The sequence below is a fragment of the Corvus moneduloides genome, unplaced genomic scaffold, assembly GCF_009650955.1.
Source record: "Corvus moneduloides isolate bCorMon1 unplaced genomic scaffold, bCorMon1.pri scaffold_116_arrow_ctg1, whole genome shotgun sequence".
Lineage (NCBI taxonomy): Eukaryota > Metazoa > Chordata > Aves > Passeriformes > Corvidae > Corvus > Corvus moneduloides.
Window position 1 is genome coordinate 57,092 of NW_022436881.1, and position 71,103 is coordinate 128,194.

The window sequence follows — 71,103 nt, forward strand, 5'->3', positions numbered from 1 at the left end:
GGGCCCCTCTATTCCTGGTCATGTTGCATGTTGCTCCCTTCTGGTGAATACGTTCCTGAGGTCCCTTCAAGAGGATCGGTCATATTATCATTCCGGTACCGTCTGGAGTTCTGTGTGCGAGAGACCGGAGCAGCATTGACTCTAGATGCGCTTCTTGTGGTAGTTGTCCCACTTTTTAGTTCACGTACCCTGGCCGCTAAGGAGGAGGTGGGTTTTCCATGCCACTTGCTCATGTCTTCTCCATGTTCCTGAAGGAAAAACCAGAGATTACCTCGTGGGGTGTATCCTCTCTCCCTGGTTGGGGGACGCCGGCTCCTAATGGCAGAGACTCTTGTTGGTTCTGGTGGGATGTGGTAAATCTCTTCCTTAAGTTCGTTTTTCAGTTTCTGATGGCCCTCTTCAATCAAGCTCCGGACTTGCTCAGCCAAAAGACTTGTTTCCACGGATGAGACATGGGTGCGAAACGGGGCTGTGACGGTGTCCTCGTAAATCCTCAGTTTGTTGACCAAGACGCCCACCCTGTCCTCGCCTTCCCTCCATTGCAGCGTTGCCAGGTAACGGGAGTATATCTCTGCTCCAAGGCGTGCAAACCTCAACCACATCTGTGACATGCACTGGACACCATCTGGGCTCTTAGGAAATCTCTCGTCTTCTGAGAAAATGATCTCCAGCACAGCCAATTCCCTCAGGCACCGGATACCTTGTTCCACTGTGCTCCATTTTCCTTGGTGCACCTGGAGGTCTTCTTTACAAAGGTACCTGTCCCTTACACTTGTAAGCAGTCGCCGCCAGAGGCTGAGGGTTTCTTGGGTTCTTCCGATCCCCTGGTCAATGACCACATCCCGGGACAGAGATCCCAGCTGCCTGGCCTCACTTCCGTCCAGAATGGTGTCATTGGCTGCAGCGTCCCAGATGCGGAGCAGCCAGGTCAGGATGGACTCATTTGTCTGGTGGGTGAATTCCCTCCGCAGGTCTCGCAGCTCACCCAGGGATAGTGACCGAGTGATGATCTCTGGCTCTGCCTCTTCTGCTGGGTGCAAAGGTCCTGCTGCATCCTTGTCAGTCACTATGCGGACTGATTTGCTTTTTGATTTCTTCTTCTGAACGGGGGTAACTGCAATCGGTTTAGGCTCTTCTGGTTCAGTAACAGTTTGTGTGGAGATGCTGACAGCGCCTTTGGTTTTTTCCTCCTCTGCGTCAGTCTGCGTGGACATGGGCGCTGCAGTCTTGCGTCTGGGTTCTTTCTCCTCTGTGTCAGTCTGTGTGGACATGGATGCTGCGGTCTTGCGTCTGGGTTCTTTCTCCTCTGCGTCAGTCTGCGTGGACATGGATGCTGTCACTATGCTTTTGGTTCCTTTCTTCTTTGCGACAATCTGTGTAGACATTGTGCTTGTTGCTCGGCTCTTTTTTTTCCTCTCATTCTGAGGATGCTGTGCCATAGCTCTGATCCTAAGCATGCTGTACACAGTGCAGGTCATAGAGAAAAAAGAGAAGAGAACTGACAAGAAGATTATGCCATCCTTAACATCCACAGGGAACTCGATATTTTCAAAAACTGCTGTGTCCGGTCTGAAAGGCTGGAAAAAAGCATTCTTTAATCCTCCCCCCAGGGGCTGGGTATGATTGTTGAAGCCCCAGATGTAGCAGCCTAAAGTAGGACAAGCAGACAAAGTTGAGTATATATTCCTAATTATGTTCATTGTCTCGGAGGTTATCATGCAGTAGGCATAATAGACTAATAAAGCAAATTTTATACCATACCCTGGTCTACACAGGAGCATTACAATCGGCAGATAGCTCCCCATGTGCGGAAAAATATAGAGAGCTAGGTACAAGACCCACGTAAGCATGTTGAACATCATAGTGAGTAGGTGGCTTCTACAATACAAAATTGTAATTCTGACTTTTCTCAGAAGCCAGCCCCACCTTGGGCGCCAAATTATGTGCTAGTTTGAAAACAAACTAGTGGGAGACACCAAGTCAGAATAACAATTTAATAGGGAAATAAAAAGAGGGGGAAAGAAAAAAAAAAACCAATAAAAGCGGATAACACTGGGTTAAACTGACAGAGTTAGGATACAACCTGGCACCCTGTTAGGCAGGGTGGTGGTGGCAGTCTGGTAGAATGGTGGCTGCAGTCCTCCCAAAGTGGTGATCCTGTAGAAACAAAGGGTCTGCTCCTCCTCAGAAGGTCCAGTGGTGGCTGTGTAGCTCCTGTCCTCTGGAAATCCAGTGGAAAGGCATTGTCTCTGGTGTTCAGTCTCAGCTTATATCCACGATGGGATGCTTGGTTCCTCCCTCTGGGTGGAGCATCTCACAATGGGGTAATGAGTCATGAGGCCAAGTGTTGATTAGGCTCATTAACAGAAGATAGTCCGGAGGGAGTTATCTCTGAGTCAGGTGGCAGGACAATGATGGGCCATTAACAGAAAGATAGTCTGGGGGGAGGAGGCAAGGAAACACTGCCCCACCTGGTTTCAACGGCTCCTGAGGATGGTAATAGAATACACTGCAACCCAGGACAGAAGTGTATCTCAATAACCCATGTTCCCGGGCCCACGTAATGAGGGCATTAAGATCTCGGTCTTTCACAATTTCGCCTCTCTTAGAGAGGATACTAGCTAGGAGTCAAGCCCCTGCCTCATAATCCATAGCTTCCCACGTGCAGGTGCTCACTCGGCCGCATGAACTACGGTCTCTGGCCACTCGGCTTTGAGGCTTAGCCCCCAGCTTTACTTGGCTTTGGGGCTTATCCTCCAGCCTTTTAATCAGCTTTGAGACTGGGACCCTGGCTTTACTCGGCTTTGAGTCCACCCGCTCTGATCCCCCAGGCTCCAGCACTGATACGATTAATCGGAGTCTATTACCGCAGGCCTGGTTCCTACGGTATATCACCGTGTCCCGCAGCTATAGGGAGGAGGAGGAGGAGAAGATCCAGCAGGCAGGAATTGTGCAGCAAGATTGATTTATTTAATTATTTTACAAACTCTTTTATAGACTTTTTTCTTCATAGTCTAATTGGACAAAGGACCAGCCACCCCTTGGGGGTGATTGGCCAAAATCCTAAAACATCCATTATCAAAATATTTTCTACTATACCATAAACAAGACTTTCCAAGGTTGCAGGTGGCTTGGTTGTTTACATTCCCTGCTACCTCTTCTGTGAGAGAGAAAAGTTTCTCACGGACTTAGAAAAATAACAAGAAGATCCTCACTAACAGCATTTTTGTACCTACAATTCCCCCTTTTTGTTTTATAAGATAACAACTCTACTATTAATCCTAAATAGAAATCTACATCAGTTATTAATTCTAAAAATGTCCTTAAGGCTTTAACTATCTGACTCCATAACAAGAAATTTAAAGTTAAGTCTCTGCTTGTGGAAGGACCATCCCAGTCTCTGCTTGTAGAAGGACCATCTGCCTGATGGTTGACATCCTGGTCATCATCAGAAGAGTCATTAGGCTGATGATCTACATTCTGGTCGCCATTTGGATGGTTGGCGTTCTGGTCATCATTTGGAGGTTGCCTGTTCTGCCTCTGGTGCCGCAGGTCAGGGCGAACGCATTTTGAAGGTAGCCACTGTACTCCAGTATCTGCGGAAACGCAAGCATACCCACGACCCCAAACGATAAGCTCATGTGGGCCTTCCCACTGGTCAGTGAGGAAATTCCGTACCCAGACTTTTGCCCAGGGCAGCTGTCTGTCGCCTGCAGACTGCAATGAGAGAAAATGATTCAGAATAACAGGCTTATTTGAATTTTGTGGTACTGTAAGGTGATGACTTGTATACAAAGCTTTTGCTAGTCGGCTCTGTGGGGTTTCTCCATGCATTCCCCTTTTCTGTTTGTCCAAAACACGCTTCAAGGTACCATGAGCGCGTTCGACAATGGCTTGGCCAGTAGGAGAATGTGGGATACCAAAGGTATGGTCTACACCCCATAGGTGTAAAAACTGCCGCGTCTTCTCCGAGGCGTAGGCAGGACCATTATCGGTTTTCATAGAAGCTGGCACGCCCAGGACTGAGAAAGCCAATTTCCAATGGGCAATGACATCACGGCCCTTCTCTCCAGTGTGAGCAGTAGCCCACATAGCCGAGGAGAAAGTGTCAATAGACACGTGCACATATTTCAGCCGACCAAATTCTGGGATGTGAGTTACATCCGTTTGCCAAATCTGCAAGGCTTTTAGCCCTCTGGGGTTTACCCCTGCTGGCAAAGGCGCAGCGAGTCCGTGACAGTCAGCACAAGCGCTGACAATGTCGCGCGCCTCGGTTGGCGTTAAATGGAACTGCTTCTGCAGGGTATGTGCACTTTGATGGAAGAAACCGTGCGATGCCTTGGCTTGTGCAATTTTGTCAGGCTGAGGCCCTACCCCCGCAGGGTTGGCCAGCATGTCAGCCCTGGCATTGCCTTCTGTTAGAAACCCTGGTAAACTGGTGTGGCTTCGAATGTGCAGAATGTAATACGGATGCACTCGAGCCTGAATCGCAGACCACAAGGTTTGCAACAGTGAAAACAGAGCAGCATTGTTCACCTCCTTCAGAAGTGAACAATCTAAGCGTTGAGTTATATCTGCTACATAAGCAGAGTCAGTAACCAAATTCAAAGGTTCCTGTGAGAATCGCTGAAAAGCCATGGTAACAGCCCTTAATTCAACTAACTGAGCAGAGCCTGACTCATGTTCCTTCAGCACCTGCCATTCCGATCCCTCCTTCCAGGTAACAATGGCTTTCCCAGTTTTCCCTGAACCATCCGTAAAGACGGTGGGTCCTTGCACCGGCACTCGGCTATTTCTCGGCCGCAAGGAAAGTACGGTCGATTTTGCCAGCTGCAGTAATTTATGGCTGGGCAGATGGTAAGTGATCTGCCCTGAAAAGTTTTGCAGCGCGCTTTGCAAAGGAGCACTATGGATGAGGCTCCACTCAAAGTATTCCTTTGAGATCAGAATGACAATTACTGCAGGATCCGCAGCCATCAGTTGCAAACACCGTTGACAGCATTTGATTATCAGAGAAGCGACCAATTCAAACACTGTGGTCACCGTCCTTTTTGGCTGGTGAGGCAAAAAGACCCATTCTAGGATATGCAAAGGATCAGGCCATTGTGCATTCCACTGGCCAATGATACCTGTAGGATGGAGGTCTGGAATAGTAATGTAAACAGTGATAGCAATGGAGGGATCCACTCGATAAACCTGACGAGCAGAAACAGCCCGTTGGACCTCCTGCAGCGCTTGCCGCGCTTCCGGAGTCAACTCCCGAGGTGAATTCAGACCAGGGTCCCCTTTTAATAAATTAAAAAGAGGGGAAAGCTGCTCTGCAGTTAGACCTAAATAAGGTCGTAACCAATTGATGACACCCAACAGCTTTTGAGCATCATTCAAGGTTTTAATTGAATCCGGGAATTGCACCTCTTGGCGTTGGATAATTTGGTCCAAAATTTTCACTCCTAAATATTTCCAAGGAGGATGCTGTTGAACTTTCTCCGGAGCTACCTCTAATCCATAGGCATGCAGAGCAGCGAGCAGCTGAGGCTGTATTCTCAGCAGCTCGTCCCGGGTGGACGCTGCCACCAGGATATCATCCATGTAGTGGTAGCAGCGTGCATCAGGAAACTGCTTGCGAACTCCGGCTAACGCTTGGGTGACATACCACTGACAGATAATTGGGCTGTTCCTCATCCCTTGAGGGAGGACCTTCCATTGGTATCTCTTAGCAGGTTCAGCATTGTTAATGGCAGGCACAGTAAAGGCAAATTTTGGTTTGTCGTCAGGATGCAAAGGAATTGTGAAAAAACAATCCTTTAAATCAATGATCAGGATGTCCCACCCCGTAGGAATCATGGTGGGAGAGGGCATGCCAGGTTGCAATGCCCCGATACCTTCCATTACTGCATTAACTTTCCGGAGGTCCTGCAATAACCTCCATTTCCCTGATTTCTTCTTAGTTACGAAAACAGGAGTGTTCCAAGGGCTAGTAGAAGGTTCAAGGTGCCCCTGTTGCAACTGTTCCTGAACCAGCTGATGAAGGGCGTCTAACTTCTCTTTTGGTAGGGGCCACTGCGGCTCAAAGACTGGTGTGTTAGTCAACCACCGCAAAGGCAGTGTAGGATACTGTGCGCCCTTACACACAGTGACCCCTGCTAAAAATTTGTCCCAATCCGTACACCCCAAGCTGCCAACACATCCCACCCCCAAAGGTTAAGGGAAGTGGTAGCAACATAAGGCCTGATTGTAGCTGTGTGCCCCTCTGAGTCCTTCACCACCACAGGCCGTTCGCTTAGATAGCTCTGTGTGGATCCTCCTAATCCTGCGATGGCCGATCCCACCGGGGCTAAAGGCCATGAGGGAGGCCACGCAGAGAAGGAGATGATAGTTACATCAGCACCCGTATCAATCAAACCTCGAAGCTGAATCCGGGGCAGACGGGCGTTCGGCAGGATCAGGGTACATGTCATCTGTGGCCTTTGGTCAGAGATGTCTGCAGTCCAGAAGGCCTGCGGAAGTCCCGTAGATCCACTGCCGTTATCTTCGTGAGTTTGTTGCTCTATCCTGGGGACACAAGACTTAAAAGGCACCAATTTAGCAAGGCAGGTCTTTTCAGGAATAGTTACAGGGGGTTTTTGCGTGGAGACCATAGCGCAAATCTGACCTTTAAAGTCAGCATCAATAACTCCTGAGTGCACTAAGATTCCTTGATGGGCAACATCAGGTTTTCCCACCAGCATCGCACTGGATCCCTGGGCTAAGGGTCCATATGCATCCAAGGGAACCTTATAAATACCGCTAGAGTCTAAGACGACTGCGGCTGCGGTGTGGACGTCAAACCCGTCTGATCCGTGGGTGCCGTCTGATCCCTGGGTGCCGTCTGATCCCTGGGTGCCGTCTCTAGGGTGGCTGGGTAGGCCTGTGCCTGTACCTGTGCCACTCTCTGGGGGAGCGACTGCATCGGAGAGCAATTCCCCCTCCTTGCACCCCGGCGGAAGTTTCCCGACAAAGGCTGACCATTGGCATGAGTCCGGGATCTACAGTAGCCCGTGCAATGCCCTGGCCTGCCACACCTCTTGCACTGGGAGATTGCTGTGTTCTCTTTTTGGCTAGGCTTAGGCCGCTTCCGTTTCTTCACCTGTTTTGGTTGCTTTGGTTCACGACCAGAAGATGCGCGAACAGGCTGCAGGAACGCAGCCAAAGCAGACCTTCTCTGGTTCCCAGATCCCACCTTAGCGCAGGCTTCGACCATGTCTGTTACCTCAGGCATCTATGATTTTTCTGCACTCCTCGTTTGCGTTATCTCTCACTAACTGCCTTAACAAGAACTGTCTTAACCCATCATCTTCAACCAGCTTCTCGAGAGAAGCAGCAACTTTCTCTACAAAAGAAAGGAATGACTCTGATTTCCCTTGAACTATTTCAGTATATCGCTTTCTGGGTGCTGACAACTCTATGGTTTTCAACAGGGCAGCCATGCTGACCTGTTGTGCTTGCTGCAGGATGCTAGAGGGCAAGTTACCCTGTAGGCTGGGATCAGAGAAGGGACCAGTCCCCATCAAAGCATCCACTCCTGCTGTCTGTCTAGGATCAGCAGCAGGGAGCTGCAAATTTGCTAATGCAGTCTTCTTGGCCAGCTTTCTCCAGGTAGTCTCAAAAACTGTAAATTGTACAGGTTGAAATAGAATTTGACCTAAGTGTCTGATATCAAATGGAGAAAGCAAATCTGTATTTATCACCCTTATTATCTGCATAACCTCAGCAGAACCTAGCCCGTGTTGTGCCACCTTGGATTGCAGATCCTGGGCAACCTTCCAAACAATCACCTCATGCTTGTCATGCTCGCCTGAATTTGGGAGAGCCTTATACACTGGGAAAGCTTGGATCTCCCCTTTTGGGGAGTCACTACCATCCTGAACTTCTGGCACAGCCTGTGGATGGAGTGTAACAGCTTCTCGATTACCCCCAGAATCCTCAAATCTATTTGGCATTCCAAGTGTTTCCAATAACCTCCAGTCACCCTCCCCCAATGCTTGCACCTTAAGAGACTCTAGGAAGCAATTATGATGTGTCGGACGCACTGTTACCGTGCAGTCCGGAAAGGTCCAGGGGCGAGACCGGCGCAGCCTTTTTCTTCGCCGCGCGGCTACAGCCGCCTGACGACCTGGGGCCAGAACTTCATCTGCCTCACTGCCTGACAAGGAATCATCAGGCAAAGGCAACTTTGGGGTGCTGGGAGGGAACAGAAATGTACGGGGAGGGGAGGCACTTTGGCTAAGTTCGCCAGAGCCAGAACAGACAGGATAGACTGCAGCTGGCTGCGCGGCAGTTTTTACAGCAGTCTCTTTACGGGAGGCTGTCTCGGCCAGTTCCGACCGAGCCGGTACTGAAGCCGCAGCCGACTCTGGAACTACGGCTGCGCCCGGCGCTGCGGTCGGCGCCGCGCTCGTCTCCTGCACAGCAGCCACGTTCGGCGCGGTTGCCGCTTCCGCCGCTGTTTCGCGCTCCCCGGGCGCGCTCGGCGCCGCCGTCTCTGGCCGGTGCTCTGCGGACGCGCCCGGCGCCGCTGCCGGTCCGTTCTCTGCGGGCACTCCCGGCGCCGCCGCTTCTGCCCGCCGCTCAGCAGCCGCCGCCGCTTCCGCGTTTTCCTGCGGCAGCGCTGTTCCCGGTTTCGCTGCCGGCCGCGCCGTTTCTCGGCTCGGAGCTGCGTCTCCCGCTTCTGGCGGGGGGGGCGCGGGCGGCGCGGGCGGCACGGCTGGCTCTGGCGCCGCTTGCGGCGCGGGCTCGGGCATTTTCCGCTCTAACAGGCTGAGCAAGTCCCCCATCCTTCGGGATAGGTTTCGCAGCTCTGCCAGAAAGGGCAAATGCTGCATAAAAGGGTCCATGGTTCGGTTCTGCGACTGCGCAGAACAGTCCAGCGCCAGGGAGGGCAGCGGAGTACAGCCAGGCAGTTCCGGGGGGGGCACGCCCGGCGCTACGCCCGCTAAGTTAGATCCAGGTGCATACGGAACCGAACTAGGACGCTCTCTGGGCGTCCAGTTGGCTAAGCCACTGATCTGCGGCCCTGGATAAGCCGTGGCTGCCGTCCAGCCGAACGGCAAGGCAGGCTGTGCGCCCTGCCTCTGCCCTGACCCCCCCGCCTCTGGCGGCGCGGGGTCCCTGGGGGCTGCGGAGTCCTGCGACTGTGCAGGGTGAGCCGGCGCAGGCTCTGCCTGTGGAGCCGGGGGGGTTATTCCGAATCCACCATCACTTGCCCCAGAAGCCCAGTCAGCGGGGCCCCCCTCGGACATTCCTCCGTCACTTATCACCGAGACAGGCGATCCAGCCCTGCTATCACAGTCAAGGGCTGTCAGCAGAAAAAATAATGAACGCCAGGTTTTGTATAATCCTAACGCTGCCGGCTCCCCAGTCGGGAGCTCGTGTCGGACAGCAGAGCCGAGTTCCTGCCATAAGGCAAAGTCCAGGGCAGTATCTCTGTCCATGGAAATCCCTTTTAAAGTAGCCCAGTCTAATAATTCCCGAACTGAGTTTTCAGGAATGGAGGTTTGCAATATGCTAAACACACCTTTCCAGACCAGTACGACAGCGTCATTCTGTGAGCCGCTGTTCGCCATTTCTCAGTTCTGTCCGACCTCCCGGTCCCGGGGGGGGGGTAAAAGGAACAGCGTACCTCTACAGGAATTCGGCTTGGCTCGCAGCAGCAGGACATGTCAGAGAGTGCAAATCACGTCGGGCAGCACCAAATATTACTGCAGGCCTGGTTCCTATGGTGTATCACCGTGTCCCGCAGCTATAGGGAGGAGGAGGAGGAGAAGATCCAGCAGGCAGGAATTGTGCAGCAAGATTGATTTATTTAATTATTTTACAGGAGTCTTACCGCATTTAACGAACCTGCATGTAGCAAAACTCACTCAGGTCCCTGCCGTTCGGGCGCCAGGTTTAGTGGGGGGGGGGGTCCCGGGCACAGGAGAACCAGCGAGAGTCACGACATGAACACCGATACGATTTGAGCATCGTGCTCCCGTTTTATTGTTTACTTACACCAACTTATACTTTGCAAAGTTCACGCCCCTTCCCATGAGAAAGCCTCTAAGCAGCGGGGGAGCTGACCAGTGTATACCTTTTCCCAAGGCTGTTCAAGGCTGCCGGCTAGCAGGTGCCTTGCAAGCCTATCTTCAGCCTGAGGCCCCGTCAGGGGTACTTCTGCAACAACCAAGCTCTCCTGGGGTATCATATGCCCCTTTCCACAAGGAATTCCTCTACAATCGCACTTGTTCTGCGCTCTGTTAACAGCCAGGACATTCAAAGACCAGCTGTAGCAGTTCAAGTCATGACTTCTTTGGGTAAAGATCTGGTAAGAGCTTTTGCATCTCCCTCCTCATTTTGTTGAGGAGGCTGAACTCAGAGAGGAAGCACTGGCTGCCAATACTTTGGCAAACTGGAGGTAATCCAACAGTGACTGCTCTACCTTATCCACAGCAGCATGAATTTCATTGATGTGTTTCTCCATATATCCACAGGACCACCAGTCTGGTGTAATGAAGGCTGTGATTGACAGCTGTCTCCACCATCTGCTCAAGGCAATAAAGCCTCTCTGTAGCAGTGTCTGGACCAAGGATTAGTCTTTTGTCCTGTGCAGTTGATGCTGAATAAGAACAGAAAGTTTTTCGATGTCGTTGAAGATGTGGACATGTTACTCCTTGTGCTTCCTGTGCTGGAGAAAGACAACCTATTCATCCCAGCAGTCATATCCTGTAAGCCTTTATTGTCTTGGAGGACTGGTAGTGGCACATCATCACCACCTTCTGCGATTTGCTGAGTCCTGTCTGCTGTCCTGGGAATGCAATTCTCCTTGGGCTATCATAAACATCTTTTTCAGGTGCAATTTGCTGTCCAAGCAAATGGTTTTGATGGTTCATAAGGATGTCATAAACACTGTGTTGGTGGCATTCCACCTGGCAATAACAGGCTCACAAGAGAAAATCTTTTAAGTTCTTTTCCAGTTGCTTTGGTGGTGGGAGGAGGAGTAGCATATACTTCTTCTGGTCTTACACTGTGGAGATGAAAAATCCTGCAAGTTTTCCCTCAGGGCTGTATCATCTTGGCATGCAGATGGAGGTGCAGCATTGTCCTAGGATACAATAGAAAGTGTAACCAATAGTATGTATTCTACTATCATCTTCACAAGCTGTTAAAGCAATGGTTGTTATCTCCTACCATGACTCATCCCTGATCACTCCCTCAGGGGACTATTTCTGTTTAATGGGCAACCAAGGACCAACCGCATGACTCATAGAATTACATCATCCCATTGTGAGATGCTCTGCCCTGGGGGAGGAGCCAAGCATTCCCACCTGGATATAATCTGGGGTTTGGAAGAGCACGAGCAGCCCTTACCTATGGGACTCCCAGAGGACAAGAGCTACACCACTGGACCTTCAGGTGAAGACCAGACCCTTCTACAGGATCAGCGCTTCAACAGGACCACTTCATCTGGACTGCCAGCACCACCCTGACTAAGAGGGTGTCAGGTTGTATCCTGACTCTGTCAGTGTTCTTGTACTATTGCATTATTTTAATTTTCCTATTAAATTATAATTCCGACTTGTGATCTCCCACTGGTTTGTTTTCACACTAGTACAGGGAGAAAAAAAGAAAACCTGGCCTGTTGTTCTGGGAGCTGTCAGAGTCAGTGCAGGGGCGTGGCTTGTGCACAGCCTGACCCCAGCAGCTCCTGACAAACCTGAGTGACATCCCATGGCAGGGCAGGCGTGGTGGCTGGGCAGCACAGTTAGGGGACTGGCACTGCAGGTACCACCAGGACTTCGGATGTGCTGACACAGTATCCTCAGTTCCAGGCTGGAGAGAAGTGTGGAGGTGAAATGGGGTCCGGTTCTGGTGGATGCAGCCCTGGGATATCCCCTGCCTCCCAACTCTCTTGGAAACTGTGATGCTGCAGCAAGGTATGCCACATAAAGGGGTTTAGGTGTGAGACAATTTTATATGTAAGGCATAAAAAAATCCATCTCCTGATAAAGTAATTTCTGCTTTTTATTCTTTGATCCTTTCCAAGATCTTGGCTTTTGTCCAAGAAAGGGCTGTATTTTACAACTGTAGGTTGTAGCCAGCAGAAAGCTATAGCATTACAGAAACTCCAACGTAGTGTTTACATCCAGCACTTGAGATTAAACTGGCTTTTGGAAACTACCATGAAAATTGGCCAATAGAGACAAAGTTTTACTCACTTACCTTTTACACATTGATTGAAAATTTTAAAAGAGGAAAACAAAACTAAATGCTACTCTGACATGGATTTAAAAGTTGAAGAAAAACCTGGAAGCTCAGCTTTTCAAATTTCCCAGTTTTTTTCTTTCAGTGCTGAACTGAACTGTCTTTCATCTGTCTGTAGTTAAGGACTACTCCCTTGTGCCATCTCATCAGAGCTGCAGTCTTGGACATTGTGGTGCTCAGGCCATGGGGTGCCGGAGCGGGACCAGACCCCACTGGCAGAGGAGTGACACCTGTCAGTCCGTGCCCACCCTTGCTGTGAGTGTCCTCAGCCATCTCCTGAGGGGAGGTGCCTGAGCCTAGGTGTGGGTTTACTCAGGCACGGAGGGGTGGCAGTCAAGGGGAAGGGTGTGCAACCCCCAGTTCTGCGCTCCCATCCCCGAAACAATCCTGATCCTCCTGCTTTCCTCCTTTAATCAGAGGCATCCTGCCATGGGGACCTCCCATCCCAAGCCCAGACTGCCTTGTCTCCCATGTCAGGGTGTGACAAGATGCTCAGACTGTCACCTCTGTCACCTCTCAGTGTCAAGCTGCCCAGGGTTGTTGTAATGCCCCCATCACAGGCAGCTGGGACCCTCATAGGAAAATCCCCAAGCAGCTGAAGCAGAGAGCAGGCAGGTGTGTGTAGGCACAGTGGCTTGGTGGTGGCTGGCATTCTGTGTGTGATAAAGGGCAGGAAAATGAAAAAACTGAACATTTTTGGGTGATAGTCTAAGTGCTGGGAGAGGGGTGATGGAGGGTTCAATCACCCATTGCTTTCCTCCTGTGACAGTGGGGTGTTGCAGCACTGCCAGAGTAGCACTGGATCAGGGCTGCTGTGCCATGGATGGCTCTGAGAAGCTGGAAAAGCACCTTTGCCAAGGCAGCAAGCCTCCACCCTTTCAACTATCCCCTCTTCCCTCCCAAGAAAAATCAGTGTGGGTTTATCAAGCCTGCTGTGTTTGGTAATTCTCTGCATTTATTTTATTTGTCTGTAGTTTCAGGGCTCAGAAAGTGAAGGAGTGCTTTCATTAACGAGCTAGTGATTTCTCATCCATCACTGATACTCTCCCTCTTTGGTCTTTGGGAGGACAAAAACCAGTAAGGAACCCAGAAATCAAAATAGGTGTGGGTGCCCCTCAACGGCAGAGGCAGATCAGTCCTCTCTGGTCTCTCCTTATGAACCACCCCAGACACAAAGTCTGTTTGGGGGGGTCAAGCAAAGGAGGTGACTCAGGGGACACGAGAAGGACTGGCAGCGCTGTGTGAGTCAGCATTCATTTGTCTGCACAGCAGTGCTGCTGCCTGGCTGAGCTCTAAATGCAGAGGGGAGATTTTCTCCTTGGCATCCAATTGTGCCCCTCAGCACCACATCCTGCTTGGCACCTGCCAGTTCCATGTTGTGGCTGGTGCTCCTCCTGCAGCCCCATCCACCACAGGAATAGACACTCCTCAGAATGTCCCAGAATGTGATTTTCAGAGGGATGTGACTGACCCTACAGCTCAGGGCAGTGTTGGTGGAGTGGCTGGAGGGACTGAGCAGCCTAGCCATCATCAGCCTCCCTCTGGTTTGGCAGAGGCTGTCTGGAGCAGAGAGCCTTCTCTCCAATTACTCACATCAGGCTTTTGCCCAAGATCCGAGCTCTGTAAGAGGACTCTCAGAAGGGATTTGCATCCAAGAAGGAGTGCTTCTCTCCACTGGGAACCTAAGCACCATTTACTACAAATAATAATAATAAATCAAGGTAGGAGGAAGCTTATTTATCTGGATGCTGTTAGAAATGTGCCTCCCTTTCAGTGGAATTGGGTGATGCAAGGCCAACAAACATCCTATCAGCATAATATTCTTTTCCTAATCTCATTGAAAACAATTAGCAGATCTCCAGCAATCAAATCAGATGCTGAATTGAAAAACCCTGATGGGATTCTCTTGAAAAATGACAGTGATAATGAATAAAGGATAAGGGACTTTTCACCTTACATCTGCAGCATATTAATAAAGTGGGTCAGCCCCGAGGTGCAGGACTTTTTATACGAAGTAAAATATGTATTGTTACTTTTTCTGCCTTAATCTACTGTTTCTGGAGGGAGGTCTTGGGATGAATATTAATAATATTTGTTTCTTTAGACAGGGCTTTTTATCCACCATCCTTGTACAAGGGAGATCTGATTTATTATCCTCATTCTACAGCTGGAAAGAGAAGGAAAGGAAAACAGCTCACGTGGTGAGTGGGGCTTGAGGAGGAAAGAGCAGATAGTGTCCCCAAATGTGACTCTGTGCCTTAGGCACCATGATCTTGGAGAAAGGTCATAATTCCTGGGCTAAACATGGTGTGTTTTACACGTTTAATAACTTACACAGTAGAAATTAAAGCAGCAAAAGAGCAAAGGGTTTGCTTTAGGTAAAAAAGGGTTTACCTAAGTCCCAACGAGTGTTATGAAAGATGAAGACAGCTAGTTAATTAATATCTGGAATCCAGGTAGCCTTTGTCTCTGTACTGTAGAGGATTACATCCAGACACAGTCTCTTCTATAAATTAAAAATTGCCTGAAATTTGTCTTTTCTAATCCCATGCTCATACTGTGTGTACCTCTGTGCTGTCTCCTTTACAAATCTGTTTTCTTTGAAGTCCGACAATCATGCGGTATTACATGTAAGTTAATTCATTTAGGTTAGTCAATAAGGTTTTTCTTTGCCCAAAGAGTTAAGGGATAGCAAAGGCGAAGATATGAATGATTTTTGCTCATTTGGCTGTGATGTGTTTTGCCTGATTCACCCACTCATTCCCACCATCTCTAGGATGAGCTACCCAAGCACTTCAGAGGAACTGTTAGTGAGATTTCTGCTTATTCTCACGAGTCTGTTTTTGCACTATCCTAGATTTAACCCTGACTAGTTTTGTCCTGGCCTGAAGGTGGTGCCTACTTTGGGCTGCCTGTCTCTTGAGGGCATGGGATGTATGTGAATATTTGTGAAAGCAAAAGCTCCCAACCTCAGCAAGGAAGTCGTTCCTCCTCTCCTTTTCTGATCTATGGTGTCTCCCAGCACTCAAATCGCTACTCGGGAAGAGCTTGAGTGGTGTGACATTTCCTTCTGACACCTGTAATTACTAACTGAAGTTTAGTCAGGTCATCACTGCCTGTTGGTGACAGCAATGCTGCCACAGCTGTATTATGCAGGAGGGAAAATGAGGTGATCATAATTGTTGCTTCAGCTTTTAAAAACCCAGGAATATTTCATGAACACTTTGGCTGGTGTGCTGGTGCACAAAAAATAAAGTATCTGTTATTACTGGGGTAGAGCTGGCCAGAAGTTATCCATCAGAATTGGCTTTTGTAGATAATTATTCAGTCAACAGTACATTTTCTTGGAAAGTGTGTATATTTTTGTCAATATTGTCAACGAAAGATTATGTAAATATACTCCTTTAGAAGCCAAGGTGCCTTGTTGCATCTTTGTCTTTTCATCTCCTCTATTAAATCAACAATATTAGGAATTCTTTTTCAAAGTTGGGTTATACAGGAAACACTGACTTTTCTTCCATTCCAGCTCAGCCCAAAACTGCAAAAGGTCTGAAGGCCTCACTGAGATGCTGATGCACAGGCACCTACAGAGCCAGTCCTTGTGGTTCTTGGAGATCTTTCATGCTACTGATCCATCCTCTTTTCTGCCCTCTTTATTTCACAGTTTTCACATTCCCAAAAGAGTCCCACCTGGGCCACAACACTGTCCGAGACCTGAAGGTCTGGAGTGACGTCATCCCACTGAATTTCCACGAAGTGGCAGGAAACAATGCTGACATCCAGACAGACTTCTCCAAGGCAGATCACAATGATGGCTGTCCCTTTGACAGGCCTGGTGGGACAGTGGCACATGCTTTCTTCCCTGGAGACCATCACACAGCAGGGGACACTCATTTTGATGATGATGAATATTGGACCTTCCAATTATCAGGTACGTCAGGGTGGGAGAGCTGCAGCCAAACACAAGGGCTCACAATTTCCCTCTTCTTCGCTGGTGGCTGGAGTAGTTTAGCTTCTGCCACACCTTCAGCCTAGGCTTCAGGATCCCGTCTTCTTCTGATTCCTCTCTCAGCCTTGCTAGCAAAATCAACCCAGGCAGTGTTGAGGACACTTAACACTTTCAGTTCCTGGAAGCCTCAGTGGCGTCTCCACGTTTCTCCTTATCCTGCCAGCAATTGCAGAACTCACCATCACCCAACCCCAGTCCCCATCTCTTCTGGGACCTGGAAGGTTGCAGGTTGGGTATGTGGCTGCTGGAGCTCCTGGATGGGGACTGCATTCTCTGACTTTGGCAGCTTTTGGGTGGCTTCACTGCCACAGGTCCCAGTTTCCTATTTTTTAAGTATATTATTATCTGACCTACCTGTAAAGGGCTCTGTGTTCTGCTGGGAAGAAGGCCTAGTTTTTTCCTGCCATCTCCTGTCTTCTACCTGAAATCAGGATGGTGCACTGGTTTTGCTCGGCCTGGTTTTTGGTAGCAGGGAGGCCACAGAGGTGGCTCCTGTGAGAAGCTCCTGGAAGTTCCCACCATGTCGAGCAGCGCCAATCCCTGGTGGCTCTGAAAGATGGACATGCTGCTGGCCAAAACTGGGCCAATGAGAGAGGTTGGCAACACCTCTGTGATGACATATTTAAGAAGAAAATCAAAACAAAGTCACAAGAGATTTTGGATTCTAGTCAGATGTCTTGGTTTGAAAGACAGGTGTCTGCTAAGGAAGGCAGAAGCCTCCCTTGGAATGACAGATGTAACCCCTTTCCCTCCGAGTTACTATAATTTTGAAATCAAGAGCTTTTAGGCAAAGATGTGGGAAATAGGAATAACAGTTCTTTACTATTATATATATAACCAGTCAAACAAACAACAATAACTATGGCAGTAACAGCATACACAAACCCAGTGCCAGCCTTCTCGGCTGCCGGGCCCTTTCCCCTCGGGTGCAGTTCCGCTCGCAGCCGGCAGGGACGCTGGTGTCCAGACGGGCTCTCGGGAACAGCGGGCTGGAACGGCAGGCTGGAGCAGCAGGGACGAGCACAAATCCCGGGTGGCAGATGCAATGTATCCAAACGGGGAACCCCCTGGAGGTCTGGGCAGGCAGCTACAACGGCTACAACGCAGCGAAAAGCTCGAAGCCATGGCAGGGCAGGGCGGCCACAGCCCGGCCTCCAGCGAGGCAGGGAAGGCGGCTTTGGGATCCCGGGGCTTTCCAGCACAAGGAAAAGCAGCCGAAGCAAGCAGACTCCTTTCTGTCTGAATGCCCCAACTGCCCACACGCCCAAGTGAAACAAAAGGAGCAGCCAGGTCTTTTGTCTTTCTTAAACTATTTGTTCCCCTAGCAACATGCATAGGGAAAAATTCCTTTAACAGAAAAAAAACTAGGACTAAACTAAAACCCCAATATTATCCACCCCAAATTTTTCCCATACTAACATGTTACATGAAACTTAACCCTTTGAACCATATACATACATGCATCACCCGAAATACATATATGTATACATGCTGATACTGATACAAGCACAGAGCCATGGGTAGTTCACCCTAAAACAAGGTCCCCTTGAGGTATGCATTGCGTCTCTCCATCCTTTTGCATCACCCACCAGGTGCAACCTGGTCCCTGAGCAAAAACAACCCCATGGATGGGTTTGTCTTTGCTCGAGGCAGAATTAACCCAAACAGTTTTTCCAAGCATACCTCTCATGTGTACCACTGGAAAATTATCCCTGTCTGTTGTTTGTAGGGGTTCGGATTGGGCAGGGCCTGCTCGGCTGGTGGAGCCTCGAGTGTTAACTAACCAGGTGGCTCTTGCTAAATGCACCTCCCAGTTTTTGAAAGTCCCCCCACCCAATGCCTTCAAGGTTGTTTTAAGCAATCCATTACACCGCTCAACCTTCCCAGCTGCTGGTGCATGGTAAGGGATGTGGTACACCCATTCAATGCCATGTTCTCTAGCCCAGGTGTTTATAAGGCTGTTCTTAAAATGAGTCCCACTGTCAGATTCAATTCTCTCAGGGGTACCATGCCTCCAAAGGACTTGCTTTCCAAGGCCCAGGATGGTGTTCTGGGCAGTAGTGTGAGGCACAGGATAGGTCTCCAGCCATCCAGTGGTGGCTTCTACCATTGTGAGCACATAGCGCTTGCCTTGGCGGGTTTGAGGCAGTGTGATGTAATCAATCTGCCGGGCCTCCCCATACTTGTATTTGGACCATCACCCACCATACCACAGAGGCCTAACCCGCTTGGCCTGACTGATCGCAGCGCATGTCTCACAATCATGGATCACCTGGGAGATACTGTCCATGGTTAGATCCACCCCTCGGTCTCGTGCCCACTTAGAGGTGGCATCTCTGCCCTGATGACCTGAGGCATCACGGGCCCATCGAGCTAGGAACAACTCTCCTTTCTGTTGCCAATCCAAGTCTATCTGGGACACCTCTATTTTCGCAGCCTGATCTACCTGTTTGTTGTTACGATGTTCTTCATTAGCCCGGCTCTTGGGGACGTGAGCATCTACATGATGGACCTTCACGGATAGCTTCTCTACCCAAGTGGCAATGTCTTTCCACTCCTCAGCAGCCCAGATTGGTTTTCCTCTGTGCTGCCAGTTTGCCTTCTTCCACCTTTCCAGCCACCCCCACAGAGCATTGGCTACCATCCATGAATCAGTGTAGAGGTAGAGCTTTGGCCACTTCTCTCTTTCAGCTATGTCCAGAGCTAAGTGAACAGCTTTGAGTTCAGCAAATTGGCTCGATCCACCTTCTCCTTCAGTAGCCTGTGCAGCTTGTCGTGTGGGGCTCCATACAGCGGCTTTCCATTTCCGGCTAGCGCCTACAATTCGGCAGGAACCATCAGTGAAGAGGGTGTATTGTCTTTCACTCTCCGGTAGCTCATTATATGGTGGGGCTTCTTCGGCACGCGTCACCTGCTCCTCCTCTTCTTCAGAAGATAACCCAAAAGTCTCACCTTCTGGCCAGTTCGTAATTATTTCCAAGATCCCAGGGCGACTTGGGTTTCCAATTCGGGCATGCTGCGTGATGAGGGCGATCTATTTGCTCCAAGTAGCGTCAGTGGCGTGATGCGTGGAGGGAACCTTTCCTCTGAACATCTACCCCAGCACTGGTAGTCGGGGTGCCAGGAGGAGTTGTGCCTCTGTGCCGATTACTTCTGATGCAGCTTGGACTCCTTCATAGGCTGCCAAGATTTCTTTCTCTGTGCGAGTGTAGTTGGCTTCAGACCCTCTGTAGCTTCGGCTCCAGAATCCCAGTGGTCAGCCCTGAGTCTCACCAGGCACCTTCTGCCAAAGGCTCCAGGACAGACCATTGCTCCTGGCTGCAGAATAGAGCACATTTTTCACCTCTGGTCCTGTCCTGACTGGGCCAAGGGCTACGGCATGAGCGATTTCCTGCTTGATCTGGGCGAAGGCTTGCTGCTGTTCAGGGCCCCAGTGGAAATCGTTCTTCTTGTGGGTAACCAGGTAGAGAGGGTTCACGATCTGGCTGTACTCGGGAATGCGCATTCTCCAGAAACCTATGGCACCTAGGAAAGCTTGTGTTTCCTTCTTATTGGTCGGTGGAGACATTGCTGTGATCTTATTGATGACCTCGGTGGGAATCTGACGTAGTCCATCTTGCCACTTTACTCCCAGGAACTGGATCTCTCAGGCAGGTCCCTTGACTTTGTTCTTCTTGATGGCAAAACCAGCTTCCAGGAGAATTTGAATTGTTCTCTCTCCTTTCTCAAACACTTCCGTTGCGGTGTTCCCCCACACAATGATGTCATCAATGTACTGCAGATGTTCTGGAACCTCACCCTTTTCTAGTGCAGTCTGGATCAGTCCATGGCAGATGGTGGGACTGTGCTTCCACCCCTGGGTCAGTCGGTTCCAGGTGTACTGCACACCCCTCCAGGTGAAAGCAAACTGAGACCTGCACTCTGCTGCCAGAGGGATGGAGAAAAAGGCGTTAGCAATGTCAATATGGCGTACCACTTTGCTGCTTTGGACTCCAGCTTGTACTGGAGTTCCAACATGTCCGGCACAGCAGCGCTCAATGGTGGAGTCACTTCATTCAAGGCACAATAGTCCACAGTCAATCTCCATTCCCCGTCAGACTTTTGCACAGGCCAAATGGGGCTGTTGAAGGGTGAGTGGGTCTTGCTGACCACCCCTCGGCTCTCCAGCTCGCGGATCATCTTGTGGATGGGGATCACAGCATCTCGATTTGTCCGATACTGCTAGCGGTGCACTGTCGAGGTGGCAATTGGCACTCGTTGCTCTTCCACTTTCTGGCGCCCAACTGCAGAAGGATTCTCAGATAGTCCAGGCAGGGTGTTCAATTGCCTAATGCCCTCTGCCTCCACAACAGCAATCCCAAATGCCCACCTGAGTCCTTTTGGGTCTTTGTAATAGCCATTCCGGAGGAAGTCTATGCCCAGAATACACGGGGCCTCTGGGCCGGTCACAATCGGATGCTTTTGCCACTCCTTCCCAGTCAGGCTCACCTCAGCTTCCAAAAGGGTCAACTGCTGCGATCCCCCGGTCACCCCAGCGATGGATACAGGTTCTGCCCCCACATGTCCCGATGGCATTAAAGTACATTGTGCCCCAGTATCAACCAATGCATGATATTGTTGTGGCTCTGATGTGCCAGGCCATCGGATCCACACTGTCCAGAAAACTCGGTTTTCTCCGTGCTTCTCCCTGGCTAGAGGCAGGGCCCCTCTAGCCCTGGTTATCGTTCTTTCCCTGGGTGTACATGCTCGAGGTACCTTCAAGGGGATCCGACATATCATCCTCCCTTCTGTAATACCTGGCAGCTTGGTCACTGGAGGCTGAGGCTACCTTCACCTTAGCGGAACCCCCTCGGTTAGTGCCTCCCTCCTTGAGTTCACGCACCCGCGCTGCCAGGGCAGAGGTGGGTTTCCCATCCCACCTTCTCATGTCTTCCCCATGCTCACACAGAAAAAACACAGCTCAGCTCGTGGGGTGTACCCTCTCTCTCTAAGTGGGGGGCGATGGGCTCTGACTTGGGGGCCTGTGACTTGCACTGGTGCCACACTGATCTCCCTCATCTCCTCCCTCATTTCCTTCCTCATCCCCTTCATCTTCTCTTTGAGGTCCTGGACCACAGCAGAGACATGAGCTTTCAGCAGGCCATTGACCATACTGTCATAATTCCTGAGCTTGTTGGCAACAGAGCCCACTGTTTCTCTGTTGTTGTCAGCATCAATTGTTGCAATGAAGGTGGTATATTTCTGTGGCCCTAGCTTTGCCAGGTTCCACATCATGCGTCCTGTGCACCTGACCTTATCAGGGTCATTATCATGCTGTCCATCCCTGCCAAAGAGTACTGCCTCCTCTAATACTGCCACCTCTCTTAGCTGCTGGATCCCTTCCTCGAGTGTCTTCTACTGCATTCTATGATGGTACTCCTGCATTCTGTCTTTGTGAACAAACCTTTCTCTCACACTCGTTAAGAGCCACTCCCAGAGAGAAAGGGGCCCTGGCTCCCTCACAAATATCTGGCCCACACCCGGGTCCTGGGTCAACGATCCCAGATACCTTGCCTCACCACTATCCAGTTGCACACCTGTGCCCATAAGGTCCCAAACCTGAAGCAGCCAGGTGGTATAAGGCTCACGCCCCCTTCGCACAATGTCTTTTCGCATACCACGGAGACTGCCGTACGACAGGGACTCAGTGATGATTTCTGGCTCTGGCTCTCCTCCTGGTTGTGAGGGCCCTGGTTCCCCATCATCATTAACTGGTCGTACTGATTTGGTCTTACACTTCCTCCTTTGCACAGGGGCGACTGCTGCTGGCTGTGGTTGTCCTTGTGGTTCATCTGGAGCCTGGACAGTTGTAACATCCATGGGTTCCACTGCTGCACCATCAGACTCACCCTCTTTGGGGCAGGGAGAGGGTTTTTCACTAGCTGAGGAGGTGATATGCCAAGGAGCACTTGGCATATCTCCTGGCGCACCTGGCCCATCTCCTGGCATATCTTCTGGCACATCTCCTGCATCCCCTTCACCAGTACCCCCACCCAGTTCGGGTAGTCCATTTCTGAGGTGGGCTGTTGGGCAGTATCAGGCTGTGGGGCAGGGTCAGGCTGTGGAGCAGGTTCAGGCTGTGGGGCAGGATCTCTAGTGTCTGAGGCTGTGTCAGGCTCTGGGGCTGGATCAGGCTCTGGGGTAGGATCTCTAGTGTCTGGGGCGGTGTCAGGTTCTGGGGCAGTATCAGGCTCTGGGGTAGGATCTCTAGTCTCTGGGGCCGGTGTCTGGGTAGCTATCCAAGCCAATCTCAACTTATCCTTGAATGCTAAATAGAGTAGGCCTATCAGCACCAGTTGGTTAGTACCCAGAGGGAATCTAAACCCTTCAAAAATCGGTGGGGTGGGCCCAAAGAACTGGTTGAGGGGTTGGGAGAAAACTTCCCCTGGTGTCATTTCCTCACAGAAGGTACCATTCTTAACATAACCCCAAAAACATGCACTTAGTGTGTGATAGCCCTTTATCCATGTACCCACATTCCAGAGGAAGTTTAAAACCCATTAATTCCTCACCTTATCGACCCATAGTGCAAACTGGGTAACAGCAACAGTAGCTTTAGTCAGAGGACCCATGTTTAGGTAAGGAGCTGCAAAGGGGAAGAATATAGCCACGGCCACATGCCACCCGAACCAGGGTAAACTAGACCACATCGTGCTGCCTAACAAGGTTCCCATATCCAGCACACAAAATTAAGTAATCCACGAACTGTTATTCCTTTTTCACCTCTGTCTCTTAATGCCCTCAGGCCCCACACTGGGTGCCAAGATCTGCCTTGGTTTGAGAGACAGGTGTCTGCTAAGGAAGGCAGAAGCCTCCCTTGGAATGACAGATGTAACCCCTTTCCCTCCGAGATACTATAATTTTGAAATCAAGGGCTTTTAGGCAAAGACGTGGGAAATAGGAATAACAGTTCTTTACTATTATATATATAACCAGTCAAACAAACAGCAATACCTATGGCAGTAACAGCAGACAATCACAAACCCAGTGCCAGCCTTCTCGGCTGCCGGGCCCTTTCCCCTCGGGTGCAGTTCCGCTTGCAGCCGGCAGGGGAGCTGGCGGCTCCCAGGGAGCAGGGCAGGTGCAATGGTTCCCCCGCGGCTGCAGGGGGCGCTCCGGAGCGAGCTCGGGGAGCACGCGGCACCGGTGGTCTGGGGTCCCGGGGAAGGATGGAGCAAAGGCTCCACAAACCACTGGGCAGCTGGCCCTGGTGTCCAGACCGACCCTTGGGAACGGCAGGCTGGAACGGCAGGCTGGAACGGCAGGGACGAGCACAAATCCCGGGTGGCAGACACGATGTGTCCAAGCCGGGAACCCCCCAGAGGTCTGGGCAGGCAGCTACAACGGCTACAACGCAGCGAAAAGCTCGAAGCCATGGCAGGGCAGGGCGGCCACAGCCCGGCCTCCAGCGAGGCAGGGAAGGCGGCTTTGGGATCCCGGGGCTTTCCAGCACAAGGAAAAGCAGCCGAAGCAAGCAGACTCCTTTCTGTCTGAATGCCCCAACTGCCCACACCCCCAGGTGGAACAAAAGGAGCAGCCAGGTCTTTTGTCTTTCTTAAGCACCTAGCTATTTGTTCCCCTAGCAACATGCATAGGGAAAAATTCCTTTAACAGAAAAAAAACTAGGACTAAACTAAAACCCCAACATCAGAGAAGAGGAGGAGGTGAGAACATGTGAGGGAAAACAACATGGTGAGACCAAGGTCAGTGAAGAAGGAGGGGGAGGAGGTGCTCCAGGTGCCAAAGGCGAGGTTCCTCTGCAGGCCATGGTGAAGACCATGGGGAAGCAGCTGTGCCCCTGCAGCCCATGGGTCCACAGGGGATGCAGAGATCCACCCACAGCCCATGGGAGAGGTGCTCACACTGGGCTGGGTGGGTGCCTGGAGGAGGCTCTGATGCAGTGGAAGACCCGGTGCAGAGAGAGGGCCCTTGATTCCAGGCTGGAGCAGCCTGTCCTTGGAGGGCTGCACCCCGTGGAAAGAGACCCATGGTGCAGCAGTCTTGGGAGGACTGTGTGCCCGTGGGAGAGACTCACACTGCAGTGGGTGTGGTAGGACTGCTGCTCGTGAGAGTGGACCCACGTCGGAGAGGTTCATGGAGAACTGTCTCCCGTGGGAGGGAGCCCACGGTACCACAGGGAAAGGACTCCTCTCCTGGAGCAGTAGAAGAAAATTGCGGTGATGGACTGACCACAAATCCCCATGCCCAGTCTCCCTGCGCTGTCGGTGGGAAGGAGGGAGGGGCTGGGGGGGAAAAGGTGTTTTTAAGAGCGTATTTTATTTCTCATTATCCTCCTCTGATTCTGTTAGCAATAAATTCACTTTGTAACTTTCAAGTTAAGACTGTTTTGCCCTTGAAGTGTTTTCTCCTGGTGCTTATCTCAACTCATGAAGCCTTTGTGGTTTTTTCTTTCTTTCTCTCCTCTGCCCAGCTGTGGCAGGGGAGGGTGAGCAAGTGGCTCTCGTGGGTGCCTGGCATTGGGCCAGTGTCAAACCACGACAGATGGTTCTAAGTTGCAGTTCTGTTCTTTTTTATCTTAATCTCATCTGGATAAAGCAGAGTTTTAATAAGCAGAGGGAGTATCAGAAGTGAGTGTTCCTCAGCTGCAAAACCATCAGTGGGCATCAGGTCCTCAGCCTTTGTGTCAGGCATGTTTTGACAGAATGTCTTCTCTGCAGCTACCAGCTGCTAATTTACCTGTCGTGCCATCTCCTCCACCAGCCTCCTAGGGGGATCCTGCTACCTCAGCTTAATGACTTTGTTTAAACCTAATTGTCTTCTCTGAAACAAGCTAATACCTTCTTCCTGCCCACCGGTTGACCTCCATCCATCCCCCTGAGTGTTTATGGGCAGGAGTGTTCACCAGGGGTGCTGAAGGAGGTCTTGAGGTGAAGGTTAAAGGTCTGGACAGGCTGATCCTTCAGGATTATACCTGCTCCTTGTTTCATGCTGCTGTGCAGCCCCAACTGATGTCTCTTATCAGGAAGGAAAAAAAAAAGCAGCAGTTTTGATCTGCAGACATACAGGGCAGAGGCAAGTGCTGTGGTCCGTAGCTTGCCATAGCGGATGTGTTAGTGATGGAGTCAGTTTTGCAGCTGGTGGTTGGAAATGCTCATTGTGAAACAAACTCGTGTGAAGGAGTGAGCTCAGGGCTGGCATTCCCACAGGGAGTGTCCCTCCAAGCACCACTGAAGGATGAGGGGATGAGCCTGACAGCGAAAAGCTGCCCTCTGTTTTGAAGATCTTGAAGCTATCTGATCTTCATCTTTTATTTATTTTGTTCTCCCTACCAATTCAAAAACAACAACTTGGTAGGTGATATAAAAATATCCCCAAGATTGTCAGACCGGCATTAAAATGTCAGCGAGTATGCGCCTTGTTCTCTCTCGCCGGGGAAAAAAGCACAGGTTATAAAAATCTTGGCTGGTTACAGACACTGTAAATAATAGTCATGAAGGAAAAGGCAAAATTCAGCAAAGGATATCTCCCTGCTTCAACACTCCAAGCCTGGTGAGAAGCACTAAGGACTGTGCAGGATCTCACTTTTTTTTGTGCAAAAATGTAGCCATCTCAGATGGCAGAGAAGCCATCTCCTTCATCTCCAACCATTCCCAGGGAATGTGACAGTCCCCTGAGCTCCACAGGGACCTTTGCAACCTCACTGCCTCTTTATTACAATACTTCACATCATGATCTTTATAACAACCACACTTAAAATCATTGCTGCCCTCTGGTACTGCTCTGCAGGACATTGCTGTGCAAAGAGGGGCAGAAATTGCACAGACATGTGGCCCAGCCTGTCTGGAGCTGGGTGGTGGGAATGCACCAAGCAGGCTCAGTCCCATACAGCTCCTGGGAGCAGCTCCTCCTTTGCTTTGGTAGCAGTGGTGTATGTTTGGAAGTGAACATTAACCCCTTACATGAGTGTCTCAGGCTCTGGAGAGGATAGGACGGGTCTGTGTGTGGGTGTGGTGTGAGGCACTGGGAGTTGGATTTCAAATAAGGAAATCTGGGGAAAGAGAATATGGTAGAGAGAGCCCAGACTGAAGGAAAAAAGTCATCAAAGGAAGTACTGACGTTCAACAACGTCTCCCTGATGCCCATTGTGGTGTGTGAGGATCAAAGTGTTTATCCAAGGGAGCAGACACCAGAGCTGCAGCCCTGCCAGCACAAGGTGTGTAACAGGAGAAGATGGTAAATCCTCTAAAAACAAGCTGGACACAGTCACCTACCCATGTCAGGGCAGCAGTGAGATGAGCAGGTTGGTGGTCGATGAGCAGATGAACATTCCTGCGTTCGTGTGCATACAGGAAGGCTGACAGATGAATTTGGCCAGGGCAGCAGCGTGCGAGGCCAGGCAAGGAAAGCCCCGCAGAGCGCCATGGCCAGGTGGGCACTGCCGGCGCTCCCTGGCTCCTTGGCACATGGCTTGGGTCATTGTCACAATGTGACGAGCTCCTGGCTGGTGGCTGCAAAAAGCTGGTATTCTGGGCAATGCAAAGGCTGTGTCAGTGTACTAGTTTGAAAACAAACCAGTGGGAGGCACCAAGTCAGAATAACAATTTAATGGAAATTAAAGAAAAGGGGGAAAAAAAAAAAGGTAAAAGAAAACACTGTCAAACTGACAGAGTCAAGGTACAATCTGACACCCTGTTAGGCAGGGTGGTGGTAGCAGTCTGGTAGAATGGTGGCTGCAGTCCTCTGAAGCAGTGATCCTGTAGTAAAACAGTCTGCTCTTCCTCAGGAAGTCCAATGGTGGCTGTGTAGCTCCTGTCCTCTGGAAATCCAGTGGGAAGCCGGTGTCTCTGGTGTTCAGCCTCAGCTTATATCCACGATGGGATGCTTGGTTCCTCCCTCTGGGTGGAGCATCTCACAATGGGGTAACGAGTCATGAGGCAAAGTGTTGATTAGGCTCATTAACAGAAGATAGTCCGGAGGGAGTTATCTATGAGTCATGCGGCAGGACAATGATGGGCCATTAACAGCAAGATAGTCTGGGGGGAGGAGGCAAGGAAACACTGCCCCACCTGATTTCAACAGCTGATGGGGATGGTAATAGAATACACTGCAACCCAGGACAGTCAGCAGCTGCAGCAGACGTGAGATGCAGAGTGACTGCTCTGGCCCAGCTTCTGCAGTGCCTGTCAGCAGATGGTTGTGATGTGGTTGCTGTTTCAGCCTTTTGTCCAGCTTTTTCTCAGGTGCCAACAGTGATCTGGAAATGAGAAGGGTGATACCCAGGCTGGTGTGGGCTGAAGTCTGGCTTGCTTTCCATTTTCATATGATACACTCCAGTCTCCAACTGGAAAAAAATGTCTTTTTCATACTTTATCTATTCCAAAGCTCTTCTTTTGTGTTTATCCAACATAAACCTACACTTCCACTTACAGCCCTTGCAGCCCACCCAAATCCCCCAATTACTATCAGCACTTAGTGACTTTTATTTTAGTTTTGTCCCTATCTCCAGATGCTCATGGGATGGACCTATTTGCTGTAGCTGTCCATGAGTTTGGCCATGCCATTGGCTTGACCCACATCTCTGCCACAGAGTCTATCATGAGACCCTACTACCAAGGTCCAGTGAGGGATCCTCTGAAGTACAACCTGCCGTACGAAGACAAAGTCTGGATCTGGCAACTCTGTGGTCAGTTTGTGTCCCTCATATGGCTACAGCCTGTTCCTGCCATGGCAGGACACACTGGAACAGCTGTTTTCTGGGGTGAGTGGAGCTGGTGGGGGTGATGGTGTTCCCCATTACTGCTTCTTTTCTACACAGGAGTCAGGGAATCTGTGTCCCCCACAGCCAAGCCTGAAGTAAGTGAAACTGATGACCATCCAATCCTGCCAGAGCTACCAGAGAACCACTCCACTGTCCTGTAAGTCAAATTTCTTCCTTTCCGGCAAAGGACGTGTAGTAGTGAAGCTCTACTTCATCAGTATCTTGCCTGCTCACTCTGGCTTTGATATTTCTCTCTGGACCTCTGGATATTTTGCTAAGACTCAAATTTTTTACTCATATTAGTTGAAATTTGTCACCATCACTCTTAGGTAAATTCATCCTTGCTGGAATTTTAATCAAACTTCCTCACTAGTATCCTGAATTGCACAGGCATAACTTACTTAAATCATTCCCCAGTGAGCAACTCCCTAATGTACCTGAGGGGGTGAATATTGGAACAAGTGGACTGATAGCCTGACTCCAACGCAGGTTAGCATTGGCAAAGGGCTGCTTACGCTGAGTGTCATCAAGCAACCAGCATGGCCTCATTAAGAGAAGTGCTGGATATCGCTCATTAATGAATGTTGACCAGGACAGCAGGACAGTTGAGAGAAGAAGGGACACTGAACAAAAAGGCAGGAGGTGATGGTCACACACATTTTTGCCAGACACCAGGAGCGCCCCAAGTAAGAGCGGCAGAGATGGAGCAGGTCACCTTCACCTCATGCTCCTTTTGTTTGAACATGCTGAATGCCATTAGTTACATTTCTCCGTGTGTAGCTTCTAGTGGCACTTGTCCACCAGGCTCCTTATGGCCATGTTTGGATGTAGAAATATGAGAGCCTTTCTCCCTTCTGTTGTGAGAGGCCACCATCTCACAACAGCAGCAGGAGCAGCAGGAAACTTGCTCCTCCTCAGTCATCATTTTTCATGTGGGCTTTGTGGCTCTCTCAGTCCTTCATATTCTGTGCCTTCCCCATCACCTTGTTAAAGCAGCCTAGTATCTCAGCTACCACTTGCCAGATGGCTTTCACCGGGTATCTTTCACCAGGTATCTGTAAGAGACAGTCCGAAGATCCCTCATCTGCCTCACAATCATCGCCAAGGACAGAGACTGAACACAGCAGTCCTGGCCTGGCTGAGGTGGGATGTCTGCCAAGTGTTGCCTGCAGGTGTGCCCACTGGGAACTGGTACGCATTCCTGAGGAAAATTAGTGCAGGTCACAATGGACTGTGCTGTTCTTGCTGCCCAGGCGGGAAGGACTGCGCTGAAGCGGAAAGGAATGACCTGCCTGTCCACCTGTCCTGTCCACCTGCCCTGTACACCCATAACAACGGCTGTAGATTTCCCCCACCTCTTGGCCAGTTGCCCCTCATTTCTAAAAAGGGTTATAAAGGGACTTTCTGAAATAACTGAGATGAGATCTCCCCATGGAAAGAAGACAAATCTATTGGCAGCAGACCACGAGGACTTCATCTCATCCGTTGGTAGCCATTACCCCCCTTTATTCCTCTCTACTCTTTTACTTTGTTTTTCTTTATCTCTCTCTCTCTTTCTCTCCTCTATCGCATTACCATGTTGTGGGCACTTAATAAAGGTGCACTGTTTTGATTAAAACTGAAATCCCTTGTGTCCTCTTGCACTCTGAGATCTATAAATGAACCATCACGACCCCCGCTTGCATTAGCGGATCGTGACATTAAACTGGTGTCACGGACAGGATCTGACAGACAGAAGGGGTTGCAAGGTTGTGTGTAGTCTGTAATAGGGGAAGGACGTTTCACTCCAGCCTCACCTAGCCCGACACCCCGAAAAGGGTGAGCGGTGTCTAGAAAGCAAGGGGGGGTGACTCGAATTTCCCGCAAACTGCACACGCCTGGGTGAAAAGCACCCCATACTCAGCTGAGGGCTCTGTCTTCAGATTTTTAAAAAAAGATCTCTTAGTGTAAAAGGGGGAACTGTTTTGGTGGGTGTGTGTAAATTTGGACTGCTTGTAGCGAAGAGACAACCATAAGTAACTTAAGGAGTACCTCCCAGGCAGATTTTGGTCTCTTCACCCACCCAGGGAAGCAAAGGGAGACACAGCGAAGCTGTGTGTGTCGCAGTGTGTAATTAAGTTTCACCTCCATGTAGTGGTTTTGATCCCTTCATAAAATGACTGAAAACCCCAGTGCAAATAATAAAGCTGCATTTTTGCTCTGCTAGCAAAACATAATGCCCGGCCCTCTCCGGGAGGGGAAGAATGGGCTCAAAATAACTGGTTTAATTTGGAGAGTGTGACTGATAGAATATGTTCATTACAACATGAGAAAAAGCTTAAATTTGGCCGAAATAAAACCATAATCTGCTCTATTTCAGGAGCATGCCTTACAGCAGCTATAGACCACCGCTTTAAGCCATGTAGTGAAAGAAAGCAATCATAGATTCCCTTCAAAACCTAGTGGAAATTTTACAGAAACAATTAGATGAAGAAAGGAATGAAAATCATTTGCTGTGGGCTGCTTTAAAAGGGGAGTATTTTAAGAATTCAAAGAATGCTGACTCAGCAAAAGAGACAGAGGAAAGGGAAACTCCTCACATTAACCAAATACACCCCCAGAAAGAACTAATGCTAGTGAAAAATTGTGGGGAAAACTGCTGCCCTCATATGAGACCTCTGATTAAAACAGAATATAATTATAGCAATGATGGAGATTTTGAACCGCATATCACCACTAAACAAATACCATACACTGCTGTTGAATTGGCTAAGTTAAAAAAGGAGTATGGGCGGCTCCCCCACGAATCTAAGACGGAATATGTTTTCCGAGTGTCCCTCACTGGAGGAGACCAAATTCAATTAACTGAACCGGAGGCCAGTGGATACTGGGGACACGGAGTTTTCTTGACAACAGGAGACAAACGTGGCACATGGTCCCTGACTCAGCATGCAGCTTTCTGGGCTGGGGGACTCAATCCTTTAGAAAGGGGAGACCCTTTAGCTATAGTTGGTACCCCCGATCAACTTCTAGAAAGCGTCCACAAAGCCGCCTGTCTGCAAATGATCCATGAAAGGAAATTAACTCCTGGATACGAATCCCCCATGCAATTACCTGTAAAACCTGAACTGATGACCCCTTTAATTTGAGGCCTTCCAGAATCACTCAAACCTCCAGCAATTGTCCTTCAAAAAACCATAGCAGCTGTAGGTCCTGTAGAAAGGCTGGATAGATTCCTTGGAAACCCGAGCGACCGAACCGGATCTACTGATCCTGGGTTTACTCCATATTCAATCCCCTCTCAGCTGCCAGGGTCACAATCAAATTCACCTGCCGGTGATTGCAAAGTTTGGACATGGAGTGAGGTTGCAGAAGATCCAATTAATTACAGTAGAAAATATGGACCTATAAAAATCCCAGAGGAAAAATCAGACAAAACAAAAGGTGTCAGGTACATTAGGGCTCCTCATAGTGAAAAACCAGAGAATGTAAAACAGATCCCTAAGCGTCAGCATTGGTGGTTATTAGGTATCAAAAAGGGGGTCCCCAGAGATATGATGGATGGCTTACCCCTTGATAAATTGAGTAAGGTGGTGTCTAACTGGCACTGCTGAAAACCCATTCTACCAAATCCAATTCAACCCAGTGAACCCCTCCTCCCTCAGAATCTGGGCAGTGAGTCAAAGCAACCTCTCCCTCAAAGTCTGTGCAATGAGCCAAAACAACCTCTCCCTCAAAACCAGGGAAACTAGACCCTCTGTCTCTTGTCAGTGGGCGAAGAGACGAAGCATGGGTATACCTGAGAATGCTCACTAAAAATAAAACAGGAGATACAATGATCACAGCTATTACAGGCCCTGAACGGGCACCTGTAACTTTTCTGATTGACACTGGGGCACAAATTCTGTGCTGACAAAGAAAGATGCCCAGAGGTGTGGAATTGTTCCAACAAAGAACCGATATTGTGTTTTAAATGCCTTGGGAACAACAGAATCTATGAATGTGGCCTTAGTCAAGCTCATTTTGCCTGGAGAGGAAAATCAGCTCTCTATTAATATGGTGATTGGAGATATTCCAACCAATTTATTAGGGATGAATGCCCTTGCTAGGAGGCAGTGGGAGGACTTAGAGGGTCTTCTGTGCTCTTTTGGCACACCACGTTTTAACATCAGACTGCTCCAAGCTGCAGCCTCCCTACCATTCAGCAAAGTAACTAATGTGAAACAATACCCCCTCCCCCTGGGTGCCAAAGAGGGTATCAAGCCAGTGATACAGGAGCTGCGAGAACAAGGAGTAATAGTTAATACTCATTCTCCTTTCAATTCTCTGGTGTGGCCAGTATGAAAGCCTAATGGAAAGTGAAGGCTGACAATAGATTTTCGTAGGCTAAATGCTAACACAGACCCTCTTACAGCAGCAGTCTGCTGGCAGAATTAATAACATTGATTCAAGAAAAGGCTCATTCAATCTTGGCACCTATAGATGTCAAAGACATGTTTTTTATGATACCTTTACAGCCAGAAGATACGGACCGTTCTGCTTTCACATGGGAAGGACAGCAATACACTTTCACTAGGCTTCCCCAAGGGTACAAACATTCTCCTACCCTGGCTCATCACGCTTTAGCCCAAGAGTTAGAAAAAATACCCAAAGCTAACAATGTGGCTGTTTATCAATACATTGATGATATCCTTGTGGGAGGAGATGAAATAGAAGGAGTGAGAGATACCCAACAGAAAATAACCTCCCACTTAGAAAGCCTTGATTTGAAAATTCCCCCAGAAAAAATCCAAAACCCTTCACATGAAGTGAAATTTTTGGGAATTTGGTGGAAAGGAGGTATGACATGTATCCCACCTGATACCCTAACCTCTTTAGATCAGATTAAAATGCCTGAATCCAAAAAAGATCTCCAACATGCTTTAGGATTATTAGTGTTCTGGAGAAAACACATCCCAGATTTTTCCATAATTGCCAGACCTCTTTATAACTTGTTGAGAAAAGGGGTAAAATGGGAATGGAGTGCTTCTCAAGAAGAAGCACTGCAATTGTTGGTTTTTGAAGCAACAGCTCACCAAGCCCTGGGCCTTATTCATCCTACAGATCCTTTCCAGGTGGAATGGGGGTTCGCCTCCTCAGGGCTGTCGGTACACATATGGCAGCGGGGTCCTGAGGGTCCGACAAGGCCTGTTGGTTTTTACTCCCGTGGCTTCAAAGATGCTGAAAAAAGGTACACTACCTGGGAGAAAGGATTGTATGTGGTTAGCTTAGCTCTCATAGAAGTGGAGAAGATTGCATAACAGCAACCAATTGTTTTGAGAGGCCCTTTCAAAGATATTAAGACAGTCTCTACTGGGAGCCACCCCACCTGACGGAGTGGCCCAGAGGACCTCAGTAAGGAAGTGGTATGCTCAGATTGAACATTATTGTAGCATCTTCTCAATAACTGAAGGAGCTGTAAAAAATCTGGCAATCCAAGAAACTGAAAACTTGGGTAGCAGCCAGGACAAACCTGCCTCAGTCATTAAAGTGGCCCCTCCTTTTTCCCCCAAACAGTCAGCAAATTCTTGGTTTACAGATGCTTCTGCCAAGCGAGAAGGAAAGGTGTGGAAATATAAGGCTGTAGCCCTCCACACTTCCTCAGGTGAACGGATTATCACAGAGGGGGAAGGCAGTGCCCAAGTTGGCAAGCTGATAGCTGTTTGGAGTGTTTTCCAATGTGAGGCACAGAATACTTCTCCTGTCTGTATCTACACCGATTCCTATGCTGTGCTTAAGGGATGGACTGAGTGGCTTCCTTTTTGGCAGCAAAATTACTGGGAAGTTAACAGAATCCCAGTATGGCAAAAGGAAAAGTGGAAAGAAATTCTAAATATTGCAAGTCAAGGGAATTTTGCTGTGGGGTGGGTAGCCTCTCACCAGACAGCTGGAAATCCAGCAGGAGAGTGGAACAATAAATAATAAATAAATAAAATTTATTTATATATAATATATAAAATAAATAAATAATAAATAAATAAAGCTGATGAATTAGCAAGACTAAGTCCTGTGAAAAAAGATCAAATTACAGAGGACTGGGAGCACTTCTTAGAATGGTTGCATGTAAAAAAACACACAGGTGCAAAAGATTTGTACAAAGAAGCCCTTGCGGTTGGTCTGTTACCAGAGAATTGTGTAAAACATGCATATCAGCCTGTGAACAATGCCGCAGACAGCTAGAAAGACACCCTTTGGAAGATGACCCTCTCCTCTGCATTTAAGGGTAAAGGCTTATGGGGCGGGTGGCAGGTAGATTATATCTGTCCCTTTAAAAAGTCAGGAGGTAAACACTTTGTGCTGTGTTGCTGCCTGCTCTGAGCTTCCCCTCCCCCTCCCCAAGACACTTGTCTCTGCCATGTGCCCTGAGCTCCTTTGTTCTAAGTGCGGGCAAAACCAAATGTAACTCAAACTCTTTAGCAGTGTCTGATTGGCCGGTCACCCCGGGTCTGCCCCCAGTCCTCCCCTTTCCCCTTCTCCGAATAAAAGAGAAGATCAAGGGAGGCCCCGCGCTCTCTTGGCTCTGCTACCCTTTCTGCGAACATCTCTTGTCGTCTGTTTCTTTTGAAAGCTTCTAATTGCGGAAAATTGAGCGAGCAGAGAGCTATATTTCTCCCTCCTTGCTTCTGCTGGTGGTATTTGCTTTGCAGCTGATACAGGTACCGATTTTAGAGCTACTAAAATGCTAGATTGCCTGTGCTACCTCTCTGGATTGCTCAAGGCTTTCTAGGGCATTGAACTACAAGCGCTAGCCGGTAAAAAGCTGAAAAGATACCTCCTCATTGCTGGTAGGAGTAGAGATTATATCTGGGTTAGTCCAGGCTGATGCTTTTAAAAGAGCCACAGGAGATAATACTGTTAAAGCATTGCAGGGATGGTTTGGAACTTTCCCAAAACCACAAGAAATTCAATCTGATAATGGGTCTCACTTTACTGCCAAAGTTGTACAGGATTGGGCAAAAGGTGAAGGGATTAAATGGACTTTTCACACCCTTACTACCCTCAAGCTAACGGCATTGTAGAAAGGACCAATGGTGTCTTGAAATGACTTCTGAAACCACAGGAGGGAAATTGGGATGTTTGGCTATGGGAAGCTGTGAAAGGTGTGAATGATAGATGGGGGGTAAACGGGTGTCCCAAAATCATTGCCTTTTGCCCAACAGCTCCAGGCATAATTCCCTCACTACGGGGACCAAATGATCCTAAGAATCCTGCACACTACCCTGGACAACCTGTTTTGGTAGACCTCCCTACTGTAGGAGAAGTACCACTAGTGCTAAAAACCCCTCTGAATAAATATGCATGGGTAGCCTCTGATGCCCTAGGGAGAGAGCATCGGGTACATACACGCTGCATAATTCCATCATTCTAATTTTCTGCCTTTTGGTGGCAGACTCTGTTGTGTTTACTTTTCACAGAAGAACTCCGAGGGACATGAAGACCACATAAACCATGATAAGACTAGTGATACTTTTCTGTATCCAACCACAACACCAGGGCCAAAAACCAGCTGAGTGGCCATGGTCTGAAGCTACCATTAGGTACACTAGTGCTCTAGGATCCTATCCCAGAGATCGTCGCCCGAACCTAGCCACTGTAGTACTGCACGACTCTGAGGTATACCATCCAAGTGAATGGGGATGGGACTTGAAGGACTTGACTAGAATCCTGTAGGGTATGCCCAGCCACTGCCCTGGAGGGACATCTGCTGAGATAAGGAGAGTGCTCAATCTCCCAGCAGAACTCTCCTGGAAAGGCAACCACTTTTCAGTTACGGTGAGAAGAAGACAAACCCAGAATCCTCGGGGAGACCCTATTGCAGATCGTTTGTAGCCCATTGGCCTTTACCCTCTGATACCCACCCCCTGTATCCCTATAAGAGCTAGCCCCCTGTCCCTGCGAGGGCAGAGAGATGTTCGTCCCTGGCCTCCCTTCGCCGGGTACAGACCAATAAAGCTACCTCGTGCGGAACAGCTACACGGGCCTCTTGTCTCTCTCCCTGGTCTGGCCTGGAGGCTGCCCTGCAGAGCTGAGCTGAAATCATGAGCTGACAATCACTAAAGAGCTGACAGCTCCTGCACGGGCCCTCCAGCTAGCAGCTGAGGGAAAACACCAGGCCTCGGGAAGACGATTCCTTTTGGGACCATCTCTCCAGACCGGTCACAGCTTCTTCAGTCAGAGCTACTGACCCCACACCAGCTGCCATAGAATCCTAAATGGAACGAACGATTGGTGAAAAATTAAGGTAGGATGCAGAAAAGTAGAGGGATCTCTTTACGAGAAAGCTTCCACCATTGCAATCACCGGAAATTTTCTAATCATTGCATTAGGGCTGAACCATGATGGAGCTGTTCTCTATCCTTTCCAGCATAGAGAATGGGCCCGTCAAATTGGTGAGAAGTGGCAAACTGTTAATCTGGAAACTTGTATTGTCGGACAACAACAAGGGTTCATCTGTGAAAGTAATGCAATTAGAGCTCAAGACATTTGTTTGGATACAGAACAAAATAGCTGTCATTTTGAAATTCATCCTAACGAGATTCCTGAAACAGTGCTTGTGTATATAGGCAATGGATGTGCATGCTTAAGAACTGCATGTGATAAGGTATTTATAGGAAATTTAGTAGTAGATACTAAGAATCATTCAAATTTTTGTGTTTGTAACTTTACTAAAATCACAGGATGTGATTTCTCTTCTTTAGCCCCAGTTACATCTTATCACCTTTTACAGTCCAATTACACACTGATCCACCAATTATTGCCTACCCCCATTGGGATGAACCTTACTTTGGTAAAGCACTTGTTGCTCCACCAAGATTTAATCGAAATTTTGGAAAAGATCAAGAAAAACGGACAGAAAACCTTGGTAACTGTTCATCACAATGTGAAAGAAACACATCGTGTTCTAGAAAGAGGAAAGAAAGATGCTGAACACAGGTAGTGGGATACTCTTTTTGGGTGGTCACCTACTGCTACAGGTGTCCTGAACAAATTGTGTCATCCCATCCTTGTTCTCTTGATTTTAGTTTTGATTGGTTTTGTTTTATCAGCAATCTTATACATCATGAATTGGAGAATGATGAAACGGTTAACACAATTGACATCTGTAATAGATGTGCACAATTTGGATAATATCCCATCCACTGTGGACACCCCTAAGGTTATTGACACAAGACGAACTACATTAGTATTAAAATAAGATGTGATAAGAAATTAGATGTGTATTTTGATTTAAAATTACTTATTCCTTCCTTTTTCCTTTTCTTTTCTTTCTCTTTTCTTTTCTTTCTCTTTTCTTTCCTTATTTTCTCTACCCTTTTTCCGGGATAGGCTACCAACATTGACGAGTCCTGAAGACTTCGCAACAACACTGAAATCGTGCTGATGGAGCTTTCCTGATGACAATCATGAGTCATGGGGTGGTGTAAGAGACAGTCCAAAGAATCTGCCTCACAATCATCGCCAAGGACAGAGACTGAACACAGGAGTCCTGGTCTGGCTGAGGTGGGATGTCTGCCAAGTGTTGCCTGCAGGTGTGCCCGCTGGGAACTGGTACGCATTCCTGAGGAAATTTGTGCGGGTCACAATGGACTGCGCCGTTCTCGCTGCCCAGGCGGGAAGGACTGCGCTGAAGCAGAAAGGAATGGCCTGTCCTGTACACCTGTCCTGTACACCTGTCCTGTGCCTGTTTTCCCAAAGCAATGGGCCCCATAACAACGGCTGTAGATTTCCCCCACCTCTTGGCCAGTTGCCCCTCGCTTCTGAAAAGGGTTATAAAGAGACTTTCTGAAATAACTGAGATGAGATCTCCCCATGGAAAGAAGACAAATCTATTGGCAGCAGACCACGAGGACTTCGTCTCATCCGTTGGTAACTATTCCCCCCCGTTTCTTCCTCTCTACTCTTTTACTTTGTTTTCTTTATCTCTCTCTCTCTTTCTCTCCTCTATCGCATTCTCGTGTTGTGGGCACTTAATAAAGGTGCACTGTTTTGATTAAAACTGAAATCCTTTGTGTCTTTTTACACTCTGAGATCATAAACGAACCATCACAACCCCCGCTTGTATTAGCGGATCTTGACAGTATCACATGGCTCCTTCGGGTCCCTCTGTTTAGGCTTAACTGCTTTCTGCTTTGCAGATCTGTCACCTCTCACTGGCACTTTGGAGCTCAGCCCTGGAGCAGCAGCATCCTGAGCTGCTGGAGTGAGAGGCTGCTTGGGTGTTTTCCATGTCCTGGTGCCCTGGGGCAGCTGGCCAAGCTGCACTGTGCCACTGGGAGTGGGATGCCAGCTCAGCCCTCACCAGCTACACGAGCTGGTGGATATAGAGTGTGTCCTCGATTGACTCCCAGCAATGGCATCTGGTGGCCCAGGGTTGTCAGCCCAAGCTGTCTTCAGGCTGAGGGTTGCCTGAGTTCACCTTGGAAATCCCCGTGCACGTGGCTGGGCTTGAGCATGAGGAGTGACAGATGGGCACAGCCCGTAGTCTTCTCCAGAAGCAGGGGTGAATAAGTCTGTGGGATAGGAGGCATCGGGGGGACACAGCCTCTCACTGCCTGCCTGGGCCCTGCTCACCTGGGCACCTCTCCACAGGCTCAGGCAGGATGTGGCCAACAGGAGCAGCACGCACTTCGATGCAGTGGCCCAGATCTGGGGAGAGGCTTTCTTCTTCAAAGGTGAGCACCAGGGGTCTGTGTCACCCTGCGGTGGCTTTGGTGTGACAGCACCAGAAGCAGCACAGTGTGGGACAGGCTGGGGTGGGTGGTGAGGATGAGCTGGCTGGGGTTCGTGGGCTACTCCCACAGACCCAGGGAGACACCTCACATACCTGAGTGTGTGGCTGGACTGGTGACAATCCAGCACAGCAGTTTTTTTCTGATCCATTGCACTGGACTGCCCAGGTGAAGAACTAAAATCTAATATTTGTGCTATCAGTCAAAACTGAGGTTGAACCAAGGATGAGCAGAGCAGCAACAGCACTCCACTGCTTTTTTCCTGGATACCTCCAGCCTTCCTTTCCTCCCATGCTTCACCTTCCCTAATGCTGCTTGCCATGCGTCTCTCAAAGACAATGTGTACACAATTGAGGACCATCTGGTTTCGTGCCAGCAAACACTTGCTGGGAGTGTGTTCCCGGGCTGCCCAGCTGTTGATGAGGATCCCATTGATGCCTTCTCAGCTGTGCAGAGCCTGTGTAGGCTGGACTCTCTGGGCTTGCTTTCTCATCTATCCAAGATGTAAAAATGCCCAGGGGAATTTCTTTGCATCCCTGGCCACCATTTGGCCACCCCAAAGCCATCCACCAGGGAAGCAGAAGCGTTTGCCCCAGGGACGAGCGGCAGCATCCAGGCATCTGGGTATCACAGTGTGAGCCTTGGGTCACAGGCAAGAACAGCAAAAGGGCTCCAGAGAATTTGGTGTTGCCTGTGCCCTGAGGGAAGCACAATATGGAGGCTGTTCTACAACATTATTTCTTTTGATGCCAGCTCCAAAAAGCCACAGTGAAGAAGGGAAACCCAGAGACATGAACTGGTGTCAGGATAAATGGCTGTCTGTCTCTCAGAGGGGAATAAATGATGAAGTAAAGAGAAATCCATCTCGGTGTCTGTTTTTGGATATATTTATTGCAGGCCAAACAGAAAATGTAAAGAGCACAGGGTCAGTGGATGCCAGTTGCATGTCTCCCTCTAGACCCCGGCACTTTCCTTGCAGCCCCCATTGCTGCCCCCGAACCATCCTGTGCACCAAGAAATGGGGATATCACCTCTGGGGCAGGATTTAAGTGATCCCTAGTGCTGAGCTCTGTCCCTCAATAGGCATTTTATTCTGAGCTGCTCCAGCTGGTTCCCTAGATGGAAAGAAGCCTCTTCCAATGTGAAGGCACTGGGACTGGAGCTCCCCGGAGCTCATAGGCTTGTTGTTTTGAAGGCAATGGTGGGTTATCTGCACTTTGGAATCACGGCTTGCTTTGTAGGTGCCTCACTACAGACTCCTGAAGTTTTAAACGCCTTTGCCCTGTGTATGTGTGTCTGCATGGTGTGTGCAGCAGTCTTGCCAGATGCAACCAAACTCTGGACAGTGTGGAACACAGGTGAGATCAAAGTTACCTGGAATTAAGAAAGCAATTGCCTCAGCCCATCACCCACATCTTGGCGCAGCAGGACCTCACACTTGGCTTTCATCACGTTCAGTTTGCCAGCTCAGAGCAGGGTTTAAATTGAGCTTTTTAAACAAACATGGGGTTGGGATTTTGTTTTTTAAATTATTTCTGCATGCTAAAGGCAGCAGTTCCCCTGTGGATCTGGCTTTGGCTGATGATCATCCATGCAACAGTAGCACTGGTGCACAGGCTGGGCCGTGGCAAATCATGAGCCCAGGCAGCCTGGGGCCGTCACGTTCAGAATTCCTTGCTACTTAAGTGCTTTATTTTCTTTCTTTTTCCTGATAGCTCATAAAAACCCAGCCAAAGTAACCAACAGCTCAGGCTATTCCTGACTTTGGGGGTAGATTTAAGGCTTCCCTGCTGCAGCTGCTCACCGGCTGAGCCCATCACTTGCGAAGGGATGAAATGTCAAAAGTACTCAGGCTTCCCTTTGCGTCTCCAATGAGCCCAGGGCACTTCAAAGTTCAGATACACATCTGCTAAAGAAGGAATTAAGTTGAGCTTTATTTCTTGCTAAAAAAGTGACAATCTGACCTCGTCTAGTACCTTGCTAATCACAGATGCAGATATCATCATTATTTAATTACATATGTTTCCGTTGATGTATATGGCCACCAAATTTGAATCTTAGGATCTTTTTACATTCTTAAAAAGAATCTGTAATTATGAAATTCCTACCATATTGGAATGTATTATTCATTTATGTTTCAGTAAGACAGAGCAAATATGCAAACTGGAGCAGAAGAACAAGAATATGATATAAATCCTTATAATTAGAATAAAACTCCCTCTCTGCAGATGTTAAAATGTTAGTGTTTTGCCTCCTGTATTATTAGGCTAAAATCCAATTTTCATAAAAGTTTAAAAGCTGGTGTCACAGTCTGCCAGCTCTGGAGAAAGAGCTGAGCATGTGGGGAATACAAATCTAAAGATGCAGCTTTGGTTTCTATTGCTTATCTCCCCTCAGAAATCCATGCAAGACCAGATGCAAATAACATGCAATAATTTCTAACAGGCAATAACAAATACAAGACAAAGTTGAGAGTTGCCTCTTAAACATCTTGCTCCAGCTCACATCACTCTGTGGAGCTCTCTGGAGAAAACACAGCATGAAAAGTGCTGCAAAAAGGCTGAGAATCCCAGAGCCAGCACAGAGTTGGGTTTGGAGTTGCCCTGAAAACCATTAAGACTCTTCAGGAAATCCCACATAAGGCTTTTATAGCTAGAAAAAGTTTGTCATCCTTCCCACAAAGGATAAATCTGTTTCCTTTTCCATCATGCAAAATATTTCAGAAATCCCCAAAATACTCTTTCCTAGCTGGGGCAGTGCTGCTGCAGGTGTTGAAGTGTGTTTGCTGGCACCACCAGTACATTCATCCTGGAAGCTCTGCAGGACTGCAGTCCCTGCTTAGTATCCTGCACCTCTAGATGGTACCAAAGTCCTTAATTGTGGCTCCTTCCCCACCTCAGTCCTTCTGGATTTATTCAGATGGTTTCCTCCTCCTCCTCTATTTTCTTACTCCCTTTCTTCATTACAAAAAAACTCCTCTGGTATTTCTGTGTTTCATTGTAACATCCTAGACATTTCCAAACATGAAAGCAGCTGGACATCCTGTGTGCAGGAAACTGTGGCTGCTCCAGGAGAGAGGAACAGGGATGTTTTTTTGGACGCTCTTGCCTAAGGCTGTTGGTGCCTTGTCCCACCAGCTCGCAGGAGGTCCCATGCAGAGAGGGAGGGAGGAGATGAAAGGCTCCTCTCTCTCTCCTGCCCTGGCTCAGCGGCGCAGCCTCACACTGTGGCCAGGAGTATAACAACTCCAGCGCAATGTCCAGAGGATTATTTTAATCCAAAAAAAAAAGAGGAGATTTATTCTAATGACTGCCAGAAATACAAAGCAGTCACAGCTGCTGCTGGAAAGCAGGATGGCTCTAAATCACGGCTCCCACCTCACACACTTTGCTTCCTGATGCTGCTGCCCACCTGGCGCTCACCCCCCAGCAAAGGTGGGTTGAATGCGGCTCAGTAATGTCCAGTCTGTCCCTCCAGGCAAGTATTTCTGGAGACTGACTCGTAATAAGCACTTGGTCTCCCTCCAGCCAGCTCAGATCCATAGTTTCTGGTAGGGCTTGCCACTCAACCTGCACAGCCTGGACACAGTCTATGAGAGAACCACAAGATTGTCTTCTTCAAAGGTGAGAGCAAACATGGTGCTGGAGGTGTAGAGCCTGGTGCTAGGCAGGAGACACCAGTGCCAGATGTTAAGCATCTTGAGGGCAGGTCTGAGACCTGTTGTCCATGAGCAAAGCCAGGAGAAATGAGCTGGCAGGGAGGGCGACCAAAAGGTTAGTGATCATGTTCCCCAGAAGATAAGGGAAGTGTCACTGAACATGAAGTTCAGCCAAATGTAACTTAAAACTGAGCTTTTCAAGAATGAAACACAAGCAGGAACCACCCCTACACACACTCACAGGTGTTGTGTTCCTCCTTTGACCTTTTCTCTTTTTAGTATTTGTTGCTGAGAAAAGAAGTCAGAGAGGGGATAAAAATGAAACTTAAGACCTTGGGTTTTCATAATTATATTTCTGTTACTATATTTTGTCTTAAAATAGGTGGTACAATTCCCTCTTTGTATTTAAAAAAACTTGCAAGTTTTCTTTTTCAGAAGATCTGGAGGAACATTTTAACTCTTGGTTTCTGTGCAAACATCCAAGTCCCCCACAGACCATCCACCTGTGCTGGTTAGATGCCACCCATGCACTCAATGTCACCCAAGATCCTGGCAGGCACTGACTCTTGATTCACCAAGGCTGTGAACTTGAAGTGCTAAACACATCCCAGCCCTCCATTCTTCTTGTTTGGAAATGGCTTTTTGTCTTCCGACTGTTCTGTTTGAAATGTGGTGCAATTATCGGTTTCAGAAGTGCTGAACCAAGCACTTCCAGAAGCAATAATTTGATTTCAGTTCCCCCAGCCAGGCCAGAGAGATGGCTCATGTCTCACGCAAGCCCCTACGCTTGCAGAAGCCTTTCCAAGTACAGCTCAAGCTCTCCTGGACCGCTGGCACACTGAGCCCTGCAGAGCCACACCAACCCCTGCATCTCCCCACGGAACAGTGTATGGAAGGCTCTGCCGTGTGTGTCCAGCTGCCTTGGGCAGCCCACCCTGCTCTGCTTTCCCAGAGGGAATGCGGCCAGCTGGAGCGTGCCACCCCTTATGCCTGGCACCAGACCCTCCCAGTCAGGTCTGCAGACCACAGTGGCCCTTGCTCGCTTCCTTCCCTCCCTCCCTCCCTTCCTTCTCTCCCTGTTGGGGATGAACAGACAACCAACTGGGAGCTCAGGTCCAGGGGCTCCTCCCAGCTGCTCAGGAGGCTGGAATTCCAGATGCACCACAGCTGGCATCTTGTCCCTGCCAGGCAGAACACTCTGTGGTCATGCATTATCTGTGTGTTACTCCTGCCTACAGAAACTCAGAATCTTCTTTCCAGCTACAAAATATGTCTTATTCTCTCCCTCCAGCGCTGTTTCATTGATCCCTGGGCAGAAACCAAAGCACACAAATTACCTCAGCCTCTGAGGTCCTGCTGCTGACACATGGGCATGCATTTAAGGGCCTCTTCAGACATTCTGGAAAACCAAGAGAGGAAAAAGTCTGATCCTTAAAACAGGCTATGCAATACCTAAAAGGACACTGCAGGTTCCCAAATAGATGTTGTAAAAGAAGAAAGACTGTCCCAGTGGTTAGAGAACTATGAAGAAATTGACACATCTGGATTAATTTACGTGTTCTCACACAGACCAGGGCCCAGTCCCATCATGCTTCATTTTTATTGGGAAGAAACCCCCATATTGACGGTTCTCTCCCACTCAAGGTCGGGCCAAGGGGATGGCCGTGTAAGACCCTTGAAGAGCAGTGAGTTGCTCGTATGGGATTTATCCAGTCCCTGTGCATCCTCATATCCCTTATAATCCACAGGTATCTCAGCCCATCTAGCTGTAGAAAATGGTGATTTCTCTTCCAAAGTGGACTATGCTTGGCTTCTCAGGAGCCAAATACCAGGTAGATTTTAAGGGTCATAAGTCAATGAAACATCCCACTAAACCATTCAATAGCCTTTAAAAACACAACCAAAAAAATCTCAGGCATAGCAGCTCCCTCTGCTGAGTAAAGCTGACTCTGGTGTTCAGACCAGCTCCCCATTCCACATCTGCCAGCCAGGCCAAGCAGAGGCTGCTGGGGCTGTGGGAGATGTTCCTTGCTTGATTGATTCCCATTGCTTCACACAGACACAGCTTTTAGTCCTTTAGTGTAAACACCAGCAGATTACTGATTCCTCTTGGAGCTGCAGCCAGGTAGGAGCATAGCATGCAGGGGAAGACAACCTCTCTTTTTTTAGTGTTGGGGGGTGGGGGGGGTTGTTTTGGTTTTTCTTTTTTTGTTGTTCCACAAAATAACTATCCATAAGCAGCACATGAAGAATCAGAGGAGGCAGGGATGCTTCCATGGCATCTCCATCCCAACCAAGGAGCCTTATGGAGACAAAGACTGGTGTCTCAGCAGCTGTCCTGATGAGGTCACCAACAGGTGTTCAAAAATTAAGTTCATTTAGCGTGGGGGTGCATGATTTATAAATAAAGCCTGTGAAAGGCTTTCAATGCACCCTTATCTCTTTTGAATTATTCATTTTGATGATCAGAAATGGAGCAGGAGTGGGGCACTGCTGCTGCTGGACAGCCCTCAGGAAGGATGGCTGCTGTCTCCTCCTGGCATGCGCCTTGCTCATCCCTTCCCCAGCTACTGGCAAAGCCTCCCTGAAGTACCATTAGCTCTGGATGCAGCAGCAAGAGGCTCAAGCTCCCCTGGGGTTGAAACTGCCCCACTTCCTACTACTGAAAAATATCTATGTGGCATAAATAGAGCGTCTGCCAGGCTCCCAAGCATTGTCCCATGCCTGGATCCTCCAGTCCCACATGGAGCCCATCGGCCAACTCTCCTCCACAGCAACATCCTTAGATGGAAAAGCCACCTCCACCCTCCAGAAGAAATGACCTGAGTATCATAACTGTTATTGCATATTGCTCAGTTTTAATATTTCCCAACTATTTAAAATCCCAGAGGAGTTTGTGAGGATCAAGAGTTGGAACACTTGTCCTATGTAATAGGAGGGATGAGGATTTCAAGGGGGGGCATCTGAACCCTGAGTGTTTAAAGCTGCAACCTGCCGTGAACGCTGACGTGCCTCGGATTTCCCGGGGGGCTCCTCGGCGGGGGCGCCGCTGACCCCACCGCCCGCGCCCCCGCAGCGGCAAACGCCGCAGGCAGCCGCGCTGAACGCGCGGGGCGGGGCTCAGGCAGCCGAGCACACGGAGGCCGCCCTTCCTGAGGCGCGAGGAGCCCGCCGCGCCGTCCGCGTGCCTGCCCAAGGGCGCATGCGCACGATGCCGCCGTCTGTGGTGCGGCCTCGCGTTGCTGTCGCTCACCCCCTCCTCCATCTTGGGTGGGGCAGGCGGCGCTGCCGGTGCCGCGGCGGGCTCGGCGTGCCCGCTGCTGGCCTGGCAACTGAACACGGATTTGTTCGGAATCTGACTGCACCACTGTGCTCGCGCTTCAGAGAAACTGTAAACTGTCTTCAGTAGCTCGGCTTAAATTTAGAAGACTTTGAGATCTGCTTTCTCACTCACACTGTATTATTAAATGTACATGGAATGTATTGGGGGTTTATAGGCTTAGGGGGGCTTGAGGGGGTCCGAGTGGGATTTGAGGGGTCCTGGGGGGCTCTGAGGGCCCAGGGGGGGCATGATTGAGGGGGGTCATGGTTGGGTTTGGGGGAGTTTATGATGGTTTGGTGGTGTCAGAATGAGATACGAAGGGTCCTGGCGGCAGATTTGGGGATCTGAGGGGATGGGAGTGCTTTGGGAGAGGGTTAAGAGGCCGGAGGGGGCTTCCTGGGGCGACCCAGAGGGGATTTGGCATCCTGGGAGGGTCAGGGTGGGATTTGGTGGTTCTGGGGGGCTATGGGGAGGGTCGGGGTCATCAAAGTTGGACTTCGGGTGAATTGAAGGGGAAATTAGGATGTATTTTGAGGCGATTCCGGGCCCCCACTCACCCTTTGCACCCCCTTCTCCCCCTCGCCAGCACCCTCCCCCCAGCATGAGCGGCCCCTTGGAGACTCTGCCATCCTGCGCACGCCGCTCCAGGGAGGGGGGCCTGGATTCGGGCTGCGCCACCAGCTCCCCGCACCAGCCTGGCACAAGTAATCCCAGCAATGCTTCACCAGGAATTTCCTGGTGCACCTTGAGGCCAAAGTTACCCGATGGGCCGCTGAGAACGGGGGGGCAAATTGTGGGGGAGGACCCAAAAGGCTGCCCCCCCGCCCTCAACTCAGCGCCTCAGTTGCAATACTACTCTGGCTCTGAGTTGTCCACTGCTGCTTCAGATTTGGAACCCCCTTTTGGGGGGAGTTTCAGAGGGTTTGGTGGTGCTCCCCCCGCCTTGCAGGAGGATGGGGAGGGAGAGGAAGACCTCCAAAACACCCCTGACTCCCCCCCACCCCCCCTTCCCAAGTTGAAGTTCCGCAAAAAGTTCTTCCAGAGCATCGTCCAGAGCGTTCGGGGCATCCTGCAGTTGAAAGAGGGAGGTGCCAGTGGGGGGGGGCCCACCACCCAGGCCCCCCGACCCCGTGGCCCAACCACCGGCTCTTCCCATTCCCCCCAAACTCCAACTCTTTGTGGGGCTCCAGAGACCACCCAAATTCCCGGATTCCCCTTGAGCAGCTGCACCAGGGGAATCCCCTCCCAAAAACAGTGTGCAGAGTTCCTGCAGCTGCTGTCCCCCGAGGATCTGGGGGGGGGGGTGCTTGGGGCCTGGAGAACCCCAGAAACTGCGGTAGGGGGGGAAGAGGTGTCACCTCCTGCTCCATCGCGACAGCAGCAGTGCAGCCCTGGAGTTGTTCCTGCCCCCAGAGGTGGGTTGGGGAAGGTTTCAGGGCTGCTCTACTCCTTGGGGGGAGGCCCAGAGGAGTTTGTGAGAGCCAAAAGCGGGTTTGAGGGAGACCCAGAGGGAGCTGGGGACGGGTACAGGGTGGGCCTTGTAAAGGGTTTGGGCAGGCCCTGAAAAAGTTTTGTGGCACCTTGAGGGGGGCTGAGGGTTCCCCAAGAGGACTGGAGGGGCCGAAAGACGGTTTGAGGTTTTGGGGGAGGCCCAAATTAGGGGGAACCAAAAAATGATTTGGGGGAGTCACTGTGGGAAAAAAACAGGAGGGAAAAGTGGAGCAAACAAGGAAAAAAGAGGGAGTGGGATGGATGGATGGATGGATGGATGGATGGATGGATGGATGGATGGGTGGATAGATGGATGGAGCTGGGTGTCCCCAGTGGCTCCCCCCACCCCCCCAAAAGGCCTTGAAGGCCTTGCTGAGCCTCTTGTGTGCAATGCTGGCAGCCCCGCATCCAGCGGATCCCAGAGGCAGCACCTTTGTGATCCAGGTGGAAATGGGGTCTGCACCCATATTTTAGGAGTGAATTGGGTGGTTATGTCTTGGCTTTGGGGCTTATTTAGGGCTGGGCTCAATTTCTGGGGGAGTTGGGCAGCTGTGCCACAGCTTGAGGGGGCTGCACCCCAGTTTTAAGGGTCCTCAGAGGGGATTGGGAGAGGCTGGACCCCAACTTCGGAGCTGTATCCTGGTTTGGGGACTTAGTGCTTTATCCCAATTTGGGGACTCTGGAGGTCCCCCGGAGGTTTGTGGGGGAATCCTGACCCTGCTGTTCCCATTCCCATATGGACAGGAGCTGCTCCCAAAGGCTCTGGACCCGTGGCAGCAGCAGCAGTGGCTCGAGGACCTCAGAGACTTTCCGAGCCCCCAGTGTGAGCCCCCCACACATTTGTGGTGTCTCCCTGTCCTCAGGGACCCCCTTTTCCCCTCTCCCCCAGCTCCCATCCCCTTTTCTCCCCCTTTTTCTCCCACTTTTCCCTCACTTTTACAGGTTTTACCTTTATTTTCCCCATTTTTATCTGTTCTTCCTTGTATTTCTTCTTTTTTTTCCCGTTTTATAATTTTCTGCCCCAATTATCTATTTTCTGTGTTTTTCTTCCCATTTTCACTTTTTTTCTCATTTTCCATCCTTTTTCTCCACTCTTCCTTTCCCCCTCACTTTTTAAATTCCTTTCCCCATTTTACTCCATTTTAAACCAAGTTTCTTCATTGTTTGCTCCATTTTTCCACTTTCACACTTTTCTATTGTTCTTTATTGACATTTTGCTGTCAATTCTTGCCATTTTTCTATAATTATTTTTCCTTTATTTTCCTTCTCTTTCCTGTTTTTTCCAAGTTTTTGTTCCTATTTTTGCTTAATTTTTTTGTTTTCTTTTGTCAATTCTGTTGGTTTCATTCCCATATTGCCATTCTTTTCTCCTTTTTTTTCCTCTTCTCCCTTTTTTTTCCTAATTTTTGTGTGGTTTTCTCAATTTTTCTGTGGGTTTTTATCCATTTTAACCTCTTCCCCCCAGTTTTCCCTTTTCTTTTTTCCTTATTTTCCTCTGGTGTTCCCCCGTTCCCCTCCACTAACTTCCCCTTTATACCCCCTCCAGGCCCCACTTTGTGCACCCCAGGCACGACCCCGAACCCTTCTTGGATGCAGAGCTGTGTGAGGGGGACAACGTGGAGCTCCTGGCTCGAGGTAACCCCCAAAGCGCCCCCAGACTGCCGCAGGCCCCTCTCCTGCCCTCCCCTGTTGCCCCAGGTGCTTACGGGGACTGTCAGATCCGCTCGGCCCCTCCGCTCCATCCCCACCTAGAACTGCCCCTCCATGCCCCCATGAGGAGCCCCCAGGACCCTTCACACCCCCGCTGCCCTGCCCTTCACCAGCCCCCTGATGCAGCACATCGGGGGGCAGCTGGACCCTGAACTGGGGGGGCATCGGGGCAAATGGACATCCTCTTTGGGGGAGTTATCTTGATTTTGGGGCTTATTTTGGCATTTGACCTAGTTTTGGGGGGACTGGACCTGAAATGGGGGACTGCACCCCCATTTGGGGGGGATTTATCCCAGTTTTGGGGCTGTTGTATGGCTGGACTCCAGTTTTGGGGAGAGCAGGGGTTATCCCAGGTTTGGGGGTGCCCAGTGGGCATTTGGAGGCTGTACCTCAGTTTTGGGAGGATTGGGGGTGATTTTTCCCAGTTTGGGGGTCCTTTAGGGAGAGGTTTTGGGGCTTCTTAGAGTGGTGGGGACTTCCTCCTCCCCAGGACCCCGAGTTATCCCCCAAATTGCCACGGGACCACCCTATCCTGGCTTTCCTCCCACTGCCCCCCCAGACACCCTTCCAGGGCTGTTCCTTTTCCAGGCAGTGGTGCTGGACTTGGACCCGGAGCTGGGGGAGGGTCCCCTTTGCCCCCCTATGAGCTGGGGGAGCCCCCCTGGCACCCGCTGGCTGCGTTTCCATGGTTCCACGGGACCCTATCCAGGCTCCGTGCAGCCCAGCTGGTGCTGTCGGGGGGCGCAAGGGACCACGGGCTGTTCCTGCTGCGGCACAGCGAGACCCGGCGTGGGCAATACGTGCTGACTCTCAACTGCCACGGCAAGGCCAAGGTGAGGGGGCTGGGACCCCTGGGGTTGGCAGTGCAGAACACAGGCTTGGGGGCTCAAAGCATGGGGGCTTGGGCAGTTAAAATCTGGTTTTGGGGGAGCTAAAGGCCAGGTTTTGGAGCCTAAACCCAACTTTTGGGGTCCCAGGTGTCAGTTTTGGGGTCCCGATGCCAGTGTTGGGATGTCAGGAACTGATTTGGGGGCTCAAAACCCAGGTTTGGGCCAATAAAGTGCAATTTTGGAGGTGTCTAAGAGCCATTTCTAGTCTCTTAACCCCCATTCTTAGTTGAGTCCCCAGGTTTTGGGTCTGATCTCCCATTTTTGGGGTCCCTGTCCCCAATTCTGGGGTCCCTGAGCCCTGTTTCCTGGGGTCTGCAGCATGTCTTGGTGTCCGTGAATGAGGCCAGCCAGTGCTGGGTGGAGAACCTCTTATTCCCAAGCATCTTTGACATGTTCAGCTATTTCCGGGTGCACCCGATTCCACTCAAGTCAGAAGGCGATGCCACCCTGCTTGCCTATGTCGAGGCCCCACGCTGGTTCTCCGGTGAGGGGGGGTCAGGGTGGGATTTGAGCAGTCTTGGGGTGGATTTGGTGGTTCTGGGGAACTCTGGGGAGGGTCATGGTGACCGAGGTTGGATTTGGGTGAATTTGGGTGGGGTTGAGATGAATTTTCAGGTGTTTTCGGGCCATCCCCCCTCATCCTTTGTCCCCCTTTCTCCCCCTCCCCAGGGCTCTCCCCCCCACACTCCCCGCCAGGCTGGCATGAGTGATGCCAGCGCCAGGCATGGGTGGCCACTCACAACTTTGCCCGGCACTGTCACGACTTTGTGGAGTCCCACCTGGGTGGGCCTGAAGCAGCCGCTGTTTCCTGATGCCTTTCCTGGAACACTTTGAGGCCAAGGTCACCCGAGTGGCCACTGAGGATGGCAGGGGAACTTGGTGGGGGGGGCCTCCCAAATGCCACCACCACCCTAGGGTGCCCCTGTGGCTACACGATTCCATCTCTGAGGTGTCTGCTGCTGCTGTGCACTCAGAACACCCTTACTGTGGAGACTTTTGAAAGGTTTGGTGATACCCCCACCTTGCAGGAGGTGTTTTTTTTGTTTGAGTTTTGTCTGGGTTTGTTTGGTTTTTGGTTTTTGGGGGGTTGGTTGGTTGGTTGTTTTGTGAAGGCAATTTAATTCAGCAGCATTATAAGAATAAAAATCAGGATTCAGAACAGAGTTGTTTTATTAAAATTAAATGCTTTGGTATACTATATTCCTTGAGTCTGATTAAAGGTATAAAAATGTTATTGATGGGTAAGTAGGCACATGGTTAATGAGTATTTCTGTGATGGATGCACTCCCTAGCAGACTTTCGACAATTTGACTCCATTTTGCACTCTTTTATTTAATAGCATACAAATTAGGGCAAATGGCAGAATTTTGCTACCAAATAAATAGCGTTATTTTGCTAAGATAATGTTTAATCTGTATCCTGTGAAATAAAATGTATTTTGAAATAGTTTTCAAATGCTGGTAAATTTGAGTACAGAATGAATAGATTTCGTTGCTTGTTTGAAAGACCTGGAAGAAATGGAAGCTGCATTTATTACATGATGAGATTTTTGGTTTCTTCTGTCAGAGATGTACACTGGAAACTTGGAAGCAATTTGTCTTTGTAACACTGGCAAACAGTTGTAGTCTGTCTCCATTATTGTTTTTTTACAGTTTAGTTAACCTATAGCTAATTAGAATGAGCCTGTTAATGTGTGGTTTCTCTGCTGAAGTTTATTTACTTTGCAAGTACTCACCAAAATCTTTGCTGTTTCTGAAGGTGATTTACAAGCAATAAACTCAGTTTGCCCATGTTAAAAGTACTTTTTATTTTTTTAAGATTGTTACTAATTTTGAGAGCTGATAGTAAGAGATGAAGAAAAATACAGTCTTTGGACTAAGTCAGCTTATGAGACCTTGGAATTTACATTGACTTCTGCTGAACTAGAGATGCTTAAAGGCTGTTTCAGTGTCTAGTCAGAGTCCTATTCTTACATAATTTTAAATCCAGACAGTGGCTGCACTTATGGTTTACAGTAATGCCAGAAGAGAGATGGATCCTATTACTTGCCCCAATTGTACTAATATTTACAGGTAGTGTGTTGTTAGAGAAGAACATGTTAATAAAAGGAAAAAACCCTAAACATGTATTGATTAAGGATAATGTGTATATGTGGAGTTTTTTACTGTGTGGGTTTTTTTAACTCTGTCTTTTCAAATCATTGAATTTTTTAATTTAATTTAAAATGACAGGTATTTCAGAAGAACTGAGAGTTATGTGTCTTGTTTTTAGGGTATAAAATAATTTCAGTTTTCTTCATACTTAAATTAATTCCACAAAATATTTAAGGAAATATAGAATTTGTAACTAGTTAAATTGATCTGAGCTTAATCCTGCTGATGTTGACTCTTCCTGTCTTGCTTCAGTAGAAGCTCAGCCCCTATCTTTTATTTACATAAAATTCAGAAATGTATATTGCACATTCTCCAATAAATCGATTATCATACAGATTTGCTTGTTTTCACGGGAGAGTCTGCCCTTCTCCTGGGACAAGAAGGACAAAGTCTCAAGATTTGACACTATATGTCATTCCATAGCTGGCATGATAAGGTCTCCAAATTCCGTGTTGGCCTCATCATCGGTAAGTAGTACCAATACTGCAGTGTTGTGATATATTCTGTTACTTTTACAACTTAAATAAGATTTTTTTTTTTTCTTGAGACATCATCCATTTCCATCTCAATGGACAAAAATAACATTAAAATAATGTTATCTAAACAGTGTTCTGATTGATCAGCATAATATAATCAGGATAATATCATGGCATAATGGCATGTCAGAACAACTTGCCACACTTTAGAAGAAAGACAATTTGTATGTTCTTTGCAGCTCCTAGAGTGCATCCCACTGGAAGAAGAAAGTGTGGAGAGAATGGCAAGCAGGAGGAAGGACCAGTTTTAGATCTGCCCTTGGATACCACTTCCTCACAGTGAGTCTGTGCTGCCTGAAGTACCAAGGAAGTAAATTCTGGAGTATCTGTTTGTTCACCTGTTGAGCTTGGAAGAGACACACTGAACATGAAATTCCAGGGATGCTGCACTTACAGTAGTGACTGGAGTGAGAAGCAGTAGAAGGTGTTCACTGTCTGATTGTTCCCCACCTTCTCCTCAGTTTCCTGGGGCCCCTTTGCTTTTTCCAAGGTCTTTTCTGAAGCGTTTCTAAGTGGCAGTGAGATTTTCCGCAGTTGGAATTTGTTTCAGGAAGTGTGTCTCATTGTATAGTCTGCAATTAAACAGTTCCCATGCCAGGATAATTGCAGTGGAAGAAGGCAAATGAAGGCAAGGGTCTGGACTAGGATGCCCCAGGCCCCTGCCAAGCACAGGTTACAAAATACTAAACCCCCAGGTTACAAAAATACTAAAAGCCCAGGTTGCAAGATACCAAAAAAAACAGCACACAAAAATACCAAAGAAACAGGTTTCAAAAATACCAAAAACTCAGGTCACAAAATACAAAAACCTCAGTTTCCAAACCACCAAAAAAAAACAAAAACACAACAGAATAAGTTAGTTTCAAAACAATAGAAAACCAAATTTCAAAATACCAGAAAACCAGCTTTCAAAAACCCAGTTTCAAAATACAAGAATACCAAGTTCCAAAATACCAAAAAATCTCAGTTTCAAAATACCAGAAAATCAAGTTCCAAAAAATCAAAAAAACCCAATTTCAAAATGTCAAATTCCAAAATACCAATTTTCAGATGTCTTAGATGGTCAGGATTCCCATACCCAAAAAATGCCTTCTTGTGAAAATGGGATCTGTGCTACCAAATTGGGTATTTTCTCCTCTGAAAATCTTTGCCTTGATGACCATCAATACACATAATTTATTGATTTATTGATAAATTAATAATTTTTAATTATTTTTTATTAATTTATTTTAATAATGTAGCCAGATGTACAAAGAATTTTACTTTAAAAGAAACACTTGTAGTAGTTTTCTGTTTAGTTTGTGTCTGTGAGAACTAGGATTTGGGCTGGAGAGCTGTGGTTGGGAACAAAGGATGGAGTAAATCTGCTTCCCAGATGCACAGGGAAAGACTGAGTAGCAGGCAATGGGAGTATTTATAAACTATATCAATGTTTCAATATATCAGTTCAGGGTGGTGTGGTGATCTGTTTATCCACTGCTTTTCCTATCCTATATTGTTCCCCCCCACTTTCCCTTGCCCCTAGCCCTGGCCACTCCCTCGGGCTCTCCCTATTGGTTCCTGTACCCCAACTCCGCTCACGTTGCACCCCTGAGCCCCTGACAAAACCCCCCTGCTCTCGGATCACAAGGTCTCTTTGCCTCTGGGGATCGCTGGGACAAGATGTAACCATTAAAGGTCCTCTGAAACCCTTATGGAGAGACCCTTCTCGCCTCCTTTGCTGTCACTGTGTTGTAGAGCTGATAGCTGGCCAGAGCAAGACTGCGGAGCCGTCCGAAAAGGGAGGGCGAAATGGTCGCACTGCCCTAAGCAGCTCTGCTGAGTTCTCAGGGAAAGCTGCAGCTTGCTAAACCAAACCTGGCACTACAACAGGGTGGAGCAGTGACGGGAGTGCTTGGGTTCAGTCTGGGCCTGTCAGGCCATAAACAACCCAACCAAACCTGTGACCCCTCAAGGGATGTGTCAAATGCTTTGACAGAAATCCAAGTCAGTAATGATCCCAGAGGAAAAATTACCAGTAATTGCTTATGTTCTGTGGGGAATTTCCTTGATAATTGCAAACCTCGGACGTAGGAAATTTTGGAGGCAGAATCCCAATTTTGGCCATGGGCATCTGATTGAGAAGGCCAGTTCTTTTCCACGGAAAGGAAAGCCCAATTCCCCAGTGTTTCAGGAGCAGACAATGGGCTGTGCAGGGGCGGCAATTACCAGCAGGACCTTTCTGCACACCCCCCCCCCCCACTCCAAGGTGCAGCAGCCCCAGGTGTGACTGGTGAGGATGAGGAGAGGGCATGTCCTGCTGGAGGCTGCTTTCAGGGGGTTACTTGGGCACACCTGCACAGGAAGCTGCTGGAGGAGAGAGGCAGATGGGGGGATACTGGGGGTCTCTCAAGGAATGATGGTTCAGAGCATCTTGCAGGGGCCAGGGGTGTCACTGTTATTCCCCAGAGAATGGCAAATCATGACACAAGTCCAGGTTGCAAGGTATGGCCGAGGCAACCTCGTTTAATCACCCATAACCTATGGTTCGCAAAAGAGAAATTACATGATTGGCCTATTAGCCCACCACCTCCCAAGGTGATAGGTTGAGCAGTAAGACACCCATTTCCAAATATTATTCTTACAAGACAGAAAACAATTCTAGTGTTCTCACAACAACCTGCAGGTGCAGAAATGGTTTACATTCTTACAAACTGTTGTCCATCCAGTTCTCATGAGAATGAAAGCTTTCACAGCAAAGCTGTAAGAAGCTGTGAGAAACTGGATTTCTCTAACTGCTTTCTTATGAGAAAGGAAAATTTCACAGGAAAATTCTTCTGTCAGGCCCTGCTAGCATCTACACGGGGGAGCACCTGGATGCACCTGGGCATGGAGCATTGCTTAAAGAAGGTGCCAAGAGACAGACCCTCATGCAAGGGGCAGCACCTGAGCAGGTGAGCTGGCACATGGGTTTGCAGGGGGATCTTTCTCCTTTCCCCTTTTGATTTCATCTTGACAGTCTCTCCCCAGCACCCCCAGTCCCTCTCAAGCACCCTGAGAAAAAAGAGGACTTATGAGGATAAAAGGGGTTTAAATTGAGGGAAGACACTCCTCTTCTGGTATTGTCTGTGTTTAAACTGGGGAGGTTCCACCTGTTACCAAAAATTCAGTAAAACAAAAAAAACTCCTTAACACCAATGTAGTATTAAGAATCAGGCATTCTTTATTTGGCCAGATTCACAGGGGGACAGCTCCTCCCAATGCTGTGCATGCTGAGTACAGGGAAGTTTCTGTTTATATACTGTATTTCACATACATATTCATTGATTGTCCTGGACTAAACATACATATGATAATAATTTCCCAAAAATCATTAATGTATTTCCCTTTCCCTTTATGCACGCATTCCTCTGTCCTGGGGGTCTCTCTGGTGGTCCCTAGTGGTCATAGACCCCACTGTTCAGCCGACCTGGCTGAGTTGGCAGGGCACTGGGGCTGGTGAACTTCCAGTTCTCCTTCTTACACAATGGGCATTGTGCAGTTCCATAGGCCAGTGGGTTTGGTAGAACAAGCATTGTGTTAGTTCACCAGGTGCAGACAACTTATCCTCTGGTAACACCCCTTCACCTGCAATTTTAAAGGTGTCAATTAAAGGAAACCTTGCCTTTTCCATGCTGCTAGGGATATCAATTGACAGGAAACCCCCGTTTTCCATTATTTTCCCAATTAAATGGAGGGCTAAACCCTTGACAATGCTATTTTACAGGATTGAATTGAGAGTAACTCCCTATTTTGAGGGGGAAGCTCAATTCTCCCTCCTTTTTAAGGGTTCGAATTGAGGGAAAAATCCTCCTTTTTCCATCAAGAGATTTAAAGTGAGGAAAACCCCTCCTTTTCAAATATTTTAGGGGATTGTATTAAAGGGGGGAACCCATTTATTTTCCACTGTTTTGGTTTAAGTAGAAGTAAACACCCCCTGTTCCTTCATTTTATGGGGTTCAATTGAAGGAAGCATTCAATTGAATTTTCAGCATGAACCTCTGGTCTTTGTGGATTAATTTTCCTGACGTTACCCTGTTAATTTTCAATGTGGTGGGGAGGTGAAGATGTATATTTAAACTGGTATGTGGCCAGAATACTGTGTCTTGTGAAATCTGTTTGACAGGAAGCCCTGTTAGCACAGACGCTGCCTTTGGTCTTTGCTGTTCATAATATCCAACCAGGACTGCAAGAACAGCAGTCAGGATGTCTGAATATGGGTGGACCCATCATACTGTAGTAAAGGTCTCTAAATCTAGAGATTTGGACTTCTCAGCAGGAGGATGTGGCAGGACGTCTCCCCTCTTTCATGGCTGGGGCATTTGGAAGAGATAACTCAGGCCAGACTAATAGCGCAGCAAAGAGCCAGAGAGCTCAGCAGGAGGTTGCCTCCAGGCCCCTGAGAGTCTGCGACCAAGCCCTGAATAAACATCTTGATATGAGAACAAATGTGGAAAGAGATAAAGCAAAATAAACATAAGTGACTGTTTGTTTTAGTTTGAAAGACAGGTGTCTGCCAAGGAAGGCAGGAGTCTCCCTTGAAATGAAAAAAAAATAATGCAACCCGCTTCCCTCCGAATTATTATAATTTTGAAATTAAGGGGTTTTCAGGCAAAGATATGAGGAAATAGGAATAACAGTTCTTTACTATTATATATATATATATGTGTGTATAACAAGGCAAACAAACAGCAATAACTCTGGCAGTAACAGCAAACAATCACAAACCCAGTGCCAGCCTTCTCGGCTGTCAGGCCCTTTCCCCTCGGGTGCAGTTCCGCTCGCAGCCGGCAGGGGCGCTGGCGGCTCCCGGGGAGCAGGGCAGGTGCGATGGTTCCCCTGCTTGGGAATCCTGGGGTTTCTCTGGTAGGAGGAAGGAAGGCAGCCGAAGAAGCAGAAGTCTCCAGTGCTGACTAATTCCTTCCAGCCTCTCTCTCCATCCAAATGCTGGGAACTAACAGCCCACAAGCCCAGGTGAAAAAGATTAGCCAGCTGGACCCCTCCCCTGGTGGTCAGGTCTTTTGTTTTTCTTAAGCACCCAGTAATTTTTCCCCCTGGCAACATGTATGGGGAAAATTCTTTAAGAGAAAAAAGAGGAGAACTCCTAAAACCCCAACACTGTTATAGATGAATTATTGAGAGTTGGCTTTCACTGTATGTTGTATGGGCTATGAATTATATCATGAGTTCTAATATTGCATGGTAAGGACTGTTTAATGGTTGCTGGGGTGCTCTGGTTGTGGGTTGGTTTTTATAGGGGCTGTATGATCTGTATGCTGTAACATCAGTTCTGTGGGGTTTGCAAAGGGCCGGGCTGTTGCCAGCCAGACTTGGAAGGCAGCACCACAAAAGGAATGGGACTCCAACCAGTGAGGACCCTGAGGGCCACAGCTCCAGAACAGCGCGGGCTCCCAAAAGATTGTCAAGGGGGCGGGACTATGCAAAACAGTAAATAAATATGCCTCAGGCTGATGCAATCACAGGGGTATAAAAGGCAGGATGGCCATTTTGTGGGCGAGCCTCTGGCACCCAGCCATGCTCCCAGCGCTGTCCCCTTTTGCTTTGCCATTTGTATTGAGTTCTCAATAAATTTTAATAACTCATTTCCATATCAGATCGGGGTCGTTTATAACAGTGACCAAAAGACACGGTTCTTATGTCTATAAAAGCCCACAAATTATCATAGAGCAGAAGTCTCTTGTACACTCCTTTTGGAATGTGTGAGAAGATTTCTTCCCTGAAGTCCAGACACGGGTTTTTGCGGTTACATTTCTGGGAATTGAGGGAAAGGACTTTGATGTGTACCCCATCAAGAATTGGATGGTAAGAAACACAGAATCCTAAGTTACACTTTTTCTTAGCTAGCTGTAATTTTAATGGTACCTTTAGTTCCACGTGTATACACTAGTATCTTCTTTTGTTTTATCCCTGTGTAGTAATAGTCTGATTTAAGTCTTATGTCTGTTAGTTTTGTGTCTATTAATAAATAATCCATTTTATAATAGACCGAATCAACTGTTATTAAAGAACTTGCAAATAAGAGTGGATCCTTGGGGTGCTGGCCACCTCAATACAGCTACTGCCTGCTGCCAGAGGCCTGGGAAAAGGCAAGAGCTGATTTAAACTTACATCATCCATTCATAACAGTTGTAGAAGCCATTTCAGGGGGCTCGAGCTAGAGGATTTTAGGGTCCATTCCATCCCCAAGTGATTCTAAGAGTCACTGCACGATTCTGGGTTGTATGAAGTGGGAGCACAACATTTAAGATGAAAGAGGCAGGGACTTCGTCAGTAACGTGGCCCTGCAAGTGGCCACTCCCAGGAGGTTGGATGTTTCACAAACAAGGAATGTTTGTGGCCCCACAGGGCTCTGGGACACGGCATAAAAGGCTGCGCTGCTCCAGGCTCTGCATCCTTCTCCTCTCTGGCCTGCCCTTCCTCAAGGAATGAGGTAAGCGTGAGTCCACTCCATCTCTCCCTGTGGGCTGAACTCCTGTCGTGGAGGTTGCCCAGGCTGATCCTTGGGCTGCCTCAGCTTGGTCCTGACACAGAACTGTTGAAGGGCCGTCAGCCTTTCCATGGTGGTAGCTGGGGACAGCTGGGAAGAGGGGGCTTTGTTCCAGCAGAAGGGGATCAATGGGGCTCAGCTGCGGGGGAATGTGCCCAGCAGAATTCACACCAGTCAAAACCATCTGATCTCTGGGTGCCATCTCTAGGGTGGCAGGGTAGGCCTGTGCCTGTACCTGTGCCACTCTCTGGGGGAGTGACTGCATCGGAGAGCAATTCCTCCTCCTTGCACCCTGGCGGAAGTTTCCTGACAAAGGCCGACCATCGGCATGAGTCCGGGATCTACAATAGTCCGAGCAATGCCCTGGTCTGCCACACCTCTTGCACTGAGGGATCGGTGTGTTCTCTTTTTGGCTCAGCTTAGGCCGCTTCCGTTTTTTTGCCTGTTTGGGTTGCTTTGGTTCACTATCAGAAGATGCGCGAACAGGCTGCAGGAACGCAGCCAAAGCAGACCTTTTCTGGTTCCCAGATCCCACCTTAGCGCAGGCTTCGACCATGTCTGTTACCTCAGGATCCCCTGGTAAGGCATCTATGATTTTTCTGCACTCCTCGTTTGCGTTATCTCTCACTAACTGCCTTAACAAGAACTGTCTTAACCCGTCATCTTCAACCTGCTTCTCGAGAGAAGCAGCGACTTTCTCTACAAAAGAGAACAATGGCTCTGATTTCCCTTGAACTATTTCAGTATATCGCTTTCTGGGTGCTGACAACTCTATGGTTTTCAACAGGGCAGCCATGCCGACCTGTTGTGCTTGCTGCAGGACGCTAGAGGACAAAGTACCCTGTTAGGCTGGGATCAGAGAAGGGGCCAGTCCCCATCAAAGCATCCATTCCTGCTGTCCATCTAGGATCGGCAGCAGGGAGCTGCATATTCCCTAATGCAGCCTTGTCAGCCAGCTTTCTCCAGGTAGTCTCAAAAACTGTAAATTGTACAGGTTGAAATAGAATTTGACCTAAGTGTCTGATATCAAATGGAGAAAGCAAATCTGTATTTATCACCCTTATTATCTGCATAACCTCAGCAGAACCTAGCCCGTGTTGTGCCACCTTGGATTGCAGATCCTGGGCAACCTTCCAAACAATCACCTCATGCTTGTCATGCTCGCCTGAATTTGGGAGAGCCTTATACACTGGGAAAGCTTGGATCTCCCCTTTTGGGGAGTCACTACCATCCTGAACTTCTGGCACAGCCTGTGGATGGAGTGTAACAGCTTCTCGATTACCCCCAGAATCCTCAAATCTATTTGGCATTCCAAGTGTTTCCAATAACCTCCAGTCACCCTCCTCCAAAGCTCGCATTTTAACTGACTCTAAGAAGCGATTGTAGTGGGTCGGATGCACTGTTACCGTGCAGTCCTGAAAGGTCCAGGGGCGAGACCGGAGCAGCCTTTTCCTTTGCCGCCCAGCTACAGCCGCCTTATGAGCTGGGGCCAGAACCTCATCTGCCTCACTGCCTGACAATGAGTCATCAGGCAAATGCAACTCTGAGATGCTGGGACTGAACAGAGCGGGACAGAGAGGCGCACTTTGGCTGGGTTGGCTAACGGCAGAACAGACAGCACAGACTACAGCTGGCTGCACTGCAGTTTGAACAGAAGCTTCTTTACAGGATGCTGTCTCGGCCGGTTCTGACTGAACCAGTACTGGAGCTGCTGCAACCGTCTCTGGGACTGCAGCCACGGCAGGCGCTGTGCTCATCTCTTGTTCTGCGGCAGCGTTCGGCACTGTCACTGGTCCCCACTCTGCAGCCACACCCGGCGCCGCGTTCGTCACTTGCTCCGCGTCAGCACCTGGCGCCGCTGCCGAAACCGCTGCTGTTTCTCACTCCCCACCGCCGCTCTGCAGCCCTGGCTGCTTCAAGGTTTTCCCGCGGCAGCGCTACTTCCGGGTTTGCTGCTGGCCGCGCCACGTCCTGGTTTGGAGCAGCTTCTCCTGCGGGCGGTGTGGGCGGGGCTGGTGTCCGTGGCAGCTGCTTTTGCAGGCTGAGCAATTCTCCTAGCTGCTGGGATATGTTCGGTAACTCTGTCAGCAAAGGCAGATGCTGTATTAAAAGGTCAATGGCTCGGTTCTGCAGTGGTGCAGAACAGTCCAGCGCCAAGGAGGGCAGCGGACCACACCCAGGCAGTCTTGGTGCAGTAACGCCTGGGGCTATGCCAGCTAAGAAGGAATACCCGGGCATTCCTGGCGCAGCCGATGCATGTGCAGATGGGCTAGGAGCCGCCACGGGGGTCCAAGTTGCTAAGCCGCTAATTCGTGGTCCTGGATAAGCTGTGGCCACCGCCGAGCCGAGCAACAAAGCATACTGCACGCCCTCCCGCTGCCCCAACACCCCTGCCCCTGCCGGCGCAGCGTCCCTGAGGGCTGCGGAGTCCTGCGATTGTGCAGGGTGAGGCGGCGCAGGCTCTGCCTGGGGAGCCAGGGGGGTTTTTCCGGATCCACCATCATTTGCCCCCGGAGACCGGTCAGCGGGGTCCCCCTTGGACATTCCTCCGTCACTCATCACCGAAATAGGCAAGCCAGCTCTGCTGCCACAGTCGAGGTCGGTCAGCAGGATAAATAACGAACGCCAGGTTTTGTATAATTCTAACACTGCTGGGTCCCCAAAAGGGAGCTCGTGCCAGACAGCACAGCCAAGTTCCTGCCATAAGGCAAAGTCCAGGGCAGTCTCTCTGTCCATGGAAATCCGTTTTAAGGTAGCCCAATCTAATAATTCCCGAACTGAATTTTCAGGAATGGATGTGTGCAATATACTAAACACACCTTTCCAGACCAGTACCACAGCGTCGGTTTGTGAGCCACTGTTCACCATTTCTCAGTCATGTTGGACCTCCCAGTCCCAGGGGGGAAGGAGAACAGCGTACCTCTAGAGAAATTCAGCTTGACTCTCAGCAGCAGGACATGTCAGAGAGTGCAGATCATGTCGGGCAGCACCAAATATTACCGCACCAAATATTACCACAGGCCTGGGCCCTAGGGTATATCACTGTGTCCCACAGCTGTAGGGAGGAGGAGGAGAGAAGATCCAGCAGGCAGGAATTCTGCAGCAAGATTTATTCATTTAATTATTTTACAAACTCTTTTACAGACTTTTTTCTTCATAGTCTAATTGGACAAAGGATCAGCCACCCCTTGGGGGTGATTGGCTAAAATCCTAAAACATCCATTGTCAAAATATTTTTCTCCTGTACTATAAACAAGACTTTTCAAGTCTGCAGGTGTTTGGTTGTTTACATAACTCTGCTACCTCTTCTGTGAGAGCACAAAGTCTCTCACGGGCTTAGAAAATAGCAAGAAAATACTTGGTAGCAGCATTTTTGAATCTACAGTTATGTTTAAGGATCGGGGGAAAAACAAAGGGAAAAAATGTGACTACTGCTTAAAAAAAACACCACCACCCACCACTCCAAACTCAGCGAGTAACAGCTTATTGGTCTTGCCAGCAATTAAGGTACTTTGTAGTTGGCTTCCGAAATGCCTGAAACTTCTATTGCTCTGTTTAAAAAAAATTTGAACTAGGCACGTAATTATTTTAAGCAATTATACCTTTTATATTCCATCTCCCCTCTGCATTGTGCAAACCATAAATCTTCAAGTTCTACAAATGTGTTCAGTTCTCCCCTGCCAACAGTATGAGGGAAACAACCTCTTGTACAAAGGTATTTACCAAACACTTCATGCGTTTTGCAAAATATTCCACTCTTTGCTGAAATTGTTGATCCTTGTTGGACTTCCACCAATTATTTTTTCTCCTTTTTCTTTTAAAATTTCTTCTCCACTGCCAATTTCTGCGACCCTCAAAGAAGGTTCCCCAACATTCAGACAATCATAATTATTTTCCTTAAGTCAGCAGCAACACAGCATGACTTCTTCAGAATCAAGAGTAAAATTTTGCTGTATGAGAAAAAAAAGAGCTCTGAGACTTCAAAAAAGGGTTAAACCATAATGGAGATAGTTCTGGATCTGGTGATTACCCGGATTCTCCAGCCAGCCTCTTGGTGAGAGGGTTATCTGATTTGATTGTCTCAGTTTCCAAGTAGACTGCAAGGAGAGTCTGTGCTCACTGAGTGTGCTGCTAACTAAGCTTGTGCTTTATTTCTTGTAGCTCACGTGCCTTATTTATTTCATACCATTCAGGTGTTGCTCTGAGAACAGCTTCAGCAGTTTCCTTGTGAGGTTTTCCAGCTCCCTCATTGGCATGGTGTTTCTATTCTTGTTCTATTCTCCCTGTGAGAAAATATGATAATGTGATCTCTTCTGGAGGAAGGAGATGTGATGGTTCTGGTGCCCAAAGTGTCTGACTGAAGGAGCCTGATGAGTTGCCTTTCTGATTTCTCCCAGAACTTAGTGTTTTATAGCACCTCAGCCCAGGTCTTCTTCATCCCTGTTGCAAATAATAACTAAGTGCTCCAGCAAATCAGACCTCACCATAGGAACACTTTAAAATAATCCTATCTGGGAAAACCTTAATTTAAATGGTAGCCCAACATCACATGCCATTTTTATTTGTCAAATATATGTCAAATATATGTCAAAATTCCAATTATGTCTATTTTCTCTCCTTCTTTCTCTGTTTTTCTACCAGTTAGAGTGTCATATAGTAGCAATCACTTAATGATCACTCATGCCATGAGTGACCCTCGCAAGAGAGATAAACCACACAGGAGGCATAAAAGCTTTTATATCGAAATATTTCAGTCTTCAATCACTTCTGTCCTAAGACTCTCTTGCAGAAATTTATGCAGAGGTGCCCAGATGGTGTGTTAAGGCTGTTTTGTTTTGCAAATTTAACTGTGAGCTGCCCTTACCCTTTGAAATTTCAGCTGTTTCAAAGAGCACACCTTTAGTCCTTGTATCTATGTTTGCGGCTGCAGTTGCAGGCTCTGAGCAGTGCTCGCCCTCGCAAGGTGCGTTGCATGACATCCCATAGGATGTGTGTGTTTGGGCTGTTTGAATTAAGGCACGGCAGTTGTTCACACCTCTGGGCAGCACACAGTGGAAACAGCTCAGAATTATGTGGGATGAACAGCTCTGTTCCCTCCTGGCCAAAGCATCCTGGGGACGGACCATCACCTTGCTGATGAGTGACTGGCCACATGTTGGCTTCGTTGACACATTTCAGAGGATGGGCGGTTTAATGAAGGCCGGGCTGGAGGGATCATTCATTCCGTGCCCTGAGGTTCACCACAAGCCTCTCAGAAACCGCAGCCCTCGCTGCTCCAGCAGATGTGCTGGAGCCCTGTGCTGTGACTGGAGGTTTTTCAGCACTCTTTTCCCCCCACCCTTTGCTTATTGTAAAGCACGCACCCGTCCTGCTGCCAAAACTTTTAATAAAAAATAGATTGGTGTCTGCAGTTTCCAGAGTCTTTCTCAACCTTCCAGCCAAAGTCAGAGTAACAAACCCAGAGAACATCTAAGCGTGTGCTCTGCAGATGATTGATTTCTGCTCTCGGATGTCTTAGAGCCAGTGGCTCCCACCATTATTTTTACAAGGTGTGCTGCAGGGGACTCCTGAAAGCCTCTTTCCTCCTAGATCCCAAAAAACATTTGGGATCACTTTTTGCCTTTGAAGTGAGTAATTTCTCTGTAGAGAATTAGTTTGTTCTTTCTGCAGAAGGTACCTTGTCATTAAGTTTTGGATGAACTACTCTTTTTATTTCTGGATTTCAAAATTTGTGTTAGAAAGTACCATAAAAGAAAGACTTTCAGGAGGCTATCCTTGTGAAAAAATCTGCTCAAATATTTAAAAAACCTGCAAACCTTTTTTTATTGCTCTTTCTTCCACACAAGACAAGATCACTATCACGTTCAGCCATTATACTTAATATAGGTTAGGTAAGGGAAAAAACCTCACCCCAAATCCTAAACCCACTAAGGTAACTGTCTTGGGGTGACTTTATGATGTGTATCCCATATTGCTGCCTATGCCCAGAAATTAATTTTTGTGCCTTTCTGTGCCTTTTAACTGAGCCTGAGAGGGGGAAGGAAAACTGAGCAAAACTTTTTCAAAGAAGTTCACAGCTTGTTCAAGGTCACACAGAGATAGGGATTTTTTTTTTTCAGCTGTGGCAGGGAAGCGAGGAAGCACCCGGCTTGCTGCTTTCCAGTCAGCTTTTGGCCAGTTTTTCAGTTTCTTTTTCTCCGGAGAGACTGGGAGTTGAATTTTTTTCCCTTCCCTGGAACTTCAGATTTTCTCTCTTTTCTACTGGACTGCTTCAATATCAGAACACATCGGGAGGACTTTCCACCAAGCGCAGAGGGCCTGGCCCTGGGCCAAGCCCCAGCTCCGAGGAGACCAAAGGGAGGACTCTAACACTTTCCCGGGTTCTTACTCCACAGCGAGAGATTTTTATTATTTAGCATTATTTTCCTTTTCCAATGTGTTTGTTAAATAAATAGCTTTTATCTCTTTCACTTTCCTTCGAGGAAAATTTATTTTTTCCTGAACCTGGTGGGGGAGGGGTGGTTTGTAACCTGCCTTGTCTCAGAGGATATATTTCTAAATTTGGCCAAACCGGCACAGTAACATATATTGAAGCTTAATGTTTAATTAGTTTAACAAATGTAAACTTTTCTGTGAATACCATAAAGATGGGGAATTAAGATAATCTAACTTTAAAACGCTATCCAGCTGCTTGTTATTGCTCCCCATCTGGGACTTGCAGCCTTCTCACTTGAGATGTTGGAATTTTGTGTGTAAACATTCCTCATTTGTTCAGTGCAGAATAAAATGTGTTAATTTATCAGGTTAATCACCTGTCGTTTAAGGCACTCTGTCTCACTTTTCAGTGAAATTCAGAGGGTGCATTCCCATCCCAGGGAGGAGGCTGACAGTGTGTGCAGCTGAGGGTGCTCATGTGGAGCTGGAGGTAAAGAGTTTATAAAGCTCAGGCCTTCATCACACATTTGTTCACCATGTCCTTGGTGTGACTGAGCTAAAGCCTGGACCAAACTGAAGCAAAGCTGATGTAAGGGCAAAAGAAGCATTTGGGCTTTTATAGCTTTAGTTTAGAGCAATGTATTTTCTTTGTATGAATGAGGTGCTTCCCATCTCCAGGAGCCTTATTTTCAGGTACTGTTTAATGCATGGTTTTTGTTAACCCTCCTAAGAAAACACGTTCAGGTGGGAAAGGAATGAAGAGGTTCTCCAGTCTTTCTTTCTGCAGGATCCATCTATACCCACAGGCTGCTGGCATGCAGGGAGCATGTTTGTGGGAATCCTTCTTCATAGATTAGTAGGAAGTCATTGACATTGAGGGCAATTCTGGGAGAATGAATGATCTTGACTTCAGGAAGTTCTGAGCTTCTCCAGGTATTCCTTGCCCTAGCTCCACTATATTTCCTAATTCCTTTTATATTTGTTGTCAGTGACACAAGTATAATGTACAATATTTCCAGTATCTTAATGTGAAAAACTGGGACCCAAATTCTTCAGTTAACTCAGATGTAACAATTCTAACTATTAGGTATCTTATTATATGCCTTCCCTCAAGCATTCAAGTTTGAAAGTGCAGTGCTAAATTTTCATTTATGTACTTAATCCTTCTTTTTGGAACTTGCCAACTGGAACAGCATAATGTTAACATTTTTAGAAAAAATGTTTATTAAATTGAGATGATTTTGATTTCTCTGCAAGGAGGAGCAAGAATAGAACAGATTTTGGGCTACTGGACTACTGCTCACTAGTTTGTAAGCATTCTGGGATTAATCCAGATTTAGTAAAGGTAGATGTTTTTACCATTTGTCTAGATGTGTTTGTGTCCATAAAAATTTAAGTGAGGCAACTTTTTAATTTGATGGTTTTATTTAATTTTTCAGGTTACTGTTCAATATAAAAGTTTACAGTCCTCTTTGGTACAATCCTATTTTCACTTCTTTTATTTGTGTAAATTAGGAATAACTGGGTAAATTACTTCACAGCCTTGATGGTTGTACAGTTGCGTAACACAGCGTAGGATTGGGTTGACACTCCTGACTCTGCCATGAGTGAATGGTTCCATGTGGATAAAGTGGACACAGATTAGGATTGAGGAATGTGCAATGTGAAGCTTGGAGACAAAACAACAAATGAAGATAATTGTATGGGAAAGCCAGAGGAACTCCCAAGCTTGTTTCAGTGACATAACCCTAACATTAAACTCATTGTCGTGGAACTAAGGTTAATAGAGTTGTGCTAAAGATAGCAGCTGTTTGAACACCATAATAAGCTCTCAAGAATGGCAGTAAAATAGCCTTAGATCTGCCTGTTCAAACAGTTCAGAAATGGGCTGCCACAAAACACACAGCCAAGTCAGCTTCTTCTGTACCTTTAATTATTTGTTTCCCATTCTTCTTTTATTGCAGTGTGAAGCCCTCCCTCTTTCAGACATAGCACCAAAGGCACTGCACCCCATCGACAGTCACTGGCAGCAATATTCACCCATCTGTTACCATCCAAACTGTTCCAAAATTCTCAGACTGGACATGCTGAGGCTCTGCTACTGGGTCATCTGGAAAAAATAAAGTAAATGAAATATACTTTCCTATCATCACTGTATGTCTTCCCCAGATGTTCTCCAGAGTGTTACTTCTGCAAAAGATCTGTGTAGGAGCACTTTCTCTGCATCAGTTCTGCAGTCCCTGACAGATGAGAACGGGATACTTTCAAACAATCTTTTTACAAACAATGCAGATTTTTCCCCATGTGTAGATCACTATTGCTTTTCAGAAAGGGTGCATGAGGCAAAGCGGTTTTGCACAGAGATGCTTATCCTCAGTTTTAAGTGTTCTTTCTGTAAATTGCTGCTTCATCCATAGCAATGCTCACCACTGAAAATTATTTTTTCTCCCAAAATATATTGGTAAGCTCTCAGAACCATGCATTTTCAAATCTAGCTCATCCTGTGCAAAAGCTTTTAATGTTATGTGATACTGAATGCTCATCGAAGGAGGAAAAAAATCTCCTTTGTATTGATATGAGGCAACAGAGACAGAGAGTTTTCCTTTAAACCAGTAAAATTGGCTTTTTCATCTTCCATCTTCCTGTGTTTAAGAAGCACAGAGTGGGATGTGTGTGAGGATTTTGCTCATGGAGTGAGTACAGAGACTTTTATAGCTCAGATATATAAGAATTGCCGAAGGACCTCTGTTTGTGCAGGTGAAATGTGGATGGTCTCTGGCCTCGAGAGGGACCCTTGACAGCTGCAGTGTGCAGGCACTCATTTTCACTGCTGTGCCTCTGGGGGTAATTCCTTTTGATCATAATCAGGAAAAGAGACATCTGCTAAGACAAAAAGGTAAGAGTTCCTGTCTGGGTTCTAAAGCACGTGAGAAGCAGCTTCAGCCTCAGGTGCCTCTGTCTCGATTGTCTTTCTTTTGCACTTTACATCAAAACCAAGTCTTTCTTATGTATTGTATTCTAAAACATTACAGACAATTTTAATACAAGTTAAAAGGTGATTCAGCCTCTTGTTTAAATAAATAAAACTCAGGATTTGGGCTTCTTTGGGACTTCTTCTGAAGGGATTGTAGTGTTTGAAGTGGAGACAGTTACTGTACATTTTATGCAAATACTTCACAAGTCTCTTGGACTCTGTTCCAGCACAATTAACAGTGGTTAGAATCACTGGCTTTGATTTCAGTGCAGTGAAGAAAGAGTATTAAATTCATACAGGTGGAAGTGGAATTTTCTCTTGGTGAAATACATGGTTTTATGCCAAATTAAAAACAGTGGAGGAGCTTGTATGTCACTTTTCTCATTACTTGTCCCTGAAACAGAATACTACAAGAAAAGCAGCCCATGGAGGTATGGCATTTCCTCTAATACAATAAATTGAAAAGGCAGACCTGGGGTGCAGTGGTGTGCCTGCCGGGACAACAGCACTTCCTGTACCTTACAGATGGACTGTCTCGCCTCCTCTGTCAGATGCCTGGGTGATGTGAGGTCATCTTTCCCTCGCAGGAGGTTGAACAGAGTAGCGAGATCTTCTGTTGTCAGCCCTAGAAGAGGCCTCACCCAATTTATGGACCCGCAGAGCTGGTGGAGTCCCTGCAAGGTCTTAGGGTTATCATTAATTTTGACTTGTTGGGGAACCACAGTTTGTTCATGGATTTTCAGTCCAAGGTATTTAAATGGAGAGGTTTTCTGGACCTTTTCAGCCTGGATTTCAAATCCATTTGCCTCTAAGGCCTCGATTACCTTCCCCAATATCCAGTCTAAATAGGATTGGTTAGGAGCACACACCAAAACATCATCCATATAGTGGAGCACTATTGCCTTTGCTGCTAACTTTCTGATGGGGGACAGAATGCGGGCAACATACCACTGGCAGATGGTGGGTGAGTTTTTCATGCCTTGTGGCAGAACTCACCACTGGTAGCGCTGCATGGGAGCCTTTCAGTTGATGGAAGGGACCGAGAAGGCAAACTGGGATGCATCATCTGGGTGTAGAGGGATCTGGAAGAAGCAGTCCTTGATGTCTATGACTGCTAGCTTCCACTGCCTAGGGAGCATAGAGGGTGATGGCATTCCGGGCTGCAGGCGTCCCATGTCCTCAATGACTGCATTTATTTTTTGCAAGTCCTGTAGGAGGCGCCACTTGTCTTTCCCTGGCTTTTTGATTACAAATACCGGGGAATTCCAAGGGCTATTAGAGGGTTCCAGATTACCCTTTCTCAATTGCTCCTCCACAAGTGCAGTGAGCGCCTTTGTCTTTTTTCAAAGGCCACTGATCGATCCAGATGTGTTCGTCAGAGATCCAATTTAATTTCTGGAAGGGGTACTCCACAGTGGCCTTTACTAAAAATTTTGGGGTTGAGATGGAATTTCGACTCGAGCCCTCCACTGGGACATGAGATCTCTGCCCCACAATGTAAATCCAGAGTCAATTACAAAAGGACGGACTGATGCTATCTGTCCCTCTGGACCCTCGATTTGGACAACTGCCTTGCTTCTCTGGGCAGATATAAATCCCCCCACACCCATCACGATACCTTCTGCCAGCTGCAGCTCCCAGTGTGACGGCCAATTGTGGGAAGAAATGACTGTCACCTCTGCTCCTGTGTCCATCATTCCTGCTAGGCTGATGTCCGAGCCTTGGCAAGACAGTTTGCAGTTAAGCATGGGCTTGTCATTCCCAACTACCTCAGCCCAGAAGACAGAGGGGTTGTAGTCCTGTGGCGGACTACTGGGCATGAGAATAGCTTGGGCCACAACCTGGTTAGCAGCAAGAAAAAAGGGAGGGTTAACACACTGGACGTTGACAGTAAAGAACCCTTGTGGCCCCACTTGAACAATTTCTGGGGTAACACAAATGTCAGCTGGTGAATGTACAACATCTTTTAACACAAACAATATACAGTCTCTCAGATTCTCACAACTTGCGACTCTTTGGGGTGTCACCGAGTCCATTTGAGTTGCAGAGGTCGTGGTGACCATTTTCCTGGTGGCAGTTTCTTGATTCATTCCCCTGCGTGGCCCTGCCAATCCACATGGTCTGGTCAGTTTTTTGGCTGCATCCCATCGGGGGCAGGCAATGTCATTTGCCCTGGGGAGACAGCTCAGGAACCCTGATTAGTTGGAGCCGGAGCTCTGCAGTTTCAGGCCAAGTGCCCTGGTTTGCCACACCTGTGGCAGACCCAGTTAGCGTTTTTATTGCCCTGAGATGCTGTTGCATCAGCAGCGGCTGCAGTTCCTATTAAATTTTCCCCTGTTTTAAAATTTGGCTGATTAATAGGCACTAAAGTCATGCAAGCATGAATCATTTTACTTAATGTCGGTGGAGGTTCGAATGGGAGACCCAAAATCACTCATTTACAAGCATCATTGGCATTAGCTTTTGCGATTTGCGTTATAATATGCTCTCTTGTTTTCGGATCTTCCACTTGTCTTTCCACTATAAGCCTCAGTTTATCCACAAAATCAATAAATGGCTCATTTTGCAGTTGCCGAATCTCTGTATAATTCAACTGAGGTCCTAATTTAGGGGG

General features: G+C 48.2%; 1 protein-coding gene across 6 annotated transcripts; it reads left to right on the forward strand.

Moving 5' to 3' along the window:
• The first annotated feature begins 45,114 nt into the window (after positions 1-45,114).
• Positions 45,115-57,084, forward strand: LOC116438799 (SH2B adapter protein 1-like). Of its 6 annotated transcripts, XR_004237928.1 has the most exons (9): positions 45,649-45,843; positions 46,361-46,478; positions 48,010-48,088; positions 48,812-48,900; positions 49,564-49,808; positions 50,184-50,349; positions 52,354-52,485; positions 52,734-52,833; positions 55,378-57,084. XR_004237928.1 is itself a non-coding variant. In XM_032097799.1 (7 exons), the coding sequence occupies exons 1-7, from the start codon at positions 45,655-45,657 to the stop codon at positions 50,573-50,575; spliced, it is 927 nt and encodes a 308-aa protein (XP_031953690.1). In that variant the 5' UTR covers positions 45,649-45,654; the 3' UTR covers positions 50,576-50,669. The 6 variants fall into 6 exon arrangements, 4 of the variants coding, with proteins under 4 accessions (XP_031953689.1, XP_031953688.1, XP_031953690.1 ...); XR_004237927.1 differs by lacking the exon at positions 55,378-57,084 and having other exon boundaries at positions 52,734-55,352; XM_032097799.1 differs by lacking the exons at positions 52,354-52,485; positions 52,734-52,833; positions 55,378-57,084 and adding an exon at positions 50,535-50,669.
• Positions 57,085-71,103: the final 14,019 nt, after the last annotated feature.

Excerpts from the sequence above, each read along its gene's own strand:
- LOC116438799 (XM_032097797.1), top strand. The coding sequence starts at position 45,655 with ATGCGCACGATGCCGCCGTCTGTGGTGCGGCCTCGCGTTGCTGTCGCT. Across the intron at positions 45,844-46,360 it reads GCTCGCGCTTCAGAGAAACT|CACCCTCCCCCCAGCATGAG; the intron begins GTAAACTGTCTT and ends CCCCCTCGCCAG.